This window comes from Chenopodium quinoa, unplaced genomic scaffold, assembly GCF_001683475.1.
Source record: "Chenopodium quinoa cultivar QQ74 unplaced genomic scaffold, ASM168347v1, whole genome shotgun sequence".
Lineage (NCBI taxonomy): Eukaryota > Viridiplantae > Streptophyta > Magnoliopsida > Caryophyllales > Amaranthaceae > Chenopodium > Chenopodium quinoa.
Window position 1 is genome coordinate 166195 of NW_018744955.1, and position 72089 is coordinate 238283.

Consider the following 72089-nt stretch of genomic DNA (forward strand, 5'->3'; position numbering starts at 1 on the left):
TATCTAATCACACTCCAACCCTTAACAAGTAACACAAGCTTAAAAGACTGAAATAACCATCACATTCACAAAGTTCACACTACAATACGCAACTCCATTCTCTACACCTATCAAACTGTCTATATTCTTTGATATTTCCCCTAAATTCCACAAAAAAAGAAAAAAAAAAAAAGAAGGGTCCGCAAAATAACAATCCAACATTTAACTCCTCCAAATTCTCTATCCTCACTAGACCCTTCTTCCTCTCCCTCCACCCCCCAGCTCCACCAAATTATATCCTCCTATCTCCATCAATCAATTAAATTATAATTCCACACTTTTCCTTTTTTCCTTTCCTTTATTCAATTTCATTTCACAAATTAAGTTACAAGTTTAATAAAAGGTGGATAGATCAATGGGTTGGATATGGACAGCAGCGACATCGTCGATATACCGGTGGTCGGAAATAGGAATTCAGGGAGCATCATCGTCCATCTCCGCCATTTTCCGGTGGTCGGAGTTTGATTTCACGAATTACACGGCGGAGAGATTGCAGTGGTTGAATATTTGGGTGTTTGATAACGTGCTATGGACTTTGGTAACTATGATTGAGTCTCTTGCTTTGTTTTCTCTCCTCTGTTTCTTCTATACTTTTTGTGGTTGTACTCTTTAATTGATTAATCATTTAATCAATCAAATTGAGTACGAGTAACTCTTATTGTATTTGTATAAACTGTATTTATTCAGTATATTATTCCAAGTATTCAACTATGTGTTCGATCAAAAATCATAAGTTTTACAAGAATTAATCAATCAAATTGATATTCTATTTTGACTAACATTTCTGTACTATAGTCTCTTGTTAGATCCGTTTAATTCAAACTTAATTAAAGTTAAAACTTTAGTATTTTTTACAAGGAAAATGCTATACAAAGGCTGTGTATAAGCATTAAGAGCCTCTTTTAATTTACCGAAAACAAATGGACTAAATTGAATAGAGCTAAAATGAATTACTAGTATTTCTGAGAGAAAGGAAATTAGGAATTGAATCAAACCGATTGAAGCTAAACTAAACTAAAATTAAGCTAATGAGAACTAGCTCTAAATATACACTAGAAAATCCTATAAAGTTAGAAAATTAAAAAATATATATAAAAGAATGTGTCAACTAACTTAAAATAAAGGAAATATAAACAAATAAGTACTCATATTTCCTTCGTTTTTAAATATTTGCTTCATTTTTCCATATGTAGAATTTTACAAGAATTTGGCAAAAGTAATAAAATATGGAGGTGGTGGAGTAGGTGGTAAAATAAAAGGTTTTAAAAAGTAAAAGCAATGGAGAGAATCGAAGGAGGGGGAATATGAAATTAATAAAATATGATTTATGTTGGGTTTGTTAGGTGAGAGAAATGAATTAAATATTGTAAAAACTTTCTAAATAACAAAATAGAACAAGTATTTTTTAAAACGACCAAAAATAAAAAGTGAAGCAAGTATTTAAAAACGAAGGGATTACTTTCTAAGGTGAGGAACAAAAAACATCAAGAAGACAAGTAATGACAAAAAAGTCATTATACATTTGTACTCAAGTGAATATTTTTTTTGTTCTTAATCTATGTATTTTGGTGATGGTTTCTTAACATATGATTTATAATGAATATTAAGGGATAATAAAAGTCAAACTTGAAAAAAATAATAATAATTAGTGTTGTTGTAAAAAATAAGGTGTTTACAAATGAAATAAGGTGTTCGTGTCATGAGGAAAAGAGAAAGATGGAAGTATTATTACCCTCATTATGAAGGTAATAATTACACACCCCACCTCCAGTGTAAGTATATAACTGTTACACCCAAATTGGAGTTAATAGTTCAGCTTTCGTAACCTAATACCACACAATCACTACATAATGTTCTATATATACAATCACACCATCACTATATCCTCCTTTCATATTGCTTGCTTTGAATTTTATTACTTGGTAATATATCTCACTTACATGCCCTAAAGTGTAAACTTTCCAAGATAAACAATACCAAGTAATCCTTGATTAATGAAATAATGAAAAGCTTTGCATCTCATAGTTATGGGGTTATATTAATCCGTTAGTCTTGAGATTAATCAAATGGCAATGTCCAAGAGAGGGTTTGTCTCAATACAAATGGAGCCTCAAAAGGCAACCTTGGCAAAGCTGGAGCTGGAGGAATTATTAGGGGCCATCGAGGTGATTTATTTTAGGCTTTTGCTATGAAGTGTGGGGTTTCACTGTACTAAAGCCGAGTTAGATGTTGTCTTGATAGGGCTTAGTTTGGAGTGGGATGGAGCACATAGAAAGGTCAACTCTTGACTCCGAAGTGGTTGTTCGTATGTTGGTGAAGGAACCCCTGCCAACTCTCCTATATTCACATGATTTGGAGATGTAAAACTCTTATTTCGGAATGGGAGAATTCCATCTATCACTACTATAGAGAGGTTAATCAGGCGACTGACTGGTTAGCTAACTATGAAGTTAGTTTGAATGAAAAGTTCGTTCTCTTTCTAGCGGTCCCGAAAGATCTTCATGTCGTTTTATTAAATGACTTATGTGGGGTAACGAGGGCAAGGATGGTTTCGGAAGAGTAACAGCTTCTAGGCTAGCTTTGCTTTCTGTTTATTTTCTTTGTTCTTTCTGTTTGTTTTGGGGCTTGGCCCTCTCTTCCACAACAAAAAAAAAAGGGTCCGGTTAGAGGCTCTATTCCCTCACCCCTCTAAAAGGCCTTTTTTTTTCCTTTTATTGAATAGCCCCCTCTAAAGGGCCTTGACCGCTAAACTGAGGAGAAACGATATCTAGTTCATGAAGCAACACAATCATACTAATACAATGAGGAAGTGTAGACACCTACTTTTGGCCTCTTGTCCCGAAAGGAAGTGCGATGATGTTACAAAAACTCGTTCTTTATGCTAGATCAAAGTTAAAGTGTTTATGGACTATGAAATGCATTATGAAGTAAGTTAAAAACTCATATTTGATACCAAGTTATCTTAGAGCCTTGTCCGATTACTAATTAGGCCTAAAACGTGCTCATACATGTTTAAACCTGATTAATAACGGACCCAAATGCGGCAAATGCAATGATTCGATCCAATGGATCTTACATTGTTGTAAACCGAGCCAAACATATAAACCAACCATCATATTTTCGTGAATGGCCTATATATATGGATATCCCTTTAAAATAGCTTTCTAACGGTATATTATAAGCCCAATTTTGAGCTAAAACGAAGAAGTTATGATCAAAACACTAAACCGAGCCCTAAAACTGACACCCTTGCACTCCAACGGCCATATCTTTTGATCCACAATAGATTTTAACATAATTCAAACGAAATTGGAAAGTAGACATTTAGAGTTTTCCAATGTTATCTCACACGCCTTAATACGACTTCGCAATCAAAAGTTATGGAAGTTTTAAAAACGCATTTTCGTATAAGGCTGGCGCGCGGCACCCAGCGCGACTTAGAGAGTTGCCGCACCATCTGACTGCGTGACTCTAAAACCCTAAACCTAGATCCCTACGCCTATAAATAGGTATCTTCATTCAACCCGAAAGAGGACGGAAAAATCATAATTCTAACCCTAGCATTCTAAAAACCCTAAGTCTCTCAAGTTCTCTTACTATCACACTACTTTTCTTCTCTCTTCCCAAGTACTTTCCAACCCTAATTGAATCCATTGAAGTCCTTGGAGGTACGAAGAAGAAAGAAAGTCCATAAACGCATTAAACAGAGATTTTACATAAAAGAAGGACGTTAGGTTTCTTGAGCACTTAGATAAATCACTTTTCTTTTATTGTTTAAATAACTTTAATGGATTAATTAGTGTTATTTGATCACTTTAAACAAACTTTTAATTAATTAGTTCACATAGTATTCTTTCGCTAAACAAGACTAGAATTTGATAATTAATTGTTGTTTTATCACTTAAGACAAGGCGAATATTGTTTATTTTGTTCTTTTCACGAATATTGATTTAATAAGAATAACGACTTTTACAATGTAATTCCTACGTGGTTGACGCGTGTAAATAAAATCAACTAACTTAGGGCTTGTTTGGCATCGTTTTTGGTTTTCAGTTTCTTTTTTTTTAAAAAAACTAAAAACCAAAAACAGGAAAAAAGAAAAAGATGTTTCCACTTTTCTGTTGTCAGTTTTCAAAATTATCATGATTTTAATAAGTTTGAATAATTTTTGACTCATTATGTGACATATATTATATAGTTTTAAAAAACAAAAACCCAAAAAACATAAAACCACAGTGACGCCAAACGAACCCTTAGTTATTAGTTACCACGTTGCATACTTGCATATATTATTTGGTGATGAAATTGTGGAAAAATGAAGAGTTAGTAGAGGTCGTACTAGGGCTAGTATAGCGTTTTCGCTTTAAAGGGAACATTATCTTGGTACCCTCGCTCCCGAACTCATTTCTGGTTTATGTAGACCAATTTGGGCATAGGTAAACTTACGATTCGTGCTAAATATCCCTTGAACTCTACTTGGGAGAAAGGCATGAACGAGGTTTATGAGTTTTCCTAAAACTCATTGGCGACTCCTACTTGTTTTTTACAAAAAAGCGTGATGATAGGATCCATTCTAATTCAAGGTCCCCCAAATTGTCAGGAATTCAAATCCTAATACACCCTAACAAGTGTAAAGTCTTAGGTTTTTAAAGGGCCTGGGCATTTAAGGAGAAAGATCCCCTACGATGGGATACCCTCCTTACAGGAAGCTTATTTTGCTAAATTTAAACTAAGCAGGCATTCGTAATGCCAAATTGGTGAAAATTGTTAACACTTGCAAAAGGAAAAAAAAAAAAAAAAAAAAAAAAAAAAAAAAACCTACCCTCCAGTTGATCCTATGTGGCTTTATCTATGTATGTGTACAATATGTGAGAATATAGTTTTCACATCAAAGCAAATGAGGAAGTATTATACAGTTTTTATTTTAGCATTATTTGCTAGGCAATCCCAGTTTATTACTATAAAAACGGAATATGCTTAACAAAGGGAAAAATAATGTAATATTTAGGATTTTATTAAATCAAAATGACCCTTAGACGTTAACCAAAATTTTTTTCCAACATGTAAATCGAGACAAATTTTGGGCACACATCAATTACAACGGTGTATGAGAATATAATTTATTACGAGTAGCCATTGTTCCCATTCAAATACCTCGTACGAGTAGCCATTGCTCCCATTCAAATACCTCGTAGTGTTAATTATTCTAAAACAAATGAAATAGCCGAATAAGTCCATATTCTCTTACACTTTAAAATAATACTCGTACTTGATACTTATACTTATATATTAAAAGACGTTTCTAAGCAAGCCTACACGCCAATGTGGCGCTCTCCTCAATTAATCAAATCATTTATTTCACATGCTTAAAAATATGGATGTTAAAAAATTTAAACCCACAGCTTTAAGTTTAAAAACTAAAGTGTAAACTAAAATTGACAAGAATAATCCCAACTTTGCTCCATTCGCCCAAAATAATTTTAACTTTTGATTATTTTTTTAATAATCCCAACTGTATACTCCATCCGCCTAAAACACTCCCAACCAGTCATCTAACTTGTGTATTCTAGATTGATTGACATGTGTCATCATACAATTGGTTTAAAAAACAATAAAAAAAAGCACCGGACTTCAACCTAGCCACCCTCCCTCCACCGCCACACAATGCCCATCCCAACCCCTGCCTCCCAAGCGTCAGACACCCTCCTCGACCACCCTTTCCCTTATAGACATCATAAGCTAAATTCCCTGCATCCCCACATAGGTGTTGATTAGGGGATTTTGCTCCCACCAATCGGAATGCGCCACGTGGGCCAATCAGGTCCTGCCAAGTGTCCCCCAGTTGGAACTGTCAGGGCTTGCCACGTGGCACACGCCTATTCGTCCACTCTGGACCTATTATGTCATGACATGTTGCATACTCCATGCCTAATGGAGAAACCGGCCACCTAGGCCCAACTTCTGAGGGAAGCCCAATCAGCTCTAGGTTAACCTAAACCTAGGATTGGCACGTTTCTCAAGGTTATAAATACCTCCCTTAATCCTCATTAAGGGAGATTACGCACATTTAACACTGTCACCTAGAGAGACCCAATCACTTTTATTTCCGCATTAATTACTCCTTAATCAAGTACTAACTTGACCGTCGGAGGCGGATCTCCAATCATCCGGAGCATCCGTTTGTTTTGCAGGTACAGGCGTCCGGTTCCAGTCTCGGAATTGTAACTCTCCCGCAGGACATCAGAAAACCCCGAAACATTTTGGCGCCGTCTGTGGGGAGAATACTTCTGAGATGGCATCCACGTCTGTACCGAATCCTGAAGAGAGGCGTCCCCTAGACGACCCTCAAGTTCAGTCGGACCATGATACTGAGAATGAATTTGAAGTTGAAGCTCACACAGCTTCAGACGGGACCCTAAGGGCCCGACGCACCCGTCATACCGAAAGGAGGGAACGGGAACATCTTCAAACTGGACTCAGTGATCCAGCAGGCGCACTGCCTGTTCAGCAGTAGCCGGCTGATGGGTCTGCTCCCATTACAAGGAACAAACTCATGACCTTCATGAGGGGCTTCAAGGGAGAGATTCAAGAGTTGCTCAACAAGAAGCCTGTTCTGGCCAAGGAACAGTCGGCTAAGAAACCTTCCACTTCAGGGAAAAGGAAGCCAGTTCAAGGGCGAGAGGCGACCCTTCATCCTAACTCTAGGAAGTGGGAGCCGCCTGCCCTTGATTTCACAAAGCACCGCTTTCCTACTCCGGGAAAGAGGAAACCTGTTCGTCATATTCAGGCGGACGGGTCGAAGAAAACATACACAGATGCTTGGCTATTGCTAGAGCAGAAAAAGAATGACCGATTGTCAGAGTCGGCCTCTACTTCAAACTTCCAAGATAGTCTGCGCAATACCTCGATGAGGCATACTCAGTCGCATCATGAGAGTCATTCAGGCGGTACCTCCCGTCAATCCGACTTTCATAGTGACCAGGCGGTACCAAACTTACCATTTGTACCGCAACAAAAATATTTTTTGCAGCCACCTCTGTTTGGTGGGCATGCAGCAAAGAATGTCCAACCTATGGTCTGGCAGCTACGGTTGCTTAGACTTGGGGAACAACCGTCGGCCTTCTCTAAGGAAATTGCTGAAACTGCTCAGCCGGCCAAAGTGAAAAATGTATTAGTAGGCGCCTATGACGGCACTACTAACCCAAAAGACCATTTGATGGCATTCACCAACCTGATGTACCTTCAAGGGTTGGATGATCCCACTTGGTGCAAGTGTTTCCCAGCGACTCTCAAAGGAATCGCACAACAATGGTTCGGCAACCTGCCGACTGGTTGTGTGAATAACTTCTGGACGCTTGCTTACTTATTCACCTCCAACTTTGCCATGAACATACCTGCGAAGAAGACGACCCTTGATTTAGGAACGATTCAGCAGGGCAAGAAGGAGGGGCTTCGTTCTTACATCAGGCGGTTTAACCTGATGAGAATACAGATTCAAGGGTTACCGGATGAGGTAGCCTATACTGACTTTTTCAGAGGCCTCAAAGACGGATCGACATTCAAATTTGAATTGGTCCGAAAGAGGGTGGCGACTTTTCAAGAGGCCTTGATCGAAGCGGAAGCCTATATACAGGCGACTGATCTTTGTAGTACAAAACAGTCGGACGGGAAAAGGTTCGACAAAAAAGAAGGGCGACAGAAACAGTTGTCGAACAAAGATGAGAAGAAAAGAAAAGAGGTATGGGCGGCTGATTCTTCTAAACAGCCGGCCCAGAAGAAGAAAAAAGAATTCAAACCATACTCCCCAAAGTATGCGTTTAACAAGGATAGCCAAGCTATCCTAAAGGAAATCAAGGGACGGATCTCAATTGAGAAGCCGATCCCCATGAAGGGTTCTGCAAGCAATCGGAACCAAGAAAAATTCTGTGATTATCATGAAGATGTTGGTCATCACACCAACGAATGCATCAGTCTCATGCGGTATCTGGACCGCCTGGCTGAGCAGGGCGATCTTGACACTTATGTCAAGAAATCTACGGGGAACACTTCCTCGAAAAAGCAGTCGGCCAAAAAGAGTCAACAAGCCGACAGCTCTGATACAGATGATGCAGTCGTCTACACCATTGCAGGCGGCTTCGCAGGAGGCGGTCCCACTATTAGGGGCAACAAAGACAATATCAGGCGGCTAGATGTAAATTCCGTTCACCAAGAACGGCCCTCCAAATATTCATTTCCTGAGATTGTCATCACTGAAGAAGATCTAGGAGGGGTAAGGGGGCCGCATGACGACCCTATCGTTATTGAGTGTAAAGTGGTCAACCAGAGAGTTGGCCGAATCCTTATAGATACTGGAAGCTCCTCAGATCTTATCAGTAGCAAATGTCTGTCAAAATTAAAATATCAGACTGATTGCATACATCCGGCATCCCACCCTTTAGTAGGGTTTGGAGGAGGAGTCGTCCACCCAGTGGAACGAGTGGATTTACCCATCCGCCTGGGTGAAAAATGGGAAGGACGACACATGGTAGTCCGGTTCCTGGTAGTAGAAGAAATCTCGGCCTACAACATGATTCTGGGACGACCAACCCTGAATAATTCCAAGGCTGTTATAATCCCATCTCTTATGTTGCTCAAGTTTGAGAGGAATAATGGAACAGTCGAGTCCCTAAGAGGAGATCAGAGGATGGCCCGAGAGTGCTATCTCTCGGATATCAAGCCCATTGTTATGACCGCTGGATCAAGTGGTGGAAAAACAGACCTTGAAAATGTCAAGGAGAGTGCGCCTGTTCAAGAAGCAGGCGGCAAGAAGAGAAAGGCAGCCCAGACGGGGGCCGCAAGAAAAGACAGAAAATAGCAATCATTGGCAGATGAGCGGTCGGACCAATTCCGCCCTCAGCCGGCTGGTGAGCATACGGACCTGATCTTAGACGACTCACGTCCTGACCGAACAGTCAAAGTTGGGACGACTGCTCTGAGAGTCCTGGGTGACGATTTGCACAAACTATTGAAAGAATACCAGGACATCTTTGCATTCGAAGTCCACGAAATGCCAGACATTAGTCCTGACCTGGCGGTACACAAACTGGCTGTGGATCCGAAAAAGAAGCCGGTAAGGCAGAAAAAATGGAACCATGGCGAAGAAAGAAGTCAGGCGGCAGCCGCCGAAGTAAAAAAAACTACTTGATGCAGGGTTCATTCGGCAATGTTACTTCCCAGACTGGGTTGCAAATATGGTGCTTGTTAAAAAGCCGAATGGCACCTGGCAAATGTGTGTAGACTACACGGACTTAAACAAAGCGTGCCCCAAAGACAGATACCCTCTGCCTAAAATTGATAACCTGGTCGACTCAACAGCCGGCCATGCTCTGATGAGCTTTATGGACGCCTACTCTGGTTTCCATCAAATTCCTTTATGGAAGAAAGATCAGGAGAAGACGGCCTTCGTCACTGATCAAGGGTTATACTGTTACACGGTCATGCCGTTCGGTCTTAAGAATGCCCCGGCCACCTTCCAGCGAATGATAAACACTGTGTTCTTTAATCAGATCGGGAGAAACGTCGAGGCATACATTGATGATATGATTGTCAAGTCTAAGCTTCAGACAGATCATCTGTCGGACCTCCGAGAAACTTTCGCCACACTCACGCGGCACCATGTCATGCTCAATCCCAAGAAATGTGTATTTGGAGTTGAGTCCGGGAAATTTCTCGGATTCCTTATCAATTAGAGAGGAATAGAGGCGAACCCTGAGAAGGTGCAGGCGGTCATTGACATGCAGTCGCCTCGTACCGTCCGTGAGGTTCAGAAGTTAACAGGTTGTCTGGCGACCTTGGGAAGATTTCTAAGCCGATCAGGCGACAAATGCTTATACTTCTTCCAGGCCATTAAGAAGAAGGCAAGGTTTGAATGGGGGTCGGATGCTGAGGCGGCCTTCCAGAAATTGAAAGTTCACTTGCATTCCTTGCCAAGGCTGGTCAGCCCTTTGCCCAAAGAAGTACTCTACATGTACCTGGCCGTCTCTGATCATGCGTTAAGCGCTGTTCTTCTTGCTGAAAGAGACGGTTGTCAGCTCCCGGTCTACTTTGTCAGTCATGTATTGAAAAATGCCGAGTTGAGGTATCCCTTAGTGGAGAAATTTGGTCTTGCACTCTTCATGGTTGTTAAAAAATTGAAGCCCTACTTTTTGGCACATGCAGTCGTCGTGTATACAGATTAACCTATCAAGCGGCCACTGACCACCATGGAGTCGTCAGGCCGGATGATCAAATGGGCCATAGAAATACAGAGCCTCGAAGTTACTTTCGAGCCTAGAAAAGCAGTGAAGGGGCAAGCCTTTGCTGACTTTATTGTTGAGATGACTCGTCTCCTTGATTCTCGAGATCTAGACCAAGTCTGGAAGGTATATGTGGATGGAAGCTCTACTTCAAATGGTTGTGGAGCAGGCGTCATATGTCAGTCACCAGAGGGCGACAGGTACGAGTATGCTCTACGCTTCAGTTTTCAGGCCTCAAACAATGAGGCAGAATATGAAGCTTTACTAGCCGGAATCCGCATGTGCAAGGCGGCAGGGGCACGAAAGATAAACGCCTGTTCCGATTCACAATTGATAGTGAGTCAGTATAATGGAGAATACGAAGCAACCCATCCGGCCATGATCAAGTATTTACAGGCGGTACGACAGGCAGTCGTATCCCTTGAAGATTTTCATCTGACTCAAGTGCCGAGATCAGAAAACAACCAGGCGGATGCACTTTCAAAATTAGCATCATCCGCCTCTTGTGATACTCCTCGAACTGTTTTTTGGGAAGTAATGGAGAAGAGAAGCATCGAGGAAGACCCTATTGGAATCCTAGACAGAAGCTCAACCTGGATGGATCCAATCAGGGCATATCTGACAGACGGTACCCTGCCGGATGATCATCACCAGGCGGCAGCGCTGAAAAAACGGGCAGCCAGTTTTGAAATGATAAAGGGAGAACTTCACAAAAGAGGGTACCTTCAACCCTACTTAAAGTGTGTTACTCCAGAAAAGGGGCGAGAGATACTAGACGATCTTCACTCTGGTTACTGCGCTTCCCATATAGGCGGTAGGACGCTTGCTCAACGGACAAGGCGGCAGGGCTACTTTTGGCCTACTTTAGAAGCAGATGCAATGGAGATGGTGAAAAAATGTGACAAGTGCCAAAGGTTTGGCAAACTAATTCACCGTCCGGCTACTGACCTCACTACCATTCATAGGCCACTACCGTTTGCTAAGTGGGGCATGGATATTCTGGGTCCCTATACGCCTGCTACAGGCGGAAGAAGGTACATACTTGTTGTAGTCGACTACTTCACTAAATGGGTGGAGGCGGAGGTTGTAAAGGGAATCAAGACGAAGGATGTAATTTCATTCATCTGGAAAAATGTCATCACTCGGTTCGGGGTTCCCATGTCTATGGTCTTTGATAATGGTCCCCAATTTGAGACGCCTGTTCTCAAAAGCTGGTTGGGTGATCAAGGAATTGCACACCACTTTGCATCAGTCGGCCGTCCACAAGCAAACGGCCAGGTAGAAGCCTTTAATAAAATCATCTCAGACGGTCTCAAGAAAAAAATTGAACGAGCAGGCGGCCTATGGGCGGATGAATTACCACATGTTCTCTGGGCCATTAGGACGACTGAAAAAGGGGCGAATGGAGAAACTCCATTCCTCCTAACTTATGGTGCGGAAGCTGTTCTTCCAATAGAACACTACGAGCCGACTCTTCGAGTAATGCTATATGACGAAGAGGCAAACTGGGAAGCCATGCGCCTGGCATTAGACTCACTCCCAGAAAGGAGGGGCAATGCTGTCTTGCGCCATGAAATTTACCGCCTGAGAATGACTAGATCATACAACAAAAAAGTACACAGGCGTCCACTCAAAGTGGGAGACTTTGTACTCAGAAAAATGGAAGCAGTTGGTAGGGCTAATGAGTCTGGCAAACTAACTCCCAACTGGGAAGGACCCTACCGAATCTATGAAGAGGTCAGGGACGGTACCTACCGTCTGGAAACTCCAGACGGCCAACCGTTGCCTCGAACCTGGAATGTAGATAATCTTAAGAAATATTTCTTTTGAATGATGTAAATAGTCGAGGGCTACTTAATAAAAGTTTGATGTTTCATTCAATTTTGTACTAAGAGGGGCATGCCTACTGACAAACAGTCGGCTACTCTCCATGTTTAATTTTCATTTTTACCTAAGAGGGGCATGCCTACTGACAAACAGTCGGCTACTCTCCATGTTTAATTTTTATTCTTACTTAAGAGGGGCATGCCGCTTGTTCCACACAACCGATTACTCTCCCATAACACAGTTCACCAAAAACTATCAAAGGCTCATGGCTAAAATGATCAGACCAGGCGCCAAGCCAACTGATCCAAATATAAATTCAATTCGACCTGTCCCAACATTATAGCAGGCGTCCGGCGGCATCCATCCGGATGAAATTCGTCGCAGAGAGCAGCTCCCTTTTGAGTGGAACATTGTTCTATAAAATCATTACACGGCACCTATACGACTGTCTAACCAAGACAACCACGTAGCCGTTTCCCGGACAAGGATACCTCTCACTTAACTGACTAATCAGGTCAAAAAAGTGTTCGCAGTAACCATCCGAGTCAACCAACCGAATGAACTACTTGGGATAAGAACAGTTGGTATCTTATGAGTTAATAGCCAACAAACATTGGCGAATAAAGGGGAACAACCGGTACCCACCTTTTGATACCTCTAATACTCAGTCACTTGGCGACTAGGTAACAATTATGTTTCCATGGTCACTCCTTAAAAAAATTTAGTATGAAGCTAAAAAGGTGTTCATACAGCGCCTGTTCACACTAGATTAAAAGTGGCGGGGAACAGTCGGCCTGGACCGACTAGAGTCTCTAGCTTAAAAAACGAAGAAACAAACAAGGCAGGTAGGAAACCACCTTCCTACTTGGTTGAAGGAAATCCATTCTTTAAAGTGGCCGACTGATCGCTTAGCCTGGAAACAGACAACCAGCCGTCCAGGGGTATAGGTGGCGTGACTAACTATCTCGTACCTGTCCGCAACTATCGGCCATGCAAAACAGTCGGTATAGTGTGCTATTGGATATCAGAGTATTCGATACTTAAACAAATTTGAAACAAAACAAAAACGAAATATTTTGGCATAAAAAAAGAAGAAGCCGGTCATTAAAGACCGGCCAAATATTCAGAACCCCGGCCCCCTGGCCGGGTAAATAGAAACAAACGGCACGCAGGCCGTGAAAAGAAGACATAAAGCTTAAGAAGGGGGCAGATCTTCAATAATAGCAGCTGCCGCCTGGTCAGCACCCTTTTTGCTAGACTTGGCTTCAGCTGCATCCTTCTTCGATGCATTACCCCCAAGCGGCACAAGCGCCACTACCGGCTCCTCCTCCTCCAACGCCTCTTCCTCAACAGCCGCCAGGATCTCTTGATTATATCTATCAGAACACTGGCGGTACGTTTTTTCCCAGGAGGAAAAGTCGGCATTGGGGAAGAGGCGGCCCCAGGTCATGCGCTGGATTTGAGCAGAGTCTTCCATCATCTCCCGTACCAGCTCTTTCTTTTCTTGCTCGGCCTTTTCCGAGAGCTCCTGAGTAAGACTCTTCTCCTGGGTCACCAAGCGTTCCTTAACGTGCGCCAAGGATTTCTCCAAGGTGTCGTATGAGGACATTTTTTGGCGAAGAGGTCTCAGCTCGGCCTTGAGATTGTTGATGGTCGCCTCCAGCTCGCTATTTCTCTTCTAGGCCGCCTCTAACTGAGCCCGGATGGCAGAAGTAGCCTGCGCCTGATAATAAAGAAGGTCAATTGTCAGAACCTCATTTTGGGCAGTTTGAAACATTGCCTTATCACAGTCAGAGGCGGCCATAGCTTTTGCAGCCTTTACCTCTTTGTTCTTCCTGTCAAGCGGCTTGCGGAGGCCGTTCACTCGGAGCAGGGCCTAAGTAAAAGGGAACAGGCGTCAGTTTTCAAACAAAAAACAGGCGTCCGGGAATTTAAATAACCAAAAATATGCTAAGTATACCTCAGCAAGGACCCCTGCAATCCCGTCTAGGTCAAGGGTGCCGACACCCCTGACCGTCTCCCTTTCAGCTGGAGGAACGACCTTGATCATAGACTTGGCCACCTCGACCAAGTCAGGCTCCTGAGGCCGGCTGCATCAACCATAAACAAACGAGTTAGACCTAGTAAAGAAGGGAGCAAATCTAAATCCACAAAGACAACTTCATACTTCTAGGCGGCCCAATTGGAGTTTTGGAAGGAGTGGCCGGCTGTTTCTCAGCCGCCGCATGTTTCCTGGCAGAACCAGGAGAGCTCGCAACAGCCGTCCTCCGGGTCTTGGAGTCCGGCTGTTGGGAAGAAGAAGCTCTTGGAGCGCCCGTCTAAAAAAAAAAAACAACAAACAAAAACAAAACAACACTCGGTCAGTACATGCATAAACCCAACTCCAAAAAGAGAGTGAAAGGTTCGAAGCTCACCAAGGGCGCCCCCTTGTTGGGGGAGTCGGTTGAGGACTGTTGCATGATGGTGGCCCGCAACATGGCCGCCGCAGTCTTGGAGGCGGTAATTTTGCTCATGGCGTCCGCTGCAAAAACAAATAGCAAAGTTAATAAAAAGTCATAACAGTAATGCATGGAAAAACAGAGTATGCAACAGGCTTGCTACCTCTTGAGCACCGACTGCTGAGGCCACGGGTGGCCAAAAAGTACTCGTCGTAGAGCCATTTGAAGCTCGGGACGCAGTGCAGGGGTACTTGCTCTCGTACCCCTGAAGTAGAGTCGACCCTCGACTCTACTTTAAAGAGTCCTTTATCCAGGATCTCTTTCTTAGCTTTGGGGGGAACAGGCGGCATGTTGCGGCCGCCTGCAAGAAGAGGCGGATTCCTGTTCCACCTGTTGAAGCGCTTGTTCAGCTCTGTGTCTGAACTCTCAATGATAAGGAAGGTGCTTCGCCAGTCCTTCCACTTGTTTGCTTTACCTCTTGTCATGAGGTAGCCTCTGTGGCTTGTCAATTGATACCAGCCAGTACCGCCTGCCTTAGGGGTCCGGCTGAGGTAGTTCATGTGGGCAAAAGCCTCGAAGTTTGGCTCCACCCCGTGCAGTTCGCACCCGGCCACATAGCCGAGTACGTTGACCCAGGAGTTCGGGGCTAACTGCCATAACCCCAACTCATACCCATCCAAGATCCGCTGAACAGCCGGATGTAGTGAGAAGCGCAGCCCAGCCTTAATGGCCGCCTCGTAGCAGCCAAAGCAGGCGCCATCATAGCTAGTACCAGCCGGCCAGACGACTGTGTCTTCTGGATCCGGCACGAACACTAAAAAGCCGGGGCCCATTGTGTGGTTTGCAATAAAACTCCCCACTTTCTCTTGCATGGCCGTGATCCGGCCCCGTGGGACAGTGCAGTAGTAGTGGGTATTTTTCTCTCGGTAAGAGGCGGATGGCTCCGCCCAATTGTCCCCCTTCTCAACTGCGTGAGAAAACCTCGCCTCTTGTAGGCGACTGTTTTTCTCTTCTGTGTCCAGAGAAGCATGACCAGAAGAGCTAGACTTGGATTCGTCCTCTGACGAGTCCGAAGAGGACGACTCCGAAGAGGACGACTCCTCCCCTCTCCCAGAGGGGCCCGCCTCCTCTCCTTTAAAAGGAGCAGGAGAGAATGTAGACTTGTCAACTGTAAAATTGGAAGGGGTCACTTTGACTCCTCCCTCAGAACTGTCGGCTTTCAAGCCGCTTTGGTTCACTTCCACATCTGGCGCCTGGTCAGATGTTTCACTAATCGGCACCCTGTGGGAGGAGCCGTCTGTGTTCGAAATCCTAGCAGTTCTTTTTGTTTTGGCCATCATGTTCTGCATAGACACAGAGACAGTCGGACTTTGTATAAAGGGCAAAGATGGGTCCGGAAAAGGGCAGGCGACACTCCTAGTCCTAGATTCAGCCGTCCCCGGTGACCGGCTGATCACTAACCTAGGTCGTGTCGTGTGCTTCCGTGGTGCCATTTCAAAAAAGAATAAAATAAAGAGAAAATTAAGAGTAAGAGAACCGACGGTTACCTGAACGAGTGACGTTGATGGAGTTCTGAAAATCCTGTGCAGTCGGCTTGTCAGAGCAGGCGGTAGGCAGAAAGGGTCCAAAATGTCAGAGCAAGTTCAGGGGTCCGAATGTTCTCTCAAAAAGTTCTCAAGTGTGAAAATGACTGAAGTCAACACTCCCTTATATAGGCGATGTGAGAAGGCGAAGGGTCACTTCCAAAATTCAAAATTTGGGCGGGAGAATCTCTCGGCCTTTCGCCGAGTGACACCTGTAGCAGGCCGTCGCCTGTTACAGTGCGACACCTGTCACAGGTAACACGTGACCAGTCACGTGCCACCTGTGAGGGGCAAATGATTAGGGGATTTTGCTCCCACCAATCGGAATGCGCCACGGGGGCCAATCAGGTCCTGCCAAGTGTCCCCCAGTTGGAACTGTCAGGGCTTGCCACGTGGCACACGCCTATTCGTCCACCCTGGACCTATTATGTCATGACACGTGACATACTCCATGCCTAATGGAGAAACCGACCACCTAGGCCCAACTTCCGATGGAAGCCCAATCAGCCCTAGGTTAACCTAAACCTAGGATTGGCACGTTTCTCAAGGTTATAAATACCTCCCTTAATCCTCATTAAGGGAGATTACGCACATTTAACACTGTCACCTAGAGAGACCCAATCACTTTTATTTCCGCATTAATTACTCCTTAATCAAGTACTAACTTGACCGTCGGAGGCGGATCTCCAATCATCCGGAGCATCCGTTTGTTTTGCAGGTACAGGCGTCCGGTTCCAGTCTCGGAATTGTAACTCTCCCGCAGGACATCAGAAAACCCCGAAACAGGTGTAATATCCGTTCTATTTACCCAAAACACATAATTTTACCAGATTCTTGTAAAGCAAGCTCCAATTGTAGAACCCTAGAATGAAACTTTCTCAAAATTCAGTAAATTTTCTCTACGTCAGCCTCAAATTCATCAAATTTACGATCATGGGCAATACTATTTGTGAATCCTTATCCAAATGAACCAAATCAAACCCATTTTGAGAAACTAGGAATTTATTAGGAGTCAAATAAATGTTGGAGAAATTGGCAACAAATGTTAATCCAACATGAGATTCAGGGGTAATGGCAGAGAAAGATGATTGTTCATGCAGAAATACAATGATAATCTACGCATTTTCTCTCTCTTTCAATTCACCAATGTAGGTTGAAATTCAATCACGAAATCTTAATTGGCCAGGGATGGAGGTTTAAGGGGAAGAGGGAGGGCTGATGTAATCCCCCGTATTTATAAATATATTATAAATGAATTTTTATTTTATTTATAATATTTATGTGTGTTTTTCCGGGATTTAAGTTTTAAGGTTCCAAATTATTTTTGAGTTGATAATTGATTTTGTTCAAAAAGAATTTTTAATTGTCCATTCTACAATTTATGCCATACATATTAAACAAAGCTAGTCCATTTCATTTGTCTAATTGGCCCATTATTTTTTTATGAGGTCCAATACTCCTATTTACCCTACAAATCTCTCTCCTATAAATACCCCATACATCCCAATATTTCCCCCACACAAAAAGGTTAGTAAACTTTCTTCTCTTTATTTTATTCCTTTATTTCTTTTTCCTTTATTTTTCTTTTTCCTTTATTTTTTTTCTTTTCTTTTTCCTTTTTCTTTTTTTTTTTCTTTTTTTTTTTCCTTTCCTCCTCTTTCACGTGAGATTTGCCTCACGCTGCTGCCGCTGCCACTGTTCACTGTCGGCGTGCTTGCTGCCGCCGCCGGCCACCTGACGCCGGTAACCTAAAGCCCCCTCGTGGCTGCTCCTTCCTCTCTCCCCTTCGTTCTTCTTATTTTGCTTAAAATAATTAATTTTGTTTATGTTTTGATTTTATAGTATAAAGTTTATATTTTTAGTATCAAAATCATGATTTTGATAGTTTAAAGTATTAATTTCATATTTTAATTGTGTTATACATTTTCAGATTTTATAATTTATAAACCTAGGGTTTTAATTTAATCAAATTGGGATTTTAGGTTTCTAATGAGCATTTAATTTGGGGCTTTTGTTCCTATTATATTTATAATAATTAATTAACCATAAAAACATGTTTTTAATGGAGTTTTAAGGACCTTTAATCAAATTTATATTGCTGGAAATTTATTTAAGTGTTAATTTGTGATTATTGGTTGTTTTCTAGGAGGTGATTATTCCCTAGGGGACTTTTAAGTGATTAAAAGTGGCACAAAGGATTGTTTATACGAGGTACGTACATGTCTACTTCGTTGCAAGTAGTATCATGTTAAGGTACCAAAAGGAAATAACTTAGTTTCATGATTAGAGAACACTTGGATGGAAATTGTTTGGTTATATATTTAATTAATTCATGTATTTATGTTTATGAGGCATGTTTTCGTGAATTAATTATGCTTGTATGGAATTATGGATGCAAGTATGTTGAATTATATTGGATTAATTGTTTGTATGAAATGTTGATACAAACATATTTTATTGGATTGGTTTGTTAACCACATTTGGATTATTAAAGGATTGGAATTGAATGGTTTAAGTGGAATGAATTTATTAATTATTCCACAAGGTTGTTATTTATTTTATTTATTACTCGAGCATGACTTGTTAGTATGTTGAGTAAAAGTGGATTAAGTCGAAATGGCTAGGTGGGTTGACTATGTTCAACAATTTGGAAGTTTAATGAAATTAAAGGTCAATTTGTGATGTGATCACCATTGTCCTAAATAAGATTAAAAGTAAATTGATGTATGATTTTTATGTATGGTCTATTTGATTGAGTCGGCTATTAATTAAAATTGTAATCACGTAAAGTGAAACATGGATGAGCAATAAAACTCTAGAAAGCGTGCACTTTTAGAGTATTGACAATAATGGGTTGGGGTACACGGTGGTAGCCCGTGGCTTTCTGAGGCTTGTTTGATCAACATGTCCTCTTTTCTTTTGGTATTTACATTTTATTTTATAATGAAAGTTAGATGGGATCCTAGACTAACTTTGTGAGAATGGAGTCACGCCCATTCTTGTATCGCGCTAAACTTTTATTTTAAATGGTCATTTGGTGGATTGGACAACCTCGTCTATTGCTTACTCCAAATTAAATTAATTAAATTAAATATAAAGAGTCAAGTGTTTGGAATTGATTAGCAAGTATGTTGAGTCGATTGAATTGTTTAAGTGTGGAGTCTTGATTAATTAATTTGTGTTATATGTTTATTTATTTTAATTAATTGAGCATGCTAGGTTTTGTGCGTTGTAGCTTGTATGTACTCAGCTTTGCTGATTGCGTGCTTTTGTGTGTTTTCTTTTGGTCATGGCCTTCGCTTTTCAATGACCCTGTGATGATCCAATTATTACACTTGTATTATTGGGGAGCAGTATTGCACAAGTTAGCTTGATGATGTGAAGTTCGGTGATTTGACATACGCATTGTCAAGGGATTGGTGTGATTGAGAGTATTCGTTATTTGTGTTGAAATTATTTATGTTTTACTACTTTAATTATGTTTTGGGATTTTGAATATTGATTTGGTTTTAAATAAGGGCCTTTATGGTTCCAATTAGTAGGCTTTGACTTATGGATTTTCTAAATTATGTTATTTTAAAGACTTAAGTTTGATTTTCCGCTGCGATACTTTGATAAAGCCTTAACGTTTTAACACGTGGCGGTAACATGCCAATGGTTCTCCTCTATTTTTATTTAAAGTAAGTGGTTTGGAAAAGGGAGAATTATTGGGGTGTTACAAGACGGCCGGGAGAGGGGTAAGGGCGGCGGCGCCGACTATGGGTAATTGGGTCTGGAGTTGACAAGTGGAGTGCTGGGGCGGTGTTTGGGGATGTGGTGGTTTTTTTTTTTTTTTTTTTTTTTAATTAATCAGTTAATAATAATACTTATATATATATTTTTTAAAAATTTTGACTAATAACGTGGTGACACGTTTATATTAGACTTTTTTCTTACAAATATTACCTGTTTATCCTGTCACTTGGGTGTATTTTGGACGGATTAAGTATATAGTTGGGATTATTAAAAAAATTATCGAAAGTTGAGATTATTTTGAGCGAACGGAGCAAAATTGGGATTAATCATGATTATTTTTCGTAACTAATACGCTATCACTATATTTATTACATGTCAATCTACCAAAATTAAATATAATTTTGGATTTTTATTTGACAAGAAATAATGCAATAACTCACGACATTGTATGAAACTAAAAATTAGTTCAAATGAAATACAAGTAGCAAAAATAAGTTAAGAGAATTAGGTAAACACTAAAACTTGTTATATACAACTAGGTGTCCTGTCACCCAAGGGTATTTTTTGTTTGTTTCGATAATTATTGCTTATTTTATCATCAAATGAGTAAACAAATATCTTTAGGTGCACCTTACACCCGAGTGTATATAAAAACCTTTAAGTAAATGCATATACGCCGGCGCCTTAATTGGAAACCCATATCTGCAACGGCAAAAGCCAAACGGAGAAATGACCTTTGCCCCCTTAAATACATTTTAAAAAAATCTCAGTTTCAGACCACCACATCAGTACTATATAACCCAGAAAATTTCTCCAAAATTTAATACGTAGTACTCTTTCAAACTTCATCTTCCTCAACGTGCTGCTAATCCTCTTAACCCTTCCTCAACTCAAACCAGTATGTAATTGTGTTCCTCTTTCTCTCTCCAATTCCTTTTTACTGTTGCATTTCCATTTCCAATTCTTCTTTTGTTCTTCAAGATTACCCAGAATTTTTCTCTAACATTGCTATTTTTTTTTTTTGAATTTTTGTAGAGAAATTGCAATTAGTCCTAGCGCTGAAAGGATTAAAGATTGTGATATTGGTGTATGGCAAATGCATACCATCACATAGGAAGAAGAGTTGATGTAATTAATCCATACAACGTCGTGTGCTTTGTTCCTGTTTATAATCCGCTTCCACCTGCTTTCCTTGTTCGTATGGATGTTCATCTCTCCATTACTTTGCATCAGGTACTTCCCCATTTATTAATTTTTTCTGGGTTTATCTTTAATTTTTCTGGGTTTTATGTTAATTTGTTTTTGGGTTTATCTTTAATATTTTTTTCTGGGTTTAATTATATTTTGTTTTGGGTTTAATTTCATTTTTTTGTTGGGTTTAGTTCATGGTTAGTGAAGGTCTGGTGCCGTCTCCTGAAGAGACATTCAAAAGAGAAGCCATAATTCAGAAGCTCAAAAAGGTATTTCCTTTTCTTTTAATTAATTAATTAATTATTTTTTTTATTTTTTTTGCGCCTTTAATTATATGATTTAATTTAATGAGTGGGTTTTGTTTATAAGAATATAAGATTGCCTATAGTTAGAAAATCGTGGTTTTATGTCATATTTTTTTTTATACATGCATTTCTTGGCTGTTGTTTGAAGCATGAAGCTAATGTGGCTTAAGATTTTGGGGCTTTGTGGAAATGCTCAGATTATGACCAAGGAAATTAATTCTCTTTGTAATTGTTGTATATAGGCCGATGCGCGAGTAGTCGAGTACGGTTGCATACATTTGACCCGGTTCCATTACACATGATTTAGGCCAAAGTCTCATAAGAGGCATATGGATAACAGTAGTGTTATACATATATTCTTGATCAGGAACTGGTGCTTTTGTGTGTAAAAACTGGTTTGTTTCAGTGAAAGTTTTGATGCTAGGATAGTATGACTGCATGAGAATGTCACCAAGGCATCTAATGTATATTATTGCAGCAAAAATGAAATTGGTCCAAACTTTGTATACTAAGGGGTAAACGCAGTAAAGTTCCTTTTTCAATAGGAGAAAGTAGTACTACTAGCATATGTGCAAGGCATGATTCATATTTGAGCTAACAAGTTTATTGAGAAGTCATTATAGGTTGTGCTATTAGAGCAATAATGATATCGGAATTCGGCTGATGATCTAATTCTACTTTGCAATATGCATTTTTCAAAACTAATAGTCTTAAGTGTACATAATATGCACCAAATTAGAGCTAATGGGTCCGGATCTCTGGTTCCAATTTTGTTTTATCTCCTGCCAGGCTGCCATTCTACCAAAGTAGGATTTTGAACTTAAGAGTTTCCATGTGGATTTATAGTGTATGTTGTTCAAGGGAATCATTCAATTGTATAGTCATTCTTCAAAGGGTAGTGTTTTGTTCAGATAAGCTATTGATAGAGGCAGTCATTTTTCTCCCTCTTGTGGCAGACCTCCCATTTAAGTGTTTGTTGTATAAACTACTGCTTTTTCTTTGTGTTGTATGATCTAATTTTAAATGCTTCAGTGTCCTATTTAATTGGCTCATGGTGATTATTTCCGTGCTGTAGACTGTACAGGAATGGATTACAAAAATTGCTCACCTGAGGAAGCTCCCTAAACAGAGAAGAAACTTATGGATCAACAATGCATCAGCTACAATATTAACTTATGGATCTTTTGGCCTTGGGGTAAGAATTCTATTTTGCACTTGTACTATGTGCATGGACTCATGGTCTTATGTTTCTTACACACATAAACTCATATTTTTTTTTAATTTTTTAATTTTTATATATTAAGATTTTGGGCCTGTTAATTATGAAATATTTTTTTCTTTAATTTATGGATCTTCTAACTATAAACAACAGTGTTTGATAAAATAGTGTTTTGGGGTGGTTTTGACTTTTGCGAGGTATAATTAATGGTTTGGAGAAAGTAAATTTGAAGTTCTGTTCTATTTTTTTTTATCCCTAATTCAGCATTTTGTTGTATAGAACACTAAAGTCTTGCTAGCTATTCTCTATTATCTAAAATATAACAGTTCAACTACTACAACAGCTTATAGGGCCTTAGTCAGTTTTTTGTGCCTTGAGGTCTACATGCAAGCAAAGTATAGAGTTAATGGTCAACATGCTTAGTACTTGGTTAAAGCTTAACAGAGAGGCATGCATTTTTATATGATTGTTAGATCCATCAATTCTAAATTTCCTATGCTTTGACTATTGTGAATGTATGTTACATGGACTCGGGTAGTAGTGTCAGTCCGGTCTGACATAGGTATATATCGAGGAGTTGGCCATTTTATGAAAGGTTGATGATTATGGTCCAAAATGAATTGTTAAACATTCATATCCATGTTGGAGTATCAAGTATCCAAGATGGTAGTTGAGGTCTACTAATGATTTTAAGTACCATAATATGCGCAAGCTCGTAAAATTATATAATCTTGAAATCTCCATGAAAATTTAAACTAAAAATCTCTGATGTCATTTTAAAGTTAAATTTGTTTCTAATGAAGCTCATATCATCTTTTGTTCTTTCATGTTGATATATATTAGAATTGATGAAAATTGTTTAATATCATGCTTGTGTTTTCGGTTAGGCGGCGTTTGATAACAAGTATGATTCAGGATTTTATCTGTAGTTTCATTTCTATTTTTTTTTTACCCAGGTTCATAATTCAGAATCAGACATTGATGCTATATGTGTTGGCCCTCGGTTTGCTACTCTAGAAGTAGGTTTCTTTTTTCTATCTATTTTATGGGATTGATGCTTGGCTATGTGTTGGATGTTGTCTCATATTTGTCTTTGACATCGCAGGAGGATTTCTTTATTGTTTTATACAATATGCTTAAAAGCTCACCTGAAGTGTCTGAAATCTACTGTGTCAAGGATGCTAAGGTGCCATTAATGCGGTTTAAATTTGAAGGGATCTCTGTTGATATGCCATATGCTCAACTTCGAGTTATGTCAGTTCCTGAAGTGAGTAAATGCTAGCTGCTTAAAGATGGAAAGTTACTCTGAACAATATAGAACTTATTTACCAGGATAAATGAGAATTAATCTTCATTCTGTCTGTTTCTGTTTTATAATTGAATTTATTTCCATTACAGTGTATATAAATTTTCCCCTTTTCCCTTACAAAGAACACATCCTAATGAAAAAGTTTCTTTTCTTGATCTGCTGAAATCATGAATGCAGAATGTGGACCTGCTGAATCCAATGTTCGTGACTAGTATTGATGAAACTAGTTTGAAAAGCTTATCTGGTGTGTGTACTAATCAACGCATCCTTCAACTTGTTCCAAACTTGGAGGTAGTATGTTCTTCTCTCTTTGTGTGTGTGTGTGTGTGTGTGTGTGTGTTTATTTTATATATATATATTTTTTATGTTGAGCATTTTACTAGCTAGCATTTCAACTATTGAAGTTGAACCCTGGCTCATCGTGCGGGCTGAACTTGGCCTGTCCTTTTGTGAGTTGTGATGGACAATTGAGCGATGTATATGCATTTACTACTAAGTACAGTTATTATTACTCAAATGCTTTAGCCTTCCTTACGTTTTCTAGTTTTGTTGTTTAGGACACAGGCTGTGTTTCACTTCTCCTTCAATCTATGCATATCATCTCCATATTGTTTGAGTTAAAGTGATCTGCAGTTGTATTAAGTAAGCCATGTACATTAACCTTGTGGGGTAGAAAACAAATTGGTAGATTAATGATTATTAAAAGTAAATTCGAAGAAAATGAAACTTGGAAGAGGTGATAAGTTCACCTCTCTGGTGTTTTAATATTGGTCACAAGTCGTCTCACTTTCTTATCAATCCTTTTAGATACCTTAAAGTCTTGCTTTAATCAACTTCTCCTTTCCTCTTAGATCTATGAGAGCTGTCTACATGTTGATGATTAATTCATTCTAACGGGGTAATAGGTGGTGCTGCATCTTGGTGAACTTTGTCTAATATGATACCTTCTTTGCATTAATCATCTCCCAACATTATTCTCAAAAAAAAAAGGATCAGACTGTTCACAATGTTCGAACTAGTCATTATTCATTAGTGGTTGTCATAATTGGTATCCTTTTCCTGGTATGCCACTCGTGACACTTAGTAGCTCAATAAGGAAAAATTAATCCTACCAGGAATAATTGTCATCCGTACTATAGTATGATATCTGCAGAAAATGTTACCAAACATCCATGTTACAAAGAGTTTTTTTAAATTTTTTTGATCTAACATGAAGTATCCATATCCATTTGGTGAATATAGCGGATCTGAGTCATTTGACACTGGTTCCTGAGGTTTAATGAAGAGTTTTGTGTAATATAATAAAAAAGTGATAAATTGTACCTATATATATAATTTTATTTCTTCATTCAGCCCTTTGGGTCTGTATATCTACAGCATTCAGTTTTTAATTTCTTATATATGTGGTTCATATGTTACAGAATTTTCAGTCATTGCTGCGGTGCATCAAGTTTTGGGCCAAACAACGTGGTGTTTATGGTAATGTAAGTCATCTCTGCTTGAACTTCCTCAGAGATTAACAGTTTGCTTTTGGAGCTATGTGCTCCTTGACTGCTACTAAGTTTTAGAATGCATTAATCTGGTGTTAGTTCTCGTATAATTACATTTACCATGTGACTTCTGGATCTCTTGAAACCCAACAACATTCTTTTTTTCTCTTCTGCTTAATAAGAATGTCACATAAAGAGGGACTGAGTATTCTATGTTTGAATTGCTTTAAGCACACATCTAAGATTTAAATCCCATTTTTTCATAATTTAGTTCTTCTCAAATCTGTAGTAGTTGCAACTTGGGACCATCAACTATAATTACCTGGAATAAAAAGTGAGGCAGGAACTTGTGCTCTTTCTGGTTATTAGTAAACAATTGTTAAATTGACAAAGTATAGTATGTTTACATAAAGATGTAATTAATGCTATGATCCTGCAGCACAAGAAATAGAAGGCCTCATGTAATTATATCCATTTTCTATCTGTGCAAAATGCAAAATTTTAGAACTGGTCTTACTTGCCAGGCTTACTACAACCATTCATATCCAAACTTGGAATAAATACATGCAGAAGGTTTGGTATTTTATATTGTGGACCGTGTCAATTTACTGGGTCATAACCTGCTATAATAATTCCATAAACACGTTGCAAAGATATGGAAAACAAATAAAGTAGCCCAATATTTGGATTTGAGTCAGACAATACCATACCATAATCAACAGATCGAGCAACCAGACTTAGCATAAATGTAGTGACTGGAGCCATTTTAAAAAGGGGGAAATTAGCACTACTTGGTGAAATATAGGTTCTTTTAGAATCACTTTTGAACCATCTGCTAGAGGTTGTAACAACCCGAATGATTCCACTATATCAGGACCCTCATCGTTGCACAAAAGCCATTACTTCACATTCAACTAGCACTAACAAGTCTCCTTTTTGTTACTCACACATCTTGATCTGTTACCTAGATTTTGGCCATCAGTCAATCTGTCAATTCCCCCACCAACTTGTTATGATGTTTAATTTCTAAACTCTTGCCTTTTCATTTAATGCAATAGTGCATGTAAGGAATGTCCTAATAATCTATCATTTACGGGCTATTGGCCATTCATTAATCTTTAATTAAGTGTAAAGTAATTATGCAATTCTTTTTGTTGGACTGTGGTGGTTGTACTGTTAATGTTGTTGCCATGAATGGACATGCAGTTAGTGCTGAAAAGAGACAAGCCTCCAGTAGATCATGTTCTGTTAGTACACAAAAAGAAGCCTGTATAGTTGCACTTGATATTATCTGTGGTAGCTACACCGGTTTTCAGTGAGGTTCCTACTTCCTGCCTCAGTATCAATTAAAGCAGCTAACAAATGCAATTGTACATGACACCTTAGTCTTGTCAATTTCAAATAACCTTTTTTTGGTTGTGAGGCATTATATAGCAATATCTGGTTGTTGTGTGTTCTGCTTGAGTATGATTCGCTGTGGCATCGTGTATCATGGATGGGATGCTCAGTTTTTTACAAGCTTACAACAGTGATATATGCTTGCCTGTGGAAGCTTATCTCTCTGTTGTATTTGGTCTTCTCCTTCTTTGTCACTGAACTTGATCATAGGAGGATGTTTGGAGAGGAAAACAACTGTTTTGTGTCCGTTCCCATTGATTATATTGTTTTACTACCCTAAATGGCGCTCTTAATGTTTGGGAATTTCACTTCTGGATGCATCCCTATGACAGGGTTATAAGTGAGTGTTTTTCTAGGTTCTGGTTCCCCAATAATCTGAGGCAAAGATTTTAGGAGTTGGGTGGGTGATTTTCCATTTACCCCCTTTTCCAGATTGATTTATAAGTATATTGAGGCCAGGTTGTCTTAAGGGGAGCGATTTTATGTCCACTTTTTCCATCAGTTAAAGCTAAAACTATCAAACATGGCATCACTCCATGTGACGTCAGAGTGGTAACATTGATTGGGATTAACTTGTTGAGTGGTAACATAGAGAAATGAAAGGCATGAAGTTTGGAAGATTTGGATTTTACATTTAAGTGATTTCCCTTTCTGTTGTTTTAAGTTTGCATCTCTCATACATCCATATTTTATATTCTTGTCACATAGGTGTTGTACTGTTATCCCATCTGGTCACATCTTTCAGGCTAGTCTCCATGTTACTGGATAATTGACAGCTCTATGTTTGTTTTCAGCTGTTTGGATTCCTAGGAGGGATACATTGGGCTATATTATCAGCTTTTGTGTGTCAAATGAGTCCAGATGCTTGCTTAAGTGCACTTGTGATGAACTTCTTCAACACATTTGCCAATTGGCCCTGGCCTACACCTGTTGTTTTGCAAGATGGAATGATGCACGTTGTGCAAGATGTGACCGAGAAAGTAAATTGGATGCCAATTGGTCTGCCTTGTAGCCCTAATCAATGGTGCCAATCTAATGTCACACTGAGCACGTTTAACCGAATTAAGAAAGAATTATTCAGAGGGCATGAAATCGCCAAGGTTAGCAGACTTGATTTTTTGTAATAATAAAGCCTTTTTGACCATTTTATAATTCATCACGTAGATACTTTTGCACAACTAGTGATACCAGGCTTGGTTGATTTTTCATTTTTATTAACTATGAGCAAACGTAAGTTATTTGACATTTAAATTCTAGTGGATTATAGACAATAATGCTCAAGATACTCTGTTCGTTGACCTTTGTCTCTTTGAATTTTACAGCTTTCACTGACCTATATTTTCTGACACATTTTATCTTTAAATTTCCAGGGGATCCTGCGGCCTGATTTCGACTGGGATTGTTTATTTGAACCTTATAGTCTCATGTACCGTCATTTGTATCCCCAATTTCTTAAAATTTACCTTTTAGCTTGTGCAAAAGATGAATTGGGAGAATGGGCTGGATGGGTGAAATCACGTTTTCCCTCTCTCATTTTGAAGGTTAGTGATGGTCTATATGTGACACTTTTTGGCTCATTTTTGTCTTTACACTGAATACAAATTGGAGGCAATTTATAGTGATAGGCTATATACATTAATTTTCAGATTAAAGTAAAGATCTCACGGGGTATAACAACTATTATCTCTTTAAATTACTAGTTGTCTAAGGGATTTTATTATTTTATTAAAAGAAGACTGTTGGAGAACTGAATTAATATAACTTCACATGGCTTGTAAACCTTTTTACCTTAAGCCATTTCTCATTAATGTGTCTCTCTTTGTACAGTTGTTGGCATCTGTCTCTTGCCAATAGTTGCTGGCATTCTTCTCTTGTCTTTTTTCATTCCTTCTGCGTCTGTTAAAATGCTATAAGAACTACATTTTAGATGAACAGGTAAAGAATGTGTAAGAATATTAAAGATGATGAGAGAACCTTTTGACACCAAGCTATTTCTGTTCCTTGAAGCCATGAATCCTATGATCGTTATTTGGTGTGTGTGACGTGTCTTTATCTGCTTTCCGTGTTATCGAGACCCTCACACTTTGTAAGCCTTTTCTTCTGGTGAGTTGCTCACACTTTGTATGCCTAGTCTAATAAAGAAAAGGTATACTGTAAGCATGTTCTCTCCCTTTCACTCGTTTGTGCAAACAACACTCACATACAACACAACAATGCCCATTGTTGTCCGAAAATTTTCTCATATTTGGTTTTCTTGCAGTTAGAGGACATCAACGTTTCCTGTGACCCCAACCCCACAGAACATGTTGACTCTGGAGCAAGTGTAGTTTTCTACTGGGGCCTTAATGTTGATCAATGTACGGGTGTCAATGTAGCTTCACTTGAGAAGGAATTCAGGAACTGTCTTAGTAGCTGCTACCGAGGAAAGCCAGGGAAGATGTTACTGAGTATCGTGCCAGCTTCAGAACTGCCCAACATTGAACAGTTCTTTACCAGAAAAATGAACGGAGGGAAAGCATTCTGCGGAATTCCTGAATATGATCAGTATAGAATGCCTGTGTACCCGCCGAACAATTTTGTCGGTTATGTTGCCAGGGAAGGAGGTCATGCTGGCGTATTGGTTTAGGCTTGCAGTAATTTTCTTTTCATAAAATGAAATGGAGATTAGAAAAACCAAAAGCCCCTATTTTTGGTAGATTCCTCTGCTAATCATCAGCTCTAGGTAGCGTTTGCATCTGTGTATGGTGATTAAACAATGGATATATGTACATAAAGAGGGCACAAATTGCTCTGGAATGTATAGTTTAAGTGGCAATCTACATCTGTACTAAAAAAAAAACAAGTACAGTACATTTAAGTCTTTGAAGATCAACTAACATTAGAGGAAAGAATGAAAGATACACTGCTGATTGTTTTTAGCCATGAAGCTGCTTAGTTATCCAGTGGATTTTTTTTTTTTTTTTTTTTTTTTTTTTTTTTTTTTTTTTTTTTTAATTTTTTCAAATCTTAGCAGATTGAACTTCATTAAAAATACCAGTCTACGTTGTGTTTGTAAGTGACATCATCGACAATAGAATCACTTGTGGTTGGCTACCCATTTAACAGTTATTTTAAGTCATTGAGCAGAAATTTGCTACCAGTATATCTCTTCTTGGTAATTTTTTTGTGATCTAGAAGCATAAGTTGTTTGAAACACAAGTAATGCTTATTACTAATGCTACCACGGTTTTTTAGACGATACCTTTGCATCTCTTAGATTGTGTCTGAGTAATTATTACAGAATGCTGATTTAGTACAGTACACACTTGTGAAATCTAAAAAGAAACACCATGGATAAAATGTACATTACCAAGATAAAAAATCCTCCAAATTTATTTTCGTAACATAAACACATACTAAAGAACATATTGTGTAATATGATGCTCGACTTTCTGGCACTTTTGGATCCTAGGACCGAGTCTGTCAGAATACTTTGATTCCACACAAGCTGATGCTAATTTTCATGCTCCTGCTGTAAATCACGTTTCAGTGTTTTATCAGTTGTATGAAAAACTAAATTACTAGCTAGTGTAGGGAAAAAAAGAGTTATTGAACTTGTGTTAGATTTGTGTACCTCTTGGAAAATTATGCCTCCGCCCTGGAATGAGAAGGGTCTTTCTTGCTTCTAGTAGCTCGCTTATGGCTGCACTTATTGTCATTCGATGGTGTGGCAATTGATTTGAGCATGCCACTCCAATCTTTATAATAACCATCATGCATTCCTTATGTCTGGGAAGAGACCCACCGATGATATATCAAGGGAAACGAAGAAAGATATTCTGGAATAGGGCCTGAAAGGTTATTATGGGAAAGATCAACATTCAAAACATTTTCCAAATAGTAAAATGACGGAGGAATCAGACCTTGGAATAAATTAGGATCCATGTACACTTGTTGAAGAACTGATAAGCTGTTAAAGACATTTGGAAGTTCTCCTGATAAACAATTATTGGACACACTAAAAATTTCCAAGTTTTTTTGGTTGCTAATCTCCATAGGTAGGGACCCTTGTAAATAATTATTAGCAAAACTGAATTGAATAAAATATGTTTTTTCAAAGAGCTCTTTGGGGAAGGATCCATTGAATTTATTTGAGGATAAATCTAAATATAACAAGTATGTACAATTACTAAGGCTAGGATGTATTTTTCCATGCAAGTTATTATTATGGAGAGCATGTTTTCTTAGATGTGATAAATTTCCAAAAGAAGTGGGAATTTCACCTATTAGCTTGTTGGAGTAAAGGTCTAGACATTCCAAGTTATGAAGGTTCCCAAAATCAGGAGGGATGGAAGCTGTGAGTTTGTTGTGTTCCATCATGATGGCCTTAAGGTTAAATGAGATTACCAATACCGGTAGGAATTTCTCCATTGATAAGATTTTTCCCAATCCCAAGCCAAGTTAAATCCCTGGAAAGATTGGCTACAAGTTTTGGCAATGATCCCGTAAACCTATTTTGCTGCAATTCCTCTTAAACCCCTTGCTGCCAGGTCTATTATGTTTGTGCCCACAACTCACACCCTCCCAAAAACAATGGTGAACAGAGTCATTCCATGACCTCAGTACACCACTACCATCAATTACTTCACTCTTAATGCCCAACAATGCCATGTAATCTCTTTCAATTCATTACCATTAGCTACTCTAAGATGTTGTATTGCTAATACACCAACCAACAGGGTAAAACAAACATGCTGGTATGCCTTCATTTTCTGTGTTTTCTTTTCTTGTATTTCTTGCTGATATCAACTTTTCATTCCAATTCTATATATATACGGTGTATATATGTACCTTTTATTTTATTTTAAAAGCCTCATTTCTCAAGTAATGTAAAGCTTGTAATTTTTGTCAAAGTCTTCCACTCGTCATACAATACATTATTTCATTTACACCAAATTTACCACATGGAAACTTTTTCATATTACTGTACAATTGGTCTTGTATGAACCCGGTCTATAATAAATTATTGTAGACTCAAATTTTGACACTTTCAAATAATATAATCACATTCTGGATGATATAATCACTTTTTTAGACAATATAATTATCTTTTTGTGAGTCATATTTTGAATTATATAATCTCATATTAAACCATTTAATGAGATTATATAATTATCTTTAGGATGATAAAATTTAAAAATCATTTTTTGAATGATGTAATTTACTATTTCATACTTTTTATAATGATAAATTTACTTTTTGAGTGATACATTTACATAACAGTTTCAAAATGTTATAATCACTTTTGTAGTAATATAATCACATTTCGTATGATATAATCACATTCGTATGGTATACTAGAAGGTTGGGTCTACAATAAGTTATTGTAGACCGGGTCTATTCTAATCTTTACCATTACTGTATCTCTTTATTACTCGTAATTTAGTAGTTGGTTTATGAATATTAAATTTTATTTGCAAAGTAGCTTTTATATACTGTCAGAAACTTTTTTTTTTTAATGAAAAGGGAGACAATGATTGATACACCGTGTAACACGGTGCATTTGATCATTTCTCCATTTTTTTAATAGCAAATATATTTCATTAATTAAATGTCATACGACATCTATAATATAGACTCAACGTTAACAAATACATAAGATATTGAATCAAATAAATTTTTCCTTCATAAAAACTACGATCGTCAAGTAGATCTTGCATTGTGGAACATCTCCCGCTTATATCGCTGGAAAATACAACCGTGTTGGAGAGACAATCTAACGATTCTTTGTAGCCGTGAGGATGTTTTTCTTCTGATTCATCTGTCTACATTCGAAACTTGATAACTTTTTCACCAACGAAATAATTTCACGACAATCCATTAGATCTACTATCATGAATTCAAAAAATTTCTCCCCCGAAAAAAAGGAGATAAACCTTGTCTTTCGAAGGAGGTCGAAAAACTATTGTCTTTCGAATGAGGTCGGAAACCCTTTCTTTCGAGGTAAAATAGTTCCTCCCAGAAGGAGGAAGCATATTATAAAACCTAAAAAAGCTTCAAAGAAACTAGGATTGGGGCTTTACACCGATTAAAACCGATGGAAGCCCCTTTAAAATTCAACAATGGATGCTAGGGTTTTGGAGAGATGAGAGGTTTATGTTAGGATTGAGCAAAACTACCCGAAAAACCAAAAACTTGTTCTGTAACCGTTCCGAAAATTAGGGTACCCGATCCGATAACCTTAACGGTTCGGGTACCCATTCCGATAATTTGTTATTGAGTATGGTTATGGGTATCATTTTAAAATTAGTTGTTACCCGATCCGATCCAATAAGCAATTTTTTGTTTTTTTTCCTACTTAAATCTATTTTTTCAAAAATCTAAACTCTTACTTTACTTCATAATCACTTTATAATATCAATGATTACTTGATTAGTAATATTATTAATAATTTGGTAAAGATCATGTGATATTGTTGTTAATTAGTGTTAAATGATATATTATAACTACATTATTGAGTTTAATTATCACTATTGGATATCTTATTGGGTACCCGATAACCGATCCGAAAATTCGGGTAATACCCGAAGTCCGGGTACCCGAACTTATCGGTTCGATTTATGGGTATCACTTTTAGTGATATTAGTTATCGGTTATCCGAACCGTTAGTAGTAACGGTACGGGTACCCGTCCCATGCTCACCCCTAGTTTATGTAGTGTGTTATGTAGGAAGTACAATTTGTTTTGATCATTTCTCCATTTGTCCCTTATTTATATACCTATTTCTTATTTTTAACGGGAATTAAGGAATTTATAGATTCCTTAAAACTCATGATTGGGAAGTACATATGTGTATGTGAGGTTATAGAGATATAGAGAAATAAAAGGTAGTTGGTAATCATTATAGAGATAGAGAGAAAGTGTTGGAAAATGATGTCAAAAGTACTAAAAAAAAAAAAAAATTTGATGACAACTCATCAAAAAAACATAATATTATCAAAAAGTACATTCTTTAAATAGAAATAAACGTGTAGTTTTGAAATCCCAAAAAGAAAATAAATTAGGCATGTAGATAATGAACAGTGGAAGATAAACTTGCTCAATTGATTAAGGAGATAAACTTGTTCTACTTTTGCTTGACTTAGGCTAATAGGAGATAAATATTTGCATTTAAATTATTACATAAAATCAAACTTGCAATATCTACCTACCAAGAACCTCCAAAATAATTTTTCATCCTCCTAAATGCTTAGGCCCCGTTCTATTCACCTTAATTTTGCTGAATTGAAATTATTTTTACTGAACTGAAATTATTTTTGCTGAACTTAAATTATTTTTACTGAACTTAATTTAATTTTACTGAACTGAAATTATTTTTGCTAAACTGAAATTATTTTTACTGGTTTTCTATTATAATTCTTCTTTAATAAAACTGAATTTTGCTGAACTAAACCTATTTTTACTGAACTGAAATTATTTTTACTTAATATTTTTTTTTAAGGTGAAGAGAATAGGGCATATATATATATATATATATATATATATATATATATATATATATATATATATATATATATATATATATATATATATATATATAGTTTACAATTAATATTATTCGCAACTACTTTTCTTAATCTACACAATTTACAATTAACTACAGAGTACCAATTAACTGTTGGTGCAGTGGTGATTGAGACTGTACTTGGTAGGAAGGATAAGTTGTTTGACCCCCACAACAACAATTAGGAGGGGATTGGAACGTAAAATACCCAGAACTGAACTGAACAAGGCATTTACGTTTATTTTTTCGAGCTCAATTTGGACCCTTAAGATCTAAAATTAAAATGACCCCTATAACCTTAATAATAAATTTTTTTTAGCATTCGAATCGAGGAAAAAAAATGAATTGGGTGACAATTAACAAAATAACAAGTTACTAATACTATTGGGTTGCAATTGCAATTTTTTTTTAAATAACCGCAATTTGCAAATTATAAACTTTAAATGGTTGCAATTTGCAAATTATAAACATTTCCATTTGGTAATAATCAAAATCTTCTATACACTTTATTTGCTCAAAATTCACTCACAAAAGAAAAGTAATATATAATTTTATTATATGTATTCATATTATCATTAATAATTACTTCTTATTTATTTTCATCATTGTATATCTTGTGAAAAAATCGTTAAATAGAGGTGTAAACGAGATGATACATTTGTGAACTACTCCCACGCGAACAAGATCGCTCAATGCTGGATCAAAACTAGTTTGTTAAGCTAACAAACAAGCTTGATCGAACAAAAGTCTTAAGCTCGCCAAATAGATGAACAAAGCTCGAACAACATCATGTTCGACTTGATAATGTTCATGAACAACTCGTTTGAGTTCATTTATAAGTTTTTCACGCCTAAATAAAACTCAATAAATTATATATCTTTTTCTCATACATATTTGTAAAAAGTACTAATTATTTCATCATATATAGGCATGAAAACTCTTTCATTACCTTTTTCAATATAAAGAAAAATAACATCTTATATAAAGTTAAATAGATGCATTAAAACTTGAAAAAAAAAATCATTTTTAATGATAAATTAGGGCTCGTTTATTTAATCAAGTCCAATTAAAATACATTTAAGCTCGAATTTATACTCAAGATGCAAACGAGTGTGTTTGTGAACATAGTTACTTGATGGATTCGGTTAGGGGTTTCTCGGTCAGAGGCTAATTAAGGGGTTTCTCGGTCAGAGGCTAATTAAGGGGTTACTCGGTCAAGGGTTACTTGATGGGTTCAGTCAGGAGTAACTTGAGTAAGCCCTTACCTAGTAACTCGAGTAACCCCTAATCGAGTAACTCGAGTAACCCCGGCTACACGGTATGACCAGCTATACAGAAAAATCCCCTCTTATTTTAATTTTTTTTTATTGATTATAGAAAAGGAAACATATTATTAACTACTCAGATTTTTGAGAAAGGAAGCATATATTTACTAAAAAGGAAGCACATATCAACTAAAAAACGAAGCATATCAACTAGATTTATTTTCAAAAGGAAGCATATCAAGTATCAACTAGAATTTTTTTAAAAGGGAAGTGTGTCAACAACAATTAATTAATTAATTAATTAATTAATTAAATTTCATACCAATAATGATTTGAGCAACTTCAATGATTGTAATTAGGGACTTGCTTGTAATTTTATATAGTCTCTAGCTACTAGTTTGACCATTGGAGCTGAGCTAGAATATATGAAATTAGCTTGGCGCCTTGGCCAAACAAATTAGATTTGCCAATATAGTTTAATTTGCTAGGGAAAAAAACCTTGCTAAAAAGAAAATAATGTTAAAAGTAAATTAGTAATTAATTAAGATGAAAACAATGAATAATAATTTAAATAGTAAGCTGATAACTAGTCATTGGAATTCAAATCATCTAGAAAGATAATTAGCTTAAAAGCTTATATGGCATACAAGCTAATTTGACAATTAATTTGCCTGGAGTTGCTCTTATAACCCCCTCCCTAAAAAAATCTCTCTTTTCTCCACTCTCTTATAGTTGCACATCTTTGATCCTCTGCAGGTGTTGTTGGGAATAATTTCTTTACCTTTGCTCAGACTTGGTAAGTTTTCTGTATTGCTCTAATTTCCTATAATTTGACCACATGAATAACGTCGGATACATATTTAAATATGTAGAATTTTTTAAATCAACAAAATTATTATTGCATATCAAACAAAAATTATTAAGCTTAAAAAACAATGTTTTTGTTTGTGGTTTATACATTAGATATATGTACTTATGTGTATATTATTAATATATACTTTGTATATCTTTTCAAAAAAATAAAAATAAAAAATATACTTTGTATTTGTATATTTTTTTAAATAAATTTGCATTTGCATAATTAGATATGCTATTATAATGAAATGCATTGAGAAGCGGGAAAATTTGAAAATTTTCATATACTGCCTTCGTTAACTATTATTTGCAACAAAGAGGTATTATTTGTGAGATATAAAATAGGTTAATTTTTAAATTACCACCCAAAAATATAACTATTTTCGAACTAACCACCCATTTAATTTTTTAATTATAAATTACCACCCCTTAAATTAAACCAATGCTCAGATTACCACCCATTTCAAAAATCCGGTGGATTTTGCGTCTTTAGGCCCCACCTAACACTAATTTTAATCCTTTTGAGTGATTTTTCCCCCCATTTTTTCCTTTAAAAACGCTATCTAAACTTTAATTCTCATTTCCTTCACCAAATTCTACCACATTTCAAAGATTTTAATACTCCGTAGTATACATGAAAAAAGATTTTAATAATAAAAATTAATAATCCCTATAATTTCTTTTATTTGTCGAAACTATTTTTCTTTTGCACAGTTTTCAACTCATTACTACAATTATTAAAAATATCATCTTTGAAAAAAGAAAATTCTTAAAAGAAGCATAGAAAATAATCCGCTACTATTATTGTCGTTTTTAGTAATAATCACCTAAAAGTTTTTTTTTTTAGTAATAATAATCACGTACTTTATTATTTTTTGTAATTTTGGAATTTTACCGCCAGTAAGTTAATATCAAAAGAGAGATTAAAAATAGACTTATATTAGGGTTTTAAAAAAAATAGACTTAGGCCCTTTTAACATTTACTTAATTTCAGCTCAGTTTAGTTAAGCTCCAGTCAGTTCACTTCAGTTCAGTTAAGCTCCAATTAAGTTCAGTTCATTTCAGCTCCTAATTTCCCTCTCTCATAAAATATTTAGTTCAGTTTAGGTCAGTTCAACTCAGTTCATTAAATGTGAACATACCCTTATATTAGAGAGTTAGAGGCTAATGTACTCGAGAGTAGAGAGTAGAGAGCATAAAAAAATAAGAAAAAGATGATGACAACTTGGAATGAAAATATTATCATAAAAATTTTCCACCAAATTATCCAAAGTCTCCTATATGAGGTCATTATTATTAGCTAATTACGGTCTTGTTATCTAACTTGCAGGCACATTTAAATTTTAATTAAGGCATAAGCAAACACATGGAGGGAAGTTGTAAAGCCTTAATAATAGTTAGTATTGTAGCGCATCTTATAGTGGTAGCAAATGGTGAAAATGCTACCTTAATATTGCTAATAAACCAAACATGCAAGCAAACAAATAACTACGATCTTTGTGTTACAACATTAAACTCAGATCCTAAGACGGGTAATGCAAAAGATATGAGAGACCTAGCCACCATCATGGTGTCCCATGTTGACGACGAGGCAAGCAAAACCAGAGATCACATCTCCGGTCTCCTAAAGAATCGAACGATAGATAAACCGACGAAGAAACTCCTCAAAGCTTGCATTGATAGGTATAACATAATCATAATAAATTGGCTTAAAGAAGTACGAGAAGGTTTGTCCTATAGAGACTATGGCTTTGCTCGAGATTCCATGGCCGCGGTACCAACAAATGTGGAGTTGTGTGAGAGGAGCTTCGAGGCACCAATTAAGTCTCCCATATCTGCTGATAGCAAAGCTATGGATGACCTTTCCAATGTTGCTTATGATATTGTGTTTTATATGTTTACGCACCCCTCTCCCCCTCTCTAAATTTATGGTGCTACAATCTTATGATCCAATTTAATAATTTGATATACTAAAAAAAAAAAAGAAAAACAAAAATTAGTCCATCCTTAGACCACTCTCAATGGTGAGCAAAAAAAATGCTCACCCACTCTCTCTCTACCCACTTTCTCTCTCAACAAATCAATTTTGCTCATGGGCAAATTTTTTTCATATTTCCTCTCCCAATGGTGAGCAAAAAAAATGCTCACCCACCACTATCTCTCTCTTACTTTTTCAATACCCCACCATAACTTTCTCTCTCCTACACAACACTTCTTTATTTATTTATTTCATTTATATTTTAACATTACTCCAAATAAATAAAAACTAGTTTAATTATGTGTAACTTATTTTTTTTATTTTTTTCTTTTTTATCGTTAAAATTTATCGTAAAATTATTTATGTTATTATAAATAATTGTAAAAAAAAGCTCATAATTTTTTATTTATTTTAAAAGCGGTACAATATTAGAGAACAATTAATTTGCAACGTCATGCGCAATTAAACTTAGGAAATAAAAAAAACACAACAACTACATCGTCTAATTTCTCCCTAATTACGGGGCCCGTATCGTTGCCAAATATGTTCGACTAAATCACGTTTCAGAGATAGATGAATTTCTCTGTCACGGAGGGAAGCTTTTCGCTGTAGAAATGCGTTGAAGTCAAAGTTGGTAGGTCGGCCTACGTTGAATTCAAACGGTGGCGTTGTAGATGTTGATGCTGGTGTTGATTCTTGTTGATCTTCTTCGTAGAAGGCTCTTAGAACTTCGGCTCGAGTGTAGTTGTGGCGCTCATCTTCAACAATCATGTTGTGCATAATGATACATGCTTTCATTATGTCTCGCAGTATGTCCTCATCGTACGCCAGTGACGGTTTTCGTATTATTGCAAATCGAGCTTGCAAAACACCGAATGCTCTTTCAACGTCTTTCGAGCAGCAGCCTGGTGGTCAGCGAACAATTTATCTTTTTGAAGTTGAGGGGTTGTGATACCCTGAACAAAAGTTGCCCACTTCGGATAAATACCGTCGGCTAAGTAATATGCCATGTTGTATTCATGGCCGTTAACGGTAAAATTTACCGGAGGAGCTCGACCATGCAGAACCTCATCGAACACTGGGGAACGGTATAAGACATTTAGGTCATTACAAGATCCAGGAATCCCAAAGAAGGAATGCCATATCCATAAATCCTGATCTGCAACGGCTTTCAGTATTAGCGTTGCTTTCTTGTTCCTACCGGCGTACTGCGCTTTCCATGCCGTTGGACAGTTCTTCCATTCCCAATGCATGCAATCAATGCTGCCTATCATGCCTGGAAATCCACGCAGTTCATTTTGATGCATAATTCTGGCCAATTCAGCAGTTGTAGGGTTTCGCATGTACTCGGTTCCGAACTGATTAATGACCCCGGTACAAAAACGTTGAAGAGCAACTCGAGCAGTTGACTCACTGATCCGAACGTATTCATCCACGGCGTCCGCAGCCATGCCGTAGCCTAACATTCTTATCGCTGCTGTACATTTTTGCAGAGGTGATAAACCTAACCTTCCAGCTGCATCCCTACGCTGCTGGAAGTACACATCACCTTCAACGACCTTGTTCATTATACGTACAGGTACATGTTAAAGAAAATAATTAACCAATACTTGCAACACTTTAAGAACATGTACATAATGCAATATAATTTCGTGGCCTATAATTTTTTTTCTTCAATAAAATCACATATATACTAATTTTATTAAGTTAATACATTTATATATAGCAACAAAAATTTACCATTAATTAATTGCAACAACAAATTCAGAAATTTATGGACAAAATATAAACAACTTTCTTAATAATTACATATTGCAAATATAATTACATGGCCTAAAATATTTTTTTTTTTTAAAAAAATCACATATAATATACTACTTATATTTAACTGATTTTAAAAATTAAATAATTTTTTTTTTACCTCAATATGGATGAATTGCAATAGCAATATTCTTCTACAAAATTAAAATACTTTTAAGAAAATTAAAATTTGGAGGATTTTAAGGTGTTTTTGAAATTGTATCAAAATATATCAAAATGCATGTCTATTTATAGAGAATTTAATTTTATGACCGTTGGTAATTTTTTTTTTTTTTTTACAAAATATATTTTTCTGAAAATGGGAAATACATAAATAACCGTTGTAAAACGGCTAGTATTTTCTGATTGGTTGTCTTGCTGCCAGCTGCCACGTGTCGCGTCCTCATTCGCCAGCGAACTGCACGCGTCAGCTTCCCTTTTTATTTTATTTTTTTCTGATACTCAAAACGACGCGTTTTGAGGCGCGCCTTTGAGGCAGCTTCATCAAAACGCGTCGTTTTGATGTTAGAGTCAGCTTTTTTTTTTTATTTTTCTGACGCGTGTGGGGCCCACTTGCAACACTGTTCATGGAAAAAAATGCTCAACTTTTGAGCTTTTTAATAAATGCTCATGAGCATTTTTACCTATTTTTCATTTTACTCACCATTGTGAGTTGTGAGCATTTTTTTTCCTCACAAAAAATGTTCATGAGCTAAAAAAACTCTCACCATTGAGAGTGCTCTTACTAGATGGCTATTTGCACACCAGCTAGCCGAAGGCAATCGAATTCAATATTGACACAAGCTACCTATCTTTAGCATATAGGTAACCTTCGAACATAGAGAACCATAATTAAACTGAATTATATTTCCTATTCGTATCAATGTGGGATTTCAACTTATTGTACTGGTATGCCAAAACTAGCTAACCCCACTTCTATTAACAACAATAATTGTAGCAATAACATCTATTAACATCCCCGTCCAAAACAAATAATAAAAACTATTATCATAGTCATAACTTTTATAGTATCAATTACTTGGGTGACTAACGTGTACGATGCAAGGCGACTATAAGCTCCTCACATATTTAGGGTTTCACAAGTATTATTTGATTTAATTTTTTTGATTTAGTAAATTGGGCAAGTATAAGTACGAGTCTGGGTTTGATGGGCTCGCGAGAAGGGTCTCGGTAGGGTCTAGGTCTGAATACATTGTACCCAAACCCTTACTCTACCCGATACCACTTATACCCATACCCATAGGGTCTAAAAAATTAGACCAATACCCATATTTTAGGGTAGCACCCTGAACCCATTGTCATCCCTACTTGCAATGTTATTTCCTGTAATAAACAAATAAATAACATTCCCACATTGAAAATTAAATATAGTATTGCTTATACTCTAGCTATTTAACCACAATTTTGTCTTTGGTTTTACTTTGGGACGCCGAGATTCTCTATGACAGAGAGTACGGAAATTTTTTAAGTGATGAATTTTCTGTAAGGAGGATTTTAACGTATTTATAAGGGGGGCCTTTAAAGGTTCCTCACCAATTAGAGAATTAAGGTTATACATAAAGCTGTCAATTCGGGTAAACGGGTTGGGTTTGGGTCAAGTCATTTCAGATTAATTCCATAACCTATGCGGGTCGGGTTTTGGGTTGGATCATGCTTGAAACGGGTAACGTCAGGTCATGCTTCTTATCGGGTTTGGGTCGGGTTTAGGTCGGGTTAATAACAGGTCGGGTTACATTCGGTTCGGGTGAACAATATATCGGGTTTTCACGGGTTAAAAATGGGTTAAGGTAATTCTCGGGTTCAATTCGGGTTCGGTTCAAGTCAATAACTTACGGGATAGAATCAGGTCGGGTCATTCTCGGGTTTAAGTCGGGTTCAGTTCAAGTCAATAATTTGCGGATTATAATCAGGTCGGGTCATTTTCAAGTCGGGTTCTCGCGTTTAAGTCGGGTTCGGTTCAAGTCAATAATTTGCAGGTTATAATCAGATTGGGTCATTTCCAAGTCGGGTCATTCTCGGATTCAAGTCGGGTTATGTTCAAGTCAATAATTTGCAGGTTACAATCAGGTCGGGTCATTTCCAAGTCGGGTCATATTCGGGTTCAAGTAACTATAAATAAATAATTATCATTTTTATGAAGCTAATTATTTCCTTTGACTATAATATATATGGAAATATACTAGGGAACTATAGTCTATAATTTAGGAAGATAATTATCTCCTTTGACCATACAACAAATATATACTATATTTAACTCTTAAATTTGAGGATGATGCTCCTTTCTTTTGCTGGCCTGGACCGACTTGGTCTCCCAAGATAAAATGCTTTGATAAAAAATAATAAGGTGGTCTAAATTGCAATTAAGGTGATTTGAAATCGGGTCAGGAACAATTTGGGTTGAATTTAGGTAAGGTCAATAACAAGTTGTGTTAATTTCGATTCGGGATAGTAACAGATCAGGTTGAATTTTTGGGTTGGGTAAGTAATAAGTATGGTAAAATTCGGGTCAGGTGAATAACAAGTCGAGTTGAATTTGGGACAGGTCAATAACAAGTCAGGTTGATTTCGGGTCGGGTTTGTAACATGTTGGGTTAAATTCGGGTCGGATTAGGAACGGGTCGGGTTGAATTCAGGTCATGTTAATAACAATTCGGGTTGAATTCGGATTTTGACGGGTTAAAATGGTTTTGGTCTTCGGTTCAAGTCGAGTTCGATGGAAGTTAATTAAATTGGCCATTGTAAACCGGTAAATCGGTGCAAGTTGTAAACCGGTAAATTGGTCGTTTAAAAGCAAATTGAATGGTTCCACACATCCAATTGGATTCCCAAAGGGTATTAGGGACCATAGTAAACATTTCATCAATTTTTATTTCCAGGCGAAAAAAAGTCAAAAAATTCCAAAATTGAAGTTAATATCCATGCTTTTTGAGAAATTTTAGAGGTTTTTGGGCCCGGTGTCGAAAAGTCTAGAAATTCTATGGGATACATATCAGGGTAATATAATGCCGTTTGGAACCATATATGATCATTATTGTTGTCATAAATGTTCGTGGTAGACTTGAATTAATGAAATCGATGCAAGTTATAAACCGGTAAATTGGTCGTTTAAAGGGGAATTGGATGGTTCCACCCACCCAATTGGAATACCGGAGGGTATTAGGGACCATAGTAAATATTTCGGCAATTTTTATTTCCGGGCAAAAAAAATCAAAAAATTCAAAATTGAAGGCTAATATCCACGCTTTTTGAAAATTTTTGGAGATTTCGGGGCCGGTGTCGAAAAGTATATATATTTTAGGTGATACATCTCGGGGTCATAAAATGCAGTTTGGAACCATATATGATCATTATATGTTGTCATAAATGTTCGTAGTAAGCTTGAGTTAATGAAATTCCTGCAAATTGTAAACCGGTAATTAAATTGGCCGTTTAAAGGCAAATTGGATGGTTCCACCAACCCAATTGGACTCCCGAAGGATATTGGGGGCCATGGTAAACATTTCGGCAATTATTATTTCCGGGCGAAAAAAGTCTGAAAATTCCAAAATTAAAGGCCCGTTGTCGAAAAGTATTGAAATTTTAGGGAATACATTTCAGGGTCATATAATATCATTTGGAACTATATATGATGATTATTTGTTATCATAAATGTACATGGTAGGCTTGAGTTAAAGAAATCGGTGCAAGTTGTAAATCGGTAAATTGACCGTTTAAAGGCAAATTGGATGATTCCACCCAACCCGGTGTAAACATTACGTAAATATTTTATTTCTGGGCGAATAAAATTCAAAAAAATCCGAAATTAAAGGCTAATATCCATGCTTTTTTAGAAATTTCGAAGGTCTCGGGGCCTGGTGTCGAAAAGTCTTGAAATTTAAGGGAATACATTTTAGGGTCATATAATATCGTTTGATACCATAAATGATCATTATATGTTATTATAAATGTTGGTGGTAGGCTTGAGTTAATGAAATCGGTACAAGTTGTAAACCGGTAAATTGGCCGTTTAAAAGCAAATTGGATGGTTCCACCACCCAATTGGACTCCCGGAGGGTATAAGGGATCATGGTAAACATTTCGGTTTTATTTGCGAGCGAAAAATAGTCAAAAAAATTCCAAAATTGAAATCCACGCTTTTTGAGAAATTTGGGATGTTTCGAGGACCGGTTTCAAAAATTTTTGAGATTTAAGGGGATACATCTTGGGGTCATAAAATGTCGTTTGGAACCATATATGATTATTATATGTTTTCATAAATGTTCGTAGTAAGCTTGAGTTAATTTTTATACTGAAATCATATCAGCTGAAATCATATTAGCTTAAAACTCCTACCAATAGTCACTTTAGTCTGATCATAGATTCATAGTTACTACGGAGTAATTTTTATATTGAGCAAATAGTTGTATGAATCTTTCTTGATCAATTTCCTAGGCTTTAGCACACATGGATTGGTGTCGTATCGGCCTAATTCCATTCGATAACATGAGTGAACGCTTCACTTGAGTTGAAGGTGTTGCAGCTCCATTCATTGTTAAGGGTATACTGACATCCATTGGTTGGCCGAGAACGAACCGTTCTTTTAGGACGCATAGAAATGTCGAGAAAAAAAGCTCTTATGCAGCAGCCGTACAATGAGGAGGTCGAAGTGAGCTTTGGAGAATAGATTGTTGGATAAAGGGAGAAAATGTAATGGGCTAGAGGTCTTTTGTAAGCCATTAAGCTTTCTCAACAAAAATCGAATACTGGCATTTATGGATAACTTATTAAAAGTTTAGTTTTACTCGTAACATTTATGGATAACAGTGCATCTGGGCCTTCAGAATCCAGCCTAGTAGCCTACAACCATACCACTTATAATTTTATCTCAATAAGCTCGACACCATTACTTTTTTAGTTATTACTCCCTATTACATATTTACATATGCAGGACCTCTACTACCACAATCCAGATCACTACTGTTTGGGTCCAATTTAGTCCAATTGGGCCTAAGCACTAAATGATCCAATTAAAAGCCCAAGGTCAAGGTTCAACTCTCCAATTGTGCTAAGGTCAAAGGTCAGCCCACAAAGCAAGCCAATTGGGCTAAGGCCCAACCTCTCCATGTATAATGAGGTATAAAGCATCATATTGATAGATTCAAGGGGGGATTCATTCTGATTGATTCATAGATTCATATGTTCATTCATATATTCTGATATATTCCATAAAAGCCTCAAGCAACAAACTCTCTTGCATAGTGTCTTCTTCTTACACATTGTACTGACTTTAGCATCGGAGGGGCCTTCCTCGGCAACACCCCCGAGGCTAGTTTACGTGTGTTTACTGTGCAGGAAACCTTCGGCCCAACATAACTTGGACCGAATCCAGCCTTCTCCATTTCAGCGGACCTTCGGCAAGGTCCCATTGTTTTCACCCGAAACAATTTGGCGCCGTCTGTGGGGAAGACTTTCAAAAATCTTTAAGCCAAATTCCTAACCAAGATCATCTGGCAATTATCTTAGCAGCAATGGCTAAGAACCGCAAGAGCAAAAGCCTCCGTCAAGGAGCGGGCGAAAAGCCTAAAACCCCTACACCATCGCCCTCGCCGGACCGGAACTCTCCCAAGGGTGCCGGCTCGGGGGGAGGATCATACAAGGAGGATTCCCTATCTCCCGTAATTCATGACTCTCAATATAGGCCGGGCCACTCTCGGTCTAGCAGGGGTCAGTCCGATCATAGGACATATTCAGTGTCCCAAAGCCAACCATCGGCTGCGCGCCCTCATTCCCACACTCGGCCGAGGACCCCTTTGACGGGGCCCAGCTCGGAAGAGGTGGCAAGAGCGCTGGCAGTACTCATGGAGGCGATGAGGGCACAAAATATGCCGCCACCTCGTGATCGAACTCCTCCGCATACCCGGCATCAGCGGAGGAAGTTAGACCATGATGGTGGGAAGCTTCCTTCCTTCCGGGAACTGGAAGAGTGGGAGGAGGATTCTTGGAAAAATGAAAAACAGAGGAAAAAGAACCCTCAATTTTTAAAAGGATCCTCATCCTCAAGACCAGAAGCGCATAAGAGCAGCAGCTCAGCTTCTCGGCCAGAATCTACTCACCGAGAACCTGAGACTGTTCGCAGAAGCGTCCTTGACCGACTCGGCGGCCAGGAACCGAGCGTGCGTAGTCGCCTCTCGTTCCCTGCAGCCGAGGCCCAGACTTCCCAGCCAGGGACGAAAACCACTCCTACCTCTCTAAGAGGCGGAGCGCGGTCCCTTCGGCCAGGAACAAGGGCAAGGCCGTTATGCTACCCGCTAGTTCACCATTCGAGCAATGGATACTGGAAGAGCGCGTACCCACGGTTAAAATACCGTCGCACATCACATATGACGGGACCACGGATCCGAAGGACCACGTGGCCTCGTATGAGACTCATATGCATCTTTGCCCCAGATCCGAGGCGACTTTGTGCAAATATTTCCCAACCACTCTCAAGGGGGTCGCGCAAGCGTGGATCTCCAAGGGAGTAAGGCAAGGCTCCGTAACAGGGTGGGATGATCTGTCCTCCAAGTTCAGGAGCAAGTTTTCCACGGCAAACCGCCGAGAGAAGACTACCGCAGAGCTCATGAGTCTGCAACAGGGGGAAACCGAAAGCCTCCGAGACTACCTGACCCGTTTCAGTAACGAGTCATCAAGCGTCTCCCAGCTGGACCAGGGGCTAGCCGTTTTCGCAATGCAGAATGGCCTTCAGCCAGGAAAGTTCCTAGACTTCATGGTCATGCATACCCCGCAGACCTTGAAGGAAGCTCTTAGTGCTTCGGATAAGTTCATCCGAGCCGAAGAATGGAACAAAGCGAAAACCCAACCTCAATCCGGGGGAGGGAAACAGAGGCAAATACCCTTGTTTGAAGGCCAAGGCCATAAGGCAAAGGGAAAGTCAAAGGCCCCGGAGCAATCTTTGGCCAACGACCCAAAGAAGGAAAGATTTGCCTCATACACAGGCAGATACGAGTCCTACACTCCGCTCTCTCTTCCACGCGCCAAAATTTACAGTGTGACGAAGGAGGAGCAGAGTTACCGATAGCCGAGACCACTCCCAGAGTGGTATCAGCGAAAAAATAAAAATCAGTGGTGTGAGTTCCACGAGTCTTCGGGCCACAACACTGAGGAGTGTATCCAACTGAAGGACCAGATAGTGGACATGGTCCGGAAGGGATACTTGAAAAAATACATCGCGGATCACCGCGAGAAAAAAGAATCCGAGAGGTCAGCAAAGGACCCTCGGCAGGACCTTGATTTCCCCCGGAAAAACAGTAAAAAGCCGGAGGGGAAATTCCCTCCGATCAATGTTATCTCGGGAGGAATATACTCTCGGAGGGAGCACAAGCGCCACCTTAGAGCTTTGACTCACCAGGTGAACAACGCTGACATTCAATCTCCCCAGTCGCCGGTGCCGAACATGACGTTCACAGCCGCCGACTGCCGGGGGATTACGTTCCCTCACGAGGATCCGTTGGTGATCATCGCCACGGTGGCCAACCACGACGTCAGTAAGGTCCTTGTTGACGGTGGCAGTGGAGCAAACATTTTGTTCCGAAAGGCCTACAATCAAATTAAGCTGAAGCCCAAGCACCTTACGCCGGTACCCTATCCGGTATCCGGGTTCAATGGGGCTTCAACTTATCCAGATGGGAAGGTGACACTTCCTGTCACCATCGGTTGCGATGAGGCAGCCCGGAACGTCATGATTGAATTTTTGGTCATCGACGCTCCTTCAGTGTACAACGTGATTTTGGGGAGACCCATAATTCACGAGATCCAAGGGGTCGTCTCAACTTATCATCAGCTGATGATTTACGTCTCAGACGCCGGCTTCCCCGAAAGGATACAGGGCAACCAAAAGGACGCCCGAAGGTGCAACTACCTCAAGCCATCCAGTAGTCGCCCAGATGACGACAAGGATGAGGAGGAGAAAGAAAGAGAGCCAAGCACAAAAAAGCCGAAAGGCCTAAGTGCTTCGGCCCAAGGATCTGTACCCAGAGGTAAAGGGCCCGAAAGGGAAAAGGCTAGCTCCTCAGCTGAGCCGCAAGACTCAGAGAGCCAGCCGAAGAACAAAAAGACTGGGACACCTGCTGACATTGGCAGCAGGCCAGATTATGAAGAGTCCAATCCATCAGCAATGGACATGGACCAACAGACTGAAACAGTTGAGTTGGCCGAAGGAGACGCTGAGAAATGTGTAACAATCGGGATGGACCTTGATCCGAACACCCGTTGCGAACTTATTCAGCTCCTTCGGGATAACAGAGATGTGTTTGCTTTCTCGGCAGCTGATATGCCCGGGATAAGTTCAGACCTCATCTCCCATAAGCTTAATGTTGACCCGACGTGTCGACCAGTTAAGCAAAAGAAGCGGAACTACTCCGCCAATAAGAACCGAGACATCGCAGCCGAGGTCAAAAAATTATTGGAGGCAGGATTCATTGAACCTTGCCAATATCCAGAATGGCTGGCAAATGTGGTGATGGTTCAGAAGCCCAATGGTACCTGGAGGATGTGCGTTGACTTCACGGACCTAAATAAGGCTTGTCCAAAGGATTTCTATCCATTGCCGAGAATCGATCAGTTAGTCGATTCGACAAGTAACCATGCCTTGCTTAGCTTCATGGACGCATTCTCGGGTATCATCAGATCTTTATGCACGCCGACGATCGAGCCAAGACAGCATTCGTCACGAACGCTGGGGTGTACAATTACAAAATGATGCCCTTCGGATTGAAAAATGCGGGGGCAACCTATCAAAGGCTGGTGGATCAAGTTTTCGCCGATCAAAAGGGCCGAAACATGGAAGTCTATGTTGACGATTCGATCGTCAAAAGCAAAAAACTAGAGGACCATGTAAAGGACCTGGCTGAAACTTTCGCCACCTTGAGAAAGCATCAAATGAAGCTGAATCCGAAGAAGTGTGTCTTCGGCGTGAAGTCAGGGAAATTCCTGGGGTTCATGGTCAGCAAAAGGGGGATTGATGCCAATCCCTCTAAAGTCAAAGCGGCGCTCGACCTTCCTGAGCCGAAAACGAAGCGGGATGTTCAGCGGCTCACCGGAAGAATGGCAGCCCTCTCGAGGTTCATTTCCAGAGCTTCGGATAAGGGGTTACCTTTCTTCAAAGCTCTGAAACTCCCGAAAACAAAAGAGCTCGTTTGGGAGGAAGAGCAAAAAGACGCCTTTAAACAGCTTCGGGAGCATCTGGCTCAACTCCCAACGCTGGCTAGCCCAGCTGAAGGAGAAACTTTGTACCTATATGTGGCCGTTAGCCCAGCCACCATCAGCGCAGTATTGCTGAAGGAAGAGAGTAAGAGTCAGCAAGCGATCTACTTCGTCAGTCATACACTGACGGATGCCGAGACTCGCTATCCTCTACTCGAGAAAGTTGCTTTCGCGGTAGTAGTAGCTGCTCGGAAGCTGAGGCCCTATTTTGATTGCCATCAGATAGTGGTCTTAACTGATCAGCCGTTGGAAAAAGTTCTCGGCAAGGTTGAAAAATCTGGTAGGCTAGCCAAGTGGGCTTTTGAGCTCACCGAATTCAGCATCAGCTACCGTCCGAGGGCTGCCATTAAGGCTCAAGCTCTAGCGGATTTCTTGGCCGAATGCTCATACCAAGAAGCGCTAGACAGTGAAAAGAAAGTCTGGACCGTGTTTACGGATGGGTCTTCCACCGAAAACGGTTCGGGGCAGGAGTAGTGATAACTTCTCCCGAAGGCAAATCCTTTGAGTATGCACTAAAGTTTTCTTTTAAGGCCTCGAACAATGAAGCCGAGTATAAGGCAGCAATCGCCGGCCTAAAATTGTGCATCTCCTTGGAAGCCGATCATGTCTGCTTAAAAACAGACTCTCAGCTAGTTGCATATCAGATCAGTGGCAGCTACGAGGCCAAAGAGCCCTCCATGATAGCTTATCTTGCCAAGATCAAATCAGTCATTGCAGAGCTGAAAACTTTTGAGGTTCAGCTGATCCCAAGGGGTCAGAATACTCAAGCCGATGCACTCTCCAAACTTGCTAGTTCATCTTTTACCGAGCTGAACAGATCTGTATATGTAGAAGTGCGTCGAGAGAGAAGTGTCGACGAAGCACCTGAAGTGTGTTGCGCTGACCCAGAGCCTAGTTGGATGGACCCCATCCTAGCTTTCAAGCTTCGGGGAGAAACTCCTGAGGATAAAGCTTTGGCCTCCAAGATGAAGAGAACCAGTTCTAGGTTCATTGTCTTCAGGGGGGAACTTCTGAAAAAGTCCTTCTCAGCCCCATTGCTGAAATGCGTGGGACCAACAGATGCAGATTATATCCTACGGGAGATTCACCTCGGCATCTGTGGGAACCACATTGGGGGAAGAACCTTATCCCACAAGGCATTGAGGGCTGGATATTACTGGCCCACCATGATCGCAGATGCTAAGGAGCTGGTTCGGAAATGCGAAAAATGTCAAAAATACGCCCCAGTTATCCATCAGCCAGCAAGGGATCTTCAGCCGATCCTTAATCCACTCCCGTTTGCCCAATGGGGACTGGATATACTGGGACCATTTCCAGAGGCTGTGTACCAGAAAAAATGGCTGATAGTTGGTGTCGACTACTTCAGTAAATGGATCGAGGCCGAAGCAGCCTCGAACATTACAGAGCAAACTGTCAGAAAATTTATCTGGCAGAATATCATCACTCGCTTTGGCATCCCGAGAGTATTTGTCTTCGATCATGGGAGGCAATTTGATAACTTACCGCTGAAGCGGTATACAGATCAGTTCGGCATCAGACTGGCATATTCAGCGGTATGCCACCCGCAAAGTAACGGACAAGCCGAAGCTGCAAATAAACAGATCTTAAATGCCCTCAAGAAGAGGGTGGAAGATCAAAAGTCCAAATGGCTAGAGGAGCTCCCTGGAACCCTTTGGTCCCTTCGGACAACTGAAAAAGAGGCAACGGGCCACTCACCTTTTGAACTGGTGTATGGTGCCGAAGCCGTCCTTCCAGTGGAAATTGGCTCTGAGAGCCTTCGAGTGCACCACTTCTCGGCTGAGAATGAGCGACTGATGAGGGAATCTCTTGATTTCCTCGACAAAGTAAGAGACTCAGCCCGAGATAGAATGGCCGTCTATAAGCAGAGAATCAGCAAATTTTATAACCGAAGGGTCCATGCAAGGCCTCTCAAAATTGGAGACCTTGTCCTTCGGAATGCTGCTGCAGTTCAGAAAGGCCGAATCCATGGGAAACTCTCAGCTGCATGGGAAGGACCTTATGAAATTTATGATGAGCTTCAGCCAGGGACATACCGACTTCGGCAGTTGGATGGAACTGAGTTGAAAAATCACTGGAACGCTGATGTACTGAAAAAATACCATGTGTAAACCCTTCGGGGCAGAACAATCTTTGTAAGTACATTTTGAACTAATGAAAGGCCTAGGAACCGCCATTTATATAAATGTTTGCAACTTTTTATCCTTTCAAAATTTTCTTTGTTCTATCTACTCTTTAAGGGTTTTTTATTCAGCCTCGTCTGAAACCTTCGCCTTCGGGTAACTGGGTTTCAGATTGCTGACAAAACTCGTCTTTTTAAAAGAACACAGGTCTTTCAGCTGAAGTCAAACTTCAGTAAGACTTGTTCTCCAAAGACATGAGTCCATGGACAATTCTGGGATATTGCCTTAACTGAGCCTTGTATCCCAGAGAGCCATTATCCGAAACATTGCCTTAAGTTGGCCCTGTGTTTCGGGTATCCATTTTTCAAAGATAGACAGAAAATCAAGGATAACAGCAACAGTTGAAAATTTTTATATCAGCCTCGTCTGAAACCTTCGCCTTCGGGTAACTGGGTTTCAGATTGCTGACAAAACTCGTCTTTTTAAAAGAACACAGGTCTTTCAGCTGAAGTCAAACTTCAGTAAGACTTGTTCTCCAAAGACATGAGTCCATGGACAATTCAGGGATATTGCCTTAACTGAGCCTTGTATCCCAGAGAAGCCATTATCCGAAACATTGCCTTGAGTTGGCCCTGTGTTTCGGATATGCGTCTTTTTAAAGAACACTGGTCTTTCAGCTGAAGTCAAACTTCAGTAAGACTTGTTCTCCAAAGACATTAGTCCATGGACAATTCTGGGATATTGCCTTAACTGAGCCTTGTATCCCAGAAAGCTAATATCTAAAGCATTGCCTTCAGTTGGCCCTGTGTTTCGGATATCCAACTTTCAGATGAAGTCAATCTTCAGTAAGACTTGTATCCCAGAAGCATTGCCTTCAGTTGGCCCTGTGTTTCGGATACCCATTTTGAAGAAGTGAAGAAATTGCTTATTCCGCTGAAGTCATACTTCAATTTTTGGGGGGCAAGAAGCACTCTCAGTGCAAGTATGTACGACAGAATTGAAGAAACAGAAACAGTAAAGCATTCAAAAACAAAGCAACTGAAGAAAAGAGCATCAGATATATAATTCATACTCAGAAATTGAGCTACAAGTTCAATTAAACTGTATCGGCAGCCGCCCACAAGCGGAAAATAACAGCTGCCGAAATACGTACATAAGCAAAAAAAAAATAAACTGCTGTACGACAAGGCAAGCTGAAGCAAAAAACAAGGCAAAAAATTCAGAAAGCGGCAAGTCTAAAGTTAAGCACATGATGAACCGCAAGATTCTGAAGACGACTGCCCGAGTTCCTATGCTTCAGCCTGAGGATCAGACTGATCAGCGTTGAGCCCCATGGTGGCCTCAGCCCCAGCAGTAGAAGAAGCGGGCTTTGCACTCTGCCGAGCCTCCCTTTCCCTCTGTTCAGCTTCCAACTCCATTCTCTCAGCTTCCTCTTCGGCTTCCTCAGCCTTAAGGATTTCAGCTTCGGCTGGAGTTGCATACTTCATATGAGGGTCTTCGGGATTCTGGACCCATTCAGCACATTTAGACCAGTCCAGCTTCGGTTCAGCATGAAGGCAGACTCTTCGGCATACTCGGAACCCGTTTCTGAAACCCATCTCATATTCCTCTTGGGTATAGACACGGACTTTGAGTAGAGCCTCAGCATCAGCCAGCTTCTTCTGGGTCTCCTCTAAGTCTTCCTTGGATTTCTTCAGCTCGTCAGCGAGCTTGGAGGAGGAACCTTTCAGCTCATTCAGCTCCTGCTGAACTTGGGAAGCCTTTGTCTGAGCTTGGGCCACTTCAACTTTTTGGGTCATCAGTTGATCCTCAGCCTCATGGAGTTTAACTCTCTGAGCTTCGGCAGCAGCAGCAGCCTCTGAGAGTTGGACATCTTTGGCCTGGAGCAGCTCTTCAGCGGCCATTCGGCTGGCTTCAAGAGCTTCTAGACGTTGCTGCACTTCAGCTTGTGCAGCAGCTCCTTCCTGAATACGGCTCTCAACAGCAGCCTTGAATTTGGAGACGTCCACTCCCATATGCTCCTGGAGGAATTTTTCCCCTTCCATCAGTGGGGGAAAAACTTCCTTCTCCATAGCGTCGCAGAAGGTTTTGAGGGCTTCAGCAGCTCTTTTCTCATACTCCTCACCCTTCTGCTGCTTCTCTTCAGCTGCTGCTTGCTTCAGCTTAGCAAGCTTCAATTCCTCTTCAGCTACCTTCTTGTCGTGCACAGCAACGTCTACCCTATCTTGTAGGGTATCTATCAGCTCTACAGTGAGAGTCTGATTGTGCACGAACTGAAAACAGGAAGACAAAAAAAAATAAAAATAATAATAAAAAAAAATAATATATAGAGCTGAATTTCAGAGGAAATGAAGACAAGGAAAATTACCTGCATCATCAGCAGTTGGTTAGACCTGGCTGGGTCAGGAACTGATCTGCTGGATTCGCCCATCCCAGCAGTGGCCTTCAGCGACCAGATCCTTGCCCTATCTACTTCGGACATGCCAGCAAAATCGCCGAAGTAGGCTGCAGCTCCTTCTCGGTTCTGACCCCATATGAGGTCCCAGATGTGGTCTGGGATTGGAATTCGGGGGGCCGAGAAACCCATTTCTCCAGATTGCAGAGTCTGGAAAGAAGGGAAGGATGACGATGGAGCTTGGTTAGCTTTGGATGGCTCAGCATCATCCTTCTCTTGCGATGTCTGCCGTGAAGCCCTCAGCACTGGACATCACGGCATCCTTGTTTTCGTGCTCAGCAGCACTCTCCTTAATTTCTTTTTGGACCCCTCCCTTAGATTCGGGAGTTCTCTGATCCACCTCCATCTCGGGAGGTGGCGGAGGGGTCTTTTGAGGTGATTGGGGTGGTGGCCGGGGAACCCTCGGCGATCCATTGCCTTCCTCGGGTTCCCTTATTGCAACGCCGATGGTCATCGGCCTCCGCTGAAAGTCATGAGGGCCGATGATGGCCATCCTTCGGCGCCTTTTCAGAAGGGGCTGCTCGTCCATATCTGAGTCTGAAGACTCTCCTTGTATTTGGTCTTCGGGACGAACAGGAGCTTTCCCTTCTCTATGTCTGTTACTCTCTTCAGACTGTGACAGGGGGGAGGAAGAATGTGAGTAAAAAAAAAAAAAGAAAAAAAAAGAAAAGAAAAAATAAAAAGTTAAGTCTGAAAGCTCACCGAGGTCTTCAGCAAAGCCTCGTCTTCTTCAGCTGCTCTAGCTGCAGCTTCTGCTTCAGCAGCTCTGGAGGACCCTTCTCCTCCTTCGCAAGCTTCGAGAACCCGTGCAACCTCTTCGGCTGTGCGGGCAGCTTCAGCCTCTTCGTCCAGCAGCTGAAACCAGGGGTCTCTCTTCTTCCACCAAGGCTTCTGCCTCTGATACAGAGCAACAGCCTCAATTTGGAAGTGGGAAGAGTCTAGATGAACTTCCCTATGCCTCGGCTCAGTGATAGACGGGGCCCGTTCAGTTACAACTCGTTCTCGGTTAACACCAAGACGAGCGTAGTTAATGCCAACGTTGGTCTCGTCCCGCTCTGAAAAAGGAAAGGGGAAAGCTTAGTTCAGATAGGTTGGCACAGCATAAAAAAGCGAAGCGAAAGAAGAAAAAGAGTTAAAAAGCCTCGGCCCCAGCCGAAGAAGCTTACCATCCTTAAACTTTCGGCTGAGGCCAACAGCTGCTAGCATGTTCTCTTGGAAAACGTAATGCGTATCGGGGAGCCAAGTCTCCGGGATATGCTGCATTCGGCCACTACCCCCCCGGTTCGGCAGCTTGCCGAAGATATGTTGCTGATCCAGGTTCGGATCCGCCCCGTTATCTGCGGGGGGACCTAGACTTCCCATTTCGGGATCAGGCTCTGCGAGGTACCGGGGAGCGCTGAAGACGCAAGGGTGGCCCGGATCTGTGGGTGCCCTAACCCAAATCCATTGACCTCTCCAGTCCTTGTCTGAAGAGTCGTTTGGCCACATGGTTAGGTATTGGGGCCGGGACTCAATCCGGTACCACCCAGAACCATGGCTTCCGTGCCCACTTTGAATATTTGGCACTAGCCGATGGAGCTTTTTGAAGCAGTGCAGGTTCGGCACGTACTTGAAGAACTTGCAGACCCATAAGTATGTCATCACCCTTCGGATGCTGGTGGGAGTTAACTGACATAGAGAGATGTTGTAATGGATCAGCAAGTCTCGGACGAATACGTCCAAAGGGAACCTCAGCCCGTACTGAAGCTGTCTTGTGTACACCCCCACATACCCCGGGGGTGGACGATGGATTCTATCGGATGCCGAGGGCATTCGGCACCAATACCCATCAGCTTCAAAAATGCCGTAATGCAACTCAATTTGCTCGGCAAATCGATATTGATCGGCATTCTCCACCCACCATGGGTAGGGGCGGTTCTTTATCATGGCCGAAGCAACTTCGGCATTCTCCCATTCTGAAAACCCGGGAAGGATATCCCAAAGGACAGCGGGAACTTCATCATCCCGTCCAGAAGCGCTCGGCTCCTCCGTTCTCTGAGGAGGAGCCGAGGAAAGGGGAGTCGCCCTAATCCCTTCAGCAGGGTCAGACTCTGGCCTTTGTCCATTCCAGGTCCCAATCCTGTTCTTAGGATCGGGAATCGGCCTTGCTCTTCTTGGAGCACGGGCTCTACCTCTAACTCCTCTTGCCATTGATTATTTCGAAGAAAAAAAAAAGTCGAAAAAAAGGGGAAGGAGTTCGAATTCGAAGAAAAATAAACTGAAATCAAAGGAATTTACCTTAATCTGAAGCGAAAGTTGCCGATTTACGAGTTCGTAGTGGCAAGTCTCAGTTTCTAAGCTTAATGCTCGGGGAATTTGCGAAGTTTTGATGCGGGTTCTTGGTTTCTCTCTCGAGAATTCTGGGTTTGTGTTGGTGAATAAGTGAGGAGAGATGACGCGCCTCTGTTTATATCTCCAGGTATGGGATACGAGGAGTCTGCGTTTTAATTTCTCTTAAATACTCCACTAAGTAACCGTTAAACACATGATCTTGTGATTAAACTGCCCATTATCCGTCCAACTTCCACAATCATTAACCGTTGTTATCTCATTAATTACGGTTTAAATTCAAATTTTTGGATTAATTAAATCATTTACTTCCCTCCTTTTCTGAATTAAATCAAACCCGACCCGTCATCCTTCCAAATCGGGTCTGGGGGGCAAGTTGTTTGGGTCCAATTTAGTCCAATTGGGCCTAAGCACTAAATGATCCAATTAAAAGCCCAAGGTCAAGGTTCAACTCTCCAATTGTGCTAAAGTCAAAGGTCAGCCCACAAAGCAAGCCAATTGGGCTAAGGCCCAACCTCTCCATGTATGATGAGGTATAAAAGCCATCATATTGATACATTCAAAGAGGGGGGATTCATTCTGATTCATGGATAGATTCATATGTTCATTGATATATTCCATAAAAGCCTCAAGCAACAAACTCTCTTGCATAGTGTCTTCTTCTCACACATTGTACTGACTTTAGCATCGGAGGGGCCTTCCTCGGCAACACCCCCGAGGCCAGTTTACGTGTGTTTACTGTGCAGGAAACCTTCGGCCCAACATAACTTGGACCGAATCCAGCCTTCTCCATTTCAGCGGACCTTCGGCAAGGTCCCATTGTTTTCACCCGAAATATTAACTTACTCAAACTTATTTGAACAAATTAGAATTTATTTTAAATTAGCTAGTTTTAACGTACTTATTAACAAACCTAAGCTATTTTCCTTGAAATAAGTGTAAATAATTTGGACAAAACATGACTTTGCTTATATATGCTATTCATACTAGATTGGAAGGTATGCGATTAGCTTTAAACTCAAAAAATAATTTGGAAAAAAGTGTTTAATTTAAAATATGTATAAGAAGTGGATTGCTAAACATCGCCAACAAAAATGATCACCACCGCTAATATTTGGTGTGAATGGACAATCATACCCTTACTACTTCACCATCCCTTCATCCTTCCGGCAACCCACAACCCCTTCCAACCGGCGATCACAACCCCTTTTGACCGACGACCCACCACACCACCCTCTATGATAACCCACCACCTTCCCTGGTCGGCGTGAAGGTGGTGGTTTTTTTTTTTTTTTATTTTTTTTATTTTAGGCATGGTAACCGGAGCCCAAAACCGGTTACCACGCACGGTAACCGGTTTTGGGCTCCGGTTACCATGCACGGTAACCGATTTTGGGCTCCGTTTATCATACACGGTAATTGATTTTGGACTTTGGTTACCGCGATTGCCTAAAAATCTGAAATTTTAAAATAAAAAAAAAGGAGGGAAGGTAGTGGTGGGTCGCTAGTGCGGTGGTGATCGTCGCCGGTCAGTGTGGTGGGGGTGGTGGTGGTGTTAGTCGTCAATTAGGGTGGTGGTGTCAATTCAAGGTGTTAGTGATTGATGGAAAGAGGGAAGATAGTAATGAAGTACTAAGGACATGATTGTCCATTCACACTAAATGTTGACGGTTTTGATAATTTTGGATGGCGGTATTTAATATGTATCTAATCATGGATGGTTAGGTATCTTTCAAGGGTAGTTTCAATGTTTCATGATATACTTTAAATGTATTCTTTTGTTTAATTACAGTAATTTTTAACCAAAACTTTCTTTTATTCAATAAGCTACAAGGACCAAAATTTGTATTAAAAGTATACGAAATCAATTTTTACAAAAATGAAGAATTAACGTTTTGGAGTATTGTGATTAAGAAAATGACTTTTTATTTATTTATTTATTATTATTTTTTTTAGTTTATTACTCCGTATTATAATAGAATCATTTTTACAGAAAATTACTTAAATTATATATATTGTCAAGAAGAATAAAATAAAATAAAATAAAAAAAGAAATAGACCTTTTTAAATTTTTTATTTCTGTGATCAAATTAAAAAAGGAATTCTAATTAATATATACGATGATTTTACAAAAAATTATATTAATCAAGGAAATTTAGACTAGTTTTATTTCATAGCGCATACTCACTCATATATTTCCCTTTTTTTTTGAAGAAACACTTATACATTTCCTTTAATGTAAAGATAATTATAATTTTTTTAAAATTTGAACAACTCCCCATATAATTCTACTACATTCGATTTCTTGAGTGTCTCTCACAATTAATTTGATTTTGTAAATATAACTAATAATATCTTTAATCATTTTAAACCACGTGTAAAAATTGAAACGTAGCCAAAATTTTTTTTTTACTTATAAGATGTCCTCGTACAACAAATCAATATAACAATAGTAATTTATTTATCAATAGCATATAAAAATTGAGAAGCGTATGAATACCTGATCAAAAATAAAAGAAGGGGTGTGACGAGTATCAGGCATAAAAGCAGTAAGAAAAACAACAACATCAATTTTTTGAGGGAACATTTCCGTAACCAAAGCAATGCTAAGACCTCCAAGACTATGCCCAACAAGAACAACTTTCTCATCATCAGGAATAGATGTCATTAATTGAATTAATGGCTCGGTGTAATCGCGAAGAGAATGAAGTTCAAATATCTTTGCCGGGTTAATCCCCGAAGCCGCCAAGTCGAGCACCGTAACACGTTGCCCGGCATGCTCTAGTAGAGGCTTAAGCTTGTACCAGCACCATGCACCATGACATGCACCATGTACTAGTACAAAATGTTTTTTCCTAAAATTAGTATCTTCCATTTTTCTATATTTTTTTTCTTCTTTTGGGTGTGGGATTAATTGGACATGTAGGAGGAGAATGTGTGCCTCATATAAAGAGTTTCAAATCTGTGTATTTTGGATTTTTATTTATTTATTTATTATTTCGTTTTGTTTTTGACAAGGTGTATTTTGGACTTTTGGGCACGTATTCTTTTTCTTTCTCTTTAATTTGGTTATTTATTTATTTATTACTCCCTTCATGCTTTAAGTGACCCATGCTTTTTTTTTTAAAAAAAAATAATGTGGTTGAACTTATACTAGGGTTGTTTTTTACAAAATCAATTTCTTAAAAAGAGATGAGAGCAAATTTATCTATATAAAGTAGATTAAATTCTTATATGTAGTTGGCCATACGATGTAGCTAGCCATCATAGGAGTTACTTCGCTAGTATAATAGTAGTTATTTGGTCAGTGTTAAAGGATTATTTTGTCAGTATTATAGGGGTTGCCCCAGTCAGTATTACATATAGGGGTTACCTATCACCATTATAGAGGTTATTTTGTTATTTTATACTCCCTCCGTCCCCGAAAGAACGACTCATTTGGGTTGATTTCGCGGGCATTAATAAAGTTCAATAAAAAGAAGTAAAAGTACATTGGAAAGATAAATTTACATGGGATTTATAAAAAAGTAGAGAGAGATAGTAATAAAAGTATATGGAAAAACAAAATTTTATATGGGGAAGCTAATTTTGTACAAATATTGTTGCAAATTGGTGGGTATTTTAATGCTAATGGGTCATTTTTTTTGGGACTAAAATTAAGCCAAATGGGTCGTTCTTTCGGAAACGGAGGGAGTATTTAGTCATACGATGTGGCCAGCTACACACAAAACGGGTATACTTTTACTCCGTATTATATAGTCCATATCAAGATAATGGTTAATTATCTAGTGTAAGTTTAATTTACTTTTAATGTATACCCAATGACCAAAACTCATAACCAACCTTACTTATAAATATCCCAAATCCCAATGGGAGCACAAGCAACCTTAAAAACTTGGTATAATAAATGCAACGTCAATAACAAAGCAAGCAAATTAAAGGCCATGAAATTAAAACATGAAAGATGTTATTGGTCGTTGGATTTGCATGAACAACAAAATCCTTTTATACCCTCTTTGACTTCTCGCAACCATATCCATGAAATCATGCATGGGGAAGCTTTTTCCAGGTGGCGATTGCAGTTGGTCTTCTAACACATTGTCCAGTAGCTTTGCTATATATATGTTGTTTGTATTAAAATTTAATTAATCATATTATTATACGGAGTATATTTTTTTGAATACTTAAATCAGTTAATTGATATAAGTCATCCCATATCTATAAAATAAAATTAATCAAATTTGTTTTTAATCTAAAATTGTCCTCTTACAAAAGAATAATAAAAAAAACCTTAATTTCGAGAAGAATAATTCCTACTACTAGAAAGAAACATATAAGATTAAAAAAAAAGAGGGCTTTCCACTCTCTTCTAAGGTTAGAATTTTAGAATAAGGAGGGGATTAGAGATACGTAGTTAATATTAATATACTCCGTAATAAGTTTAAGGTACACCTAAAATTATCTCAACGAGATTTTTAAATTTTAAATAAATAAAGATTTTGGTGTCAGAAAACTTCTCTCTAAATAACCAATTAAGAGGTCCAATCCCATGGCAAATGGAGTGACCAAGTCGGGTTCGACGACGTTGGCTAGGATTATGTTTATTTTAAATTTGAATCATGCTATATTAGTGTGTCCCTACAATTAAAACTTGAATTTAGTTCTTCTTTTAAGCCGGTTTCAATTGGGTCAGTCATGACTCAAATCCAGTTGCCGCCATACAATTAAAGCGTGATTTATTATTACTTATTATTACTACTACTACTATTATTATTATTAGTAGTATATATATATATATATATATATATATATATATATATATATATATATATATATATATATATATATATATTTTGGCCTATTGGGTCACGTAGAATGTGTGCAAAACTGCAAACCAATTCATGATCTCATGTAACTTTATTTTTACCAACTCTAATTTTTGACGTTGGATATGCCGGTTTGCCGGTATCCATATCTTGGCAAACAAAAGTTCTCTTCTTTTTCATACTGTCGAAAAAAAGATATAAACATTCTTCCTTATGTTGTTGTATTAACTAACACATTTCTTTAAATATACTCCGTATTTGCAGGCCCGTTTCTGAGAATTTTGTGGCCTAAGGGCGAACCTAAAATTTGGGGCCCTAACACTTACATAGTATTTATTAGATAAGTAATTTGGGTATGCAAAAATATACTTTTACGCAACACTCTTTATTCCTAATACTACTAAATATGATAAATAATTGAATAAATTTGACAATTGTATATTTCAATTATCTTCAAGTTTTGAAAAAAAAAAAGTAAAATCTAAAACCTAATAGAATTTGTTATATACAACTAGAAGTGCCATATATCCCGGGTAATTTACTCTTTTTTTTTTCTCATTTAATAGATGAACAAACAAAATTTGCTCATTTATTAAATGAGCAAAAATCAATGAGCAGATAACCCGATGTATAGAACAGGCTCTCAAAACCTAAAGTAATACCACAAATTGGATGAGCAAAAATTAGAAACAAAGTAGATAATAAGGAGTAAAAAACGAGAAAAAAAAATGAGAAATATAATGTGAAGAACAGTGAAATTAAAAACGTTTATGTGAAATTCTTATGGCTAGTTTGGAATTTATTTAGAGAATAAATTGGAATAGATGTTGAAAATTTCTCCGTAAAAAATAACATTAATTAAGGAAGGTGATTTAGGGGAGTAATTGATTGAGTTTAATTAATTCAAATTTCCAAGATTGATTGAAGGAGTAGATTTTTAACTTTCCAAACATTAGAAGAGGATTTTTAACGTTAAATATGCATTCAAGTTGTACAATACACTTTGAGCTTCCTATTTTGGGGCCCTGGGCAGCTGCCCCGGCTGCCCTGGCCCAGATACGGCCCTGCGTATTTGCCATTGTGTAATTAAATTTTTACATCAGTACATTCAATTACTCCATATCAATTATAAAAAGGTTTAAAGTTGATATTCAATATGTAAGAGAGAGAGAAAGATAGAGATTGACACTTGAATGTAATGTGACTACTCTTCGTGTTTAAAAATGTGTATTACACTATTAATCACTTTGTCACTAATTATTAGAGTTGTAAATTCGGATAAACGAGTCGGCTTTGGGTCAGGTTAACTCGGGTCGGGTCAATTTGGATTAATTCCATAGCCTACGCGGGTCGGGTTTGGGTTGGGTCATGCTTAAGTCGGGTCACGTACCGTCGGGTCATACTTATTATCGGGTTTTGGGTCGGGTTTAGGTCAGGTTAGATTCGGGTCGAGTTAACAATAGGTCGGGTTTAATTCGGATTTTCACGGGTTAAAACGGGTTTGGGTAATTCTCGGGTTCGAGTCATGTTCGGTTCAAGTCAATAATTTGCGAGTTATAATCAGGTCAGGTCATTCTCGGGTTTGAGTCGGGTTCGGTTAAAGTCAATAATTTGCGGATTATAATCAGGTCGGGTCATTTTCAATTCGGGTCATTCTCGGGTTTAAGTCGGGTTCAATTCAAGTCAATAATTTGCGGGTTATAATCAGGTTGGGTTATTTCCAAGTCGGGTCATTCTCAGATTCAAGTCAGGTTATGTTCAAGTCAATGATTTGCAGGTTACAATCAGGTCGAGTCATTTCAAAGTCATGTCATATTCGGGTTCAACTAACTATCATTTTTATCAAGCTAATTATTTCCTTTGACTATAATATATATGATAATATACTAGGGAACTATAGTCTATAATTTAGGAAAATAATTATTTCCTTTTACCTTACAACAAATATATGCTATATTTAACTCTTAAATTTGAGGATGATGCTCCTTTTTTTTGCTGGTGTGGACCGACTTGGTCTCCCTAGACAAAATGCTTTAATCAACAATAATATAAGGTGGTCTAAATTGTATTTAAGGTGATTTGAAATTGGGTCAAGAACAATTTGGGTTGAATTTAGGTCGGGTCAATAACAAGTCGTGTTAATTTCGAATCGGGTTAGTAAACAGATCGGGTAAAATTTTTGGGTCGGGTAAGTAATAGGTCTGGTAAAATCCGGATCAGGTCAATAAAAAGTCGGGTTGAATTTGGGTCAGGTCAATAAAAAGTCGGGTTGATTTCGGGTCGGGTTTGTAACAAGTTGGGTTAAATTCGGGCCGGGTTAGGAACAGGTCGGGTTGAATTCAGGTCAGGTTAGTAAAAATTCGGGTTTTGACCGGTTAAGAAGGGTTATGGTCAATTTAGTTTTAAGTCGGGTTCGATGCAAATTAATTAAATTGGCCGTTGTAAACCGGTAAATCGGTGCAAGTTGTAAACCGGTAAATTGGTCGTTTAACAGCAAATTGGATGGTTCCACATACCCAATTGGACTCCCGTAGGATAGAAAGGACCATGGTAAACATTTAGCAAATTTTTATTTCCGGGCAAAAAAAAGTCAAAAAATTTCAAAATTGAAGGCTAATATCCACGCTTTTTGAGAAATTTTGGAAGTTTCGGGGAACGGTGTCGAAAAGCCTTAAGATTCTATGGGATACATTTCGGGGTCATATAATGCCATTTGGAACCATATATGATCATTATTTGTTGTCATAAATGTTCATGGTAGGCTTGAATTAATGAAATCGGTGCAAGTTGTAAACTGATAAATTGGTTGTTTAAAGGCAAATTGGATGGTTCCACCCACCCAATTGGACTCCCGGAGGGTATTAGGGACCATGGTAAACATTTTGACAATTTTTATTTTCGGGCGAAAAAAAGTCAAAAAATTCCAAAATTGAAGGCTAATATCCACGTTTTTTTGAAATTTTTTGGAGGTTTTGGGGCCGCCCAGTGTAGATAAGTCTTGATATTTTAGGGAATATATCTCGGGGTCATATAATGTCGTTTGGAACCATATATGATTATTATATGTTGTCATAAATATTTGTAGTATGCTTGAGTTAATGAAATCCGTGCAAGTTGTAAACCGGTAAATTGGCTGTTTAAGAGCAAATTGGATGGTTCCACGAACCCAATTGGACTCCCAGAGGGTATTAGGGACCATGGTAAACATTTCTAAAATTTTTATTTCTAGGCGAAAAAAATTCAAAAATTTCAAAATTGAAGGCTAATATTCACGCTTTTGGAGGATTCGGTGCTGGTGTCGAAAAGCCTTGAAATCCTAGCGTATGCATCTCGGGGTCATATAATGCCGTTTGGAATCATGTATTATCATTATTTGTTGTCATAAATTTTCGTGGTAAGCTTGAGTTGATGAAATCGGTGCAAGTTGTAAACCGGAAAATTGGCCATTTAAAGGCAAATTGGATGGTTCCACCCACCTAATTGGACTCACGGAGGGTATTAGGGACCATGATAAACATTTCGGCAATTTTTATTTCCAGGCAAAAAAAAGTACTACCACCATTATGAAATTTTGTCTTAAAAACCGTGTCAAGGTGAAAGTTGCAACTAACTTGAAACGGAGGTAGTTAAAAAATTCCAAAATTAAAGTCTAATATCCATGCTTTTTGAGAAATTTTGGAGGTTTCGAGGCCTGATAGGCCGTCGTCGAGCCTACCAAAGATAATAATTCCTATCTTGGTCTCACTAACAATAGTAAGGGTAAGAAAGGGTCGAACCCAAGAGAGGCGTTGAATCAACCACTGAGTACTACCGTTTAAATAAGCTAAATGAATTCTAAATTGGGTTGGTTTTGAGTGGCTTCTTCTAACACAATTCAACCAAGCTAAGAGGAGGTTAACAATATTTAGAGGAATCTAGGGCTTGGGTTATACCACTCAATTTCATCACAAATCACAATTAGCATGCAACAATCAAGGTAAATTAATGGGATAAATTAGGGGAAGTCATCTAAAGCACCCAACTACTCTCTCAAGCTAGAGGGATTACTTGAATCATGAATACAACCTACTCTCGTGGTTACATAGCATAAAACAAGTGTTAAAGCATAATCACGATGACATAAACATTCCCTTGACCGGTAATCCCTATTCTCATGGCATTTCGGGTCAATCAAGCATAAGGGAGCTAACTCAAGTTCATCTCTCGATCCTTCGTTGAGAAAGCTTGGATAAATAGTTCTAGCAATGGCCATATACAAGAACTAAGAAATTAAACCACTTAAGCTCAACTAATTAACATCCCACAACAACCAAATTAGCACATGCAACAAGTAATTAGTGACTACATTGAGGGTTTTGCCCAAACCCTAGAATTTAGACTACTCACAATCCATGGGGGTTAAAGCAATTAAAGATTTCAAGCAATTCATGAACAAATTCAAACTAAGGATTAAGCTAATTAACAATCCAAAACATGCAAGAACTAGCAAATAATTAACAACAAAGTAAAGAGAAGTAGAAAAGATGAGTAAGAAATGGTTACTATGAAGCTTCAAAGTGAGCAACAATGGTGGATTTGTCTTCTACAATGATTGAATTTGAATGTTTCCAAGCTAACAATTGAGAACTAACTAATGATTTGAGAATTTAATGTTCTAAGACTACAAACTAAGAGGAAAGCTCTAAAAAAAACTGCCTCCCTATCAAATGAGCTCTCAAGGGGTATTTATATGACCCCCAAATAAAAAGGACGGAGAAAACAAGGAAGAAGTTCGACTGCAGGTCTCCACGGACGTGCCAGATTCGGCACGGACGTGCAAGCATAAGCACGGTCGTGCCAGATTTGGCACGGACGTGCAGAGGGGGCAGAAATGAGGCAGAACGTACTGCTAAGAATCGAGCAGCTCCGCACGGACGTGCAGATATTGGCACGGACGTGCAGCTACATCTGCACAGACGTGCTTAATTTGGCACGTCCGTGCAGGCCTTGGCAGAATGTTCTAAGTTCTGGAGCACTCCTGCACGGACGTGCAAGGTCTGGCACGGCCGTGCAACCTCTTCTGCACGGACGTGCCAGATTAAGCACGGCCGTGCAGGCCTCGACAGCTTGCTGAAACTTTCTGGAACCTCCTGCACGGACGTGCAAGGTCTGGCACGGCCGTGCAGGGTCTTCTAAGCCCCTTTTTTCATCTTTTCTTCTATATTGCTCCTTTCCTTGGCTTCTTTCAACCATCTTCTTTCTTCTAACCTCGGCTTTGTATCCATGGGCTCCATTTGGTCGTTCTTTTGAACCTAGAATCTCAACAAAAACACCAACAACCCGTGAAGCATAGGATACACAAAAATTGCATAATAATAGAGTAAAAATGAACCAAAACACAATTTTTATCAAGTAAACTAGGTTCAAAACACCCTAAAATCATATCAAATAGCAAGTTATCAAATCCCCCCAAGCTAAGCTTTTGCTCGTCCTCGAGCAAAACAAACATGTCAAACCAAAGGAGGAAAACAATTTGCTAATCATCAATCCAAGGAGAGGCAACAAGGGGGATGCATACATAAACAAATCCGCATGGTGACAACCATCATCACTTTTAGCACAAGTGAGAAGCAATTTAAACCTCTAAGTCGCCTTAGAGGACGAGTTTTTATCTCGTGAGGGTTTCCAATGAGTTTGCCCCACAACTCACGCAGTCCACAACACATCGCCAAAAATCGCACAAGTTCAATTTTTCGCCCAAGTCAACTCATCGGGATATGAGACACAAGCAAGACAAGTGAACGACTTTCAAGAATTACCGATCATACAAATGTACACATGAGTTGGGGGTAGAGAGGAGAACTAAACAAGGTTGCACTAGGATACTTCCTTTGGCCTTTTACTAGTTCATTAGAGCACACCTAGATATTCCAAAGTTGTAATGAGCCCTCTTTCGGTTATAAAATCTCAAAATGCTAGTCCACCTCCCAAAATGCACACCCAAGGCCCCTTAATTACACTCTAACTCGGGAATTTCATAAGAAACATCAATGCAAACAAGGTGTGGGAGGCATCCACGAGTTAACCTCTAAAGAAGAGAATTTTTTTTTTTAGAAGTTTTGGGGTAGTTTTTGTTCTCCCCTTTTTTTATGCTCTTCTTTTTTTTTCAATTTTCAATGCCCTCGCCTCTTTTAACTGTGAGCGGCTCTTTCTTTATTGAGAACGTGTGGCTTATTATGCCACTTATTACACATAATACAAGTAGAGCTAATTCCTTAATAGAGTTTCATTTCGGGGAGGAGAGGAGGCACATTAAGGGCACAAGGGACCGCAATTTGACTCAAACATATCCTACTTTGGGCAAATTTAACAATATCCTATGCTAGACGTGCAATTGAGCATTCATCGACTTTCATTTCATATACACTAATGCAACCAGGATTAATAGACCTCTAAATGACCCCAACTCTTGCATACACCCTTCTAAAAGAACTTTCACTCATCACTCAAGAGTCAAGCAAGCAAAACAAATTAGCGTCGTCATTTGAGTTTCATCCTTGGGCAATTTTTTTCATTTTTCAATTATTTTTTTTTCCTTTTTCGATTTTTTTTTTTTTTTGAGTAAGAAATGAAAAATTACAGCATTAGGCTAGCTAAACTAAGCATAAAAATAAAAAAAAAACTATACATCTAAATGAAGAGATAAGAGAGGTATTCACAAGATAAGAAATTTGGATTTAGGGTATTGGATTTCAAAGGGAGCAAATTTGGATTTAAAGGATTTGGATGTTAGGGAAGAAGAGAATGGGAATAAACAACATGCAAACTCAATCATGGAAACACGAAAACACAACACGAACCAATGACACATGAGAGAACACTCCCCCCAAGCTATCATAAACATTGTCCCCAATGTTAAAGCAATGCAAGCACAAAGAGAAGGGGAGGAAGAAACTAACTCATTGGTTCGGGCCCCCTTGGGAGCTTGAGCCCCCTGAGTAGAGATGCCGGTACATAGTGCGGAAATCGCCCAACTCCGATCTAAGACCTTCGAAACTTGTTCTCATGTTGTCAAAAGAAGTCCTCATATCTTCGTTTGATTTCCTTAAGGTCTCGAATTCGGTGGTCATGCGGGCAAAATTCGCATTCATGTTGGCTACTTGCTGCTCAAAAGAGAGGTATGGGTTATTTTCACCCACACCTTGATCTTGGTAACCCTCTTGGTCCCTTTGTTGGAACTCGTGTTGTTGATGAAATTGCTGTTGCTGAAATTGTTGATGATGTTGATGTTGTTGAAATTGTTGATGATGTTGTTGCTGCTGTTGTTGTTGTTGGAATTGTTCCTCACCGCCTTGGGCTTGGTCATCTTCTCCACCCGGAATCCACTCAAAATCCGGCTCAAAGACCCAATTCTCGGGGTCGTAAATAACCGTGGCTTCCGGATTTGGAAAAGTTGCATAGGGGCGCCTACTTACCATCCACGTGTAGGTCCTACCCTCTTCATCTTCCTCTAACCAATGCATAGCCTTGAGGGAGCGGATGTCAAGTGTCGTTGGCCTGGGAATGATTTCCAAATCTGCAAAATTAAGATCAAGAAAAGCAGCAATAATAGTGATCATCCCCCCAATTGTTATCACTCCACTCCCCGAGGATACATCATCTAGGTGGTCTACAAGCCAAGCCCCTAAGTTCAACCTCTCGTCACCCTCACTCAGGTGCCAAAGAAAAAGCAACTCACGGTTAGAAACTACACCCGAACTATCTCCCCTAGCAAAAATAGTATTAGCTATTAGGCGCTGGGATAGTCTAAAGGCGGGGTGTACTATGGTCGTGGCCTTGTCGGTCCTAGGATCTATAGTAAATAGGCCGGTGATTTTTCTCCAAAAAGATCCCGGGTTATGCTTTCGGGAAGGCTTATCCTTAGGTCCGAATTTGCCATCCGTTGGCCACCCAAATGCTTGATTTACTTGTTCTATGGTCATCTTGTGATGGGTGTTCATCAATTGGAAGGTCAGGTAACGGGGGTTGTTGCGGTTATCTCGGTGGACATATAGTGAGGAGAGGAATTCTAAGGTAAGCCGTTTATAGGTGTTAGCATGCATTTCTAACCAATTTGGGACACCGGTTTGAAAAAAAAGTTGTCTCACATCATTCTCTACACCTAAGGCTTCGGCTACCTCATGGTTGTAAAATTTCGTTGGCCGAATTCTTCTCCTACTAATTCTTAGGTAGTTGTCCATGAAATCCGAATTATTAAAGACAATACCTAAGGTGTCCACTTGTGGTGGTTCGACGGTTGATGGAGGTGGAGGGTTTCTAAGCCTAGCGGATGAGGTGTTTCTTGGTTGGTTTCTTCTTGACATGATCAAAATTTTTTTATTTTTAGAACACTTCAAGCAAGCACAACACCTAATGAACAAGTATTTGAACACACAAGGCTCTAAGTCTTCCACCTAACCAACACACAACAAGAACAAGCCCGAAAATTGAAAATTACCAACAATGATCTTATCAATTCAAATAATCAAACACCAAAATTGTCAATGTGCACAATTTACCAACAACAAATCAACAATCCAACACCAAAAGCATCCATACTCACACAAACCTATCACCAACCAAAATTTCAATGCTCACAATTCACGCAATTTTTTTTTATACTACTAAACTAACAACAATCACAATTACTTAACAAAATGTCAACAATTTCAACTATTACTACTCATAATATCAACCAACAAGTATTTAAACTATAAAGGAAGAGCTTGAGATTGGAAAGATTATACCAAGAATGTCGTGGGTGTAGAACCCGCAAATGAACCTTTCTAGTACTCCTTGTTGTTGATTGATGGTCCTTGTTCACCCAATTTGCTTAAAGAATCAAAATTCAAGAAACCCCCAAATCAATTTTGAAAGTTAGGGTTTGAGAAAATTTTGGTACTTTGGGGTTTTGATGGTGAAAAGGGGTAGTAATTTGTGAAGAATGTTGAAAGAGGAGTGAAATTTGTAGTTTAGAGTTGGGATTTAAGTGAAAAATGGAGTTTGAAGGGTGAGAAATAGGAGTAGTATGAAGTATGGAGTATGGAGGAGGAAGGAGTGTTTGAGTGTGAAAGAGGAGTGAGAATTGTGAGTATGGGGGGGGGGGGGGGGTGGGGTCTTTGCTATTATAATTAATTTATTTTTTTTAATAATAGAAATCGTCATATTGCTGTGTAGGTTGAATCTGCACGGACGTGCAGATTCCTGGCAGAATGGCAATCTGTTCTGTCTTCGAGTGCACGGACGTGCAGTGGTTGGCACGGACGTGCTTATTTTTGGCACGGACGTGCGAAGCTTCAGATTTCACCAGTCAGGTTCTGCCTTCGTCTGCACGGACGTGCGATGTTCTGCACGGATGGTGCACGATTTCTTCTTCTTTCCCCCCCTTTTTTTTCTTTATAGATACCTACAAAACAAAAATATATATATATATATATATATATAAATAAAAGAAAAAGGGGTAATAATAATAAAAATAAAACAAATGAAATAATAATAATTGAGGGGGAGTGAGGAACTCGGGTTGCCTCCCGGTAGCGCTTCTTTAACGTCACTAGCTTGACGACATTGCGGGATCAAATGTTAGTGAGGAATATCGAACTCATCAAGGTGAACAACTTTTGCCTCTTCATTCACAAAACCATCAAAGTACGCTTTTAGCCTTTGGCCATTTACTTTGAACGGTTCACCATTCTCTTTGGCAATTTCGATTGCACCATATGGGAACACCTTCTTGACGGTAAAAGGTCCACTCCATCTTGATTTTAGCTTACCCGGAAACAACTTCAACCGGGAATTGAATAATAGGACCTTGTCACCTTCCTTGAACTCTCTTTTGTTGATATGCTTGTCATGCCAAGCCTTGGTCTTTTCCTTGTAGATCCGTGCATTCTCATATGCATCCAATCTTAGCTCTTCCAAGGCATGGAGGTCAAGTAACCTCTTTTCACCGGCACTTTGAAGGTCAAAGTTCAACGTTTTAATAGCCCAATGAGCACGATGCTCAAGTTCTACCGGTAAATGGCATGATTTCCCATATACTAGCTTGTAAGGGGTGGTGCCAATGGGAGTCTTGAATGCGGTGCGGTAGGCCCAAAAAGCATCATCTAGCTTCGTAGAACAATCCTTTCTAGACCTATCCACTGTCTTCTCTAAGATCACCTTTATCTCTCGGTTTGAAATTTCGGCTTGACCACTTGTTTGAGCGTGGTAAGCCAATGACACCTTGTGCCTCACACCGTACTTCTGAAGAAGAGCTTGGAAGGACCGCTTTGCAAAATGCGAACCTCCATCACTAATGACGGCACGTGGCACCCCAAACCTCGGAAAAATGACCTTCTTGAAGAGTTTGACCACCACCTTAACATCATTAGTAGGAGATGCAACCGCTTCTACCCACTTTGACACGTAATCGAAGGCCACAAGAATGAATTTATTCCCAAAAGAGGTTGGGAAATGCCCCATAAAATCTATGCCCCATACATCAAAAATCTCCAACTCAAGAATGTTGTTCAATGGCATTTCACTTATTCTTGAAATATTGCCGGTTCTTTGACACCGGTCACAAGCTTTCACTACACCCCACACATCTTTGAACATGGAAGGCCAATAGAAACCACATTGTAAGATCTTTGCCAAAGTTTTGTTAGCACTCATATGTCCTCCACAAGGTGATGAGTGACACATTGTGATAACACTTTCAATTTCATCATCCGGGACACACCTTCTAAAAAGGCCATCAACACCTTGTTTAAAGAGCAAGGGGTCGTCCCAAAAGTATTGGCGAATATCATGAAGAAACTTCTTTTTTT

General features: G+C 39.2%; 4 protein-coding genes across 5 annotated transcripts; 2 read left to right on the plus strand and 2 right to left on the minus strand.

The window, feature by feature from the left end:
- The first annotated feature begins 17747 nt into the window (after positions 1–17747).
- Positions 17748–29944, plus strand: LOC110706316 (nuclear poly(A) polymerase 3-like). Of its 2 annotated transcripts, XM_021884216.1 has the most exons (12): positions 17748–17904; positions 18308–18372; positions 20932–21129; positions 21279–21356; positions 22468–22587; positions 23568–23630; positions 23717–23878; positions 24098–24211; positions 25342–25404; positions 27603–27908; positions 28179–28349; positions 29069–29944. In XM_021884216.1, the coding sequence occupies exons 3-12, from the start codon at positions 20986–20988 to the stop codon at positions 29432–29434; spliced, it is 1587 nt and encodes a 528-aa protein (XP_021739908.1). In that variant the 5' UTR covers positions 17748–17904; positions 18308–18372; positions 20932–20985; the 3' UTR covers positions 29435–29944. The 2 variants fall into 2 exon arrangements, with proteins under 2 accessions (XP_021739908.1, XP_021739909.1); XM_021884217.1 differs by lacking the exons at positions 17748–17904; positions 18308–18372 and adding an exon at positions 19667–20794.
- Positions 29945–37837: 7893 nt separating this feature from the next.
- LOC110706419 (cell wall / vacuolar inhibitor of fructosidase 1-like) lies at positions 37838–38395 on the plus strand. Its single transcript, XM_021884341.1, has one exon. The coding sequence runs from the start codon at positions 37838–37840 to the stop codon at positions 38393–38395; it is 558 nt and encodes a 185-aa protein (XP_021740033.1).
- Positions 38396–39294: 899 nt separating this feature from the next.
- LOC110706420 lies at positions 39295–40017 on the minus strand. Its single transcript, XM_021884342.1, has one exon. It carries the CDS (start codon positions 40015–40017, stop codon positions 39295–39297), a length of 723 nt encoding a protein of 240 aa, XP_021740034.1.
- Positions 40018–58898: 18881 nt separating this feature from the next.
- Positions 58899–59883, minus strand: LOC110706421 (methylesterase 3-like). Its single transcript, XM_021884343.1, has one exon. It carries the CDS (start codon positions 59307–59309, stop codon positions 58899–58901), a length of 411 nt encoding a protein of 136 aa, XP_021740035.1. The 5' UTR covers positions 59310–59883.
- Positions 59884–72089: the final 12206 nt, after the last annotated feature.

Bases quoted from the DNA above. Each gene is read 5' to 3' on its own strand.
- LOC110706316 (XM_021884216.1), top strand. From the start codon at position 20,986: ATGGCAAATGCATACCATCACATAGGAAGAAGAGTTGATGTAATTAAT. The intron at 23,631-23,716 runs GTAGGTTTCTTT...TTGACATCGCAG, and splicing joins CTCGGTTTGCTACTCTAGAA to GAGGATTTCTTTATTGTTTT. The intron at 27,909-28,178 runs GTTAGCAGACTT...TTAAATTTCCAG, and splicing joins GAGGGCATGAAATCGCCAAG to GGGATCCTGCGGCCTGATTT.
- LOC110706421 (XM_021884343.1), bottom strand. From the start codon at position 59,309: ATGGAAGATACTAATTTTAGGAAAAAACATTTTGTACTAGTACATGGT.
- LOC110706420 (XM_021884342.1), bottom strand. From the start codon at position 40,017: ATGAACAAGGTCGTTGAAGGTGATGTGTACTTCCAGCAGCGTAGGGAT.
- LOC110706419 (XM_021884341.1), top strand. From the start codon at position 37,838: ATGGAGGGAAGTTGTAAAGCCTTAATAATAGTTAGTATTGTAGCGCAT.